The sequence below is a fragment of the Aphidius gifuensis genome, linkage group LG1 (assembly GCF_014905175.1).
Source record: "Aphidius gifuensis isolate YNYX2018 linkage group LG1, ASM1490517v1, whole genome shotgun sequence".
NCBI lineage: Eukaryota > Metazoa > Arthropoda > Insecta > Hymenoptera > Braconidae > Aphidius > Aphidius gifuensis.
This window is the reverse complement of record NC_057788.1, coordinates 18,923,149-18,992,861: the sequence shown is the minus strand read 5'-3', so window position 1 is coordinate 18,992,861 and position 69,713 is coordinate 18,923,149. Positions and strand designations below refer to the sequence as shown.

The 69,713-nt window shown below is 30.1% G+C and overlaps 2 protein-coding genes, 1 long non-coding RNA gene and 1 pseudogene across 5 annotated transcripts; 3 read left to right on the top strand and 1 right to left on the bottom strand.

Moving 5' to 3' along the window:
* Positions 1–26,819: 26,819 nt before the first annotated feature.
* Positions 26,820–30,578, top strand: LOC122850492 (equilibrative nucleoside transporter 1-like). 3 transcript variants are annotated; one of them, XR_006373637.1, is made up of 10 exons: positions 26,820–27,057; positions 27,142–27,219; positions 27,307–27,373; positions 27,442–27,567; positions 27,655–27,800; positions 27,901–27,986; positions 28,196–28,372; positions 28,452–28,867; positions 28,955–29,200; positions 29,454–30,578. XR_006373637.1 is itself a non-coding variant. In XM_044149637.1 (8 exons), the coding sequence occupies exons 3-8, from the start codon at positions 27,363–27,365 to the stop codon at positions 28,492–28,494; spliced, it is 576 nt and encodes a 191-aa protein (XP_044005572.1). In that variant the 5' UTR covers positions 26,877–27,057; positions 27,139–27,219; positions 27,307–27,362; the 3' UTR covers positions 28,495–28,609. The 3 variants fall into 3 exon arrangements, 1 of the variants encoding a protein (XP_044005572.1); XR_006373636.1 differs by having other exon boundaries at positions 26,824–27,057; positions 27,139–27,219; XM_044149637.1 differs by lacking the exons at positions 28,955–29,200; positions 29,454–30,578 and having other exon boundaries at positions 26,877–27,057; positions 27,139–27,219; positions 28,196–28,359; positions 28,452–28,609.
* A 99-nt stretch (positions 30,579–30,677) lies between these two features.
* Positions 30,678–32,154, top strand: LOC122850486. The gene is made up of 4 exons (XR_006373635.1): positions 30,678–31,125; positions 31,205–31,366; positions 31,451–31,682; positions 31,955–32,154. It is a non-coding gene; the product is annotated as an uncharacterized LOC122850486 (long non-coding RNA).
* Positions 32,155–34,982: 2,828 nt separating this feature from the next.
* On the bottom strand, positions 34,983–37,571 carry LOC122850476 (putative nuclease HARBI1). Its single transcript, XM_044149619.1, has 5 exons — positions 37,546–37,571; positions 37,217–37,397; positions 36,303–37,148; positions 36,156–36,223; positions 34,983–36,088 (listed from the first exon to the last, which is right to left on the bottom strand). The coding sequence occupies exons 2-4, from the start codon at positions 37,390–37,392 to the stop codon at positions 36,208–36,210; spliced, it is 1,038 nt and encodes a 345-aa protein (XP_044005554.1). The 5' UTR covers positions 37,393–37,397; positions 37,546–37,571; the 3' UTR covers positions 34,983–36,088; positions 36,156–36,207.
* Positions 37,572–51,772: 14,201 nt separating this feature from the next.
* Positions 51,773–53,352, top strand: LOC122860196 (annotated as a pseudogene).
* Positions 53,353–69,713: the final 16,361 nt, after the last annotated feature.

The following is a 69,713-nucleotide window of genomic DNA, read 5'->3' as shown; positions in this document are numbered from 1 at the left end:
CACATGACTCGTTGTCGCACTTGCGACAAGTGTCATCCCGTACTAGTCCTATCCTTTTCAGATGTGCCCTGAGTCTACACAGTGTCTCGTTACCAGTCCTACTACTAGCCTTAGCTGACACCTAGTCATATGGTTCACCTAGAAAATCGTGAGTCTGCCTCGCCTTGGGCTTCTCTCTCCATAATTTCTTATGTACCCTGTGTTGATAGTCGCGAATTTCTGTCTTAACAAAGCGATCCGCAACCCCTACGACTGGTCTCGGCCTATAGAGTCTCAATGCCGAACCTCCGCAAGCCAGTTCATCAGCTGTCTCATTACCCTGGATTCCCGAATGTCCCGGTACCCATAAAAGTTTGACCTTGTTTCGCGATGCCAGTAAATTTAATTTCTCCCGGCATTCCCTCAACAAGGCTGATTTGTCTGCTGGTGCGTCAATTGCCGACAGCACTGCTTGACTATCGGAACAGATACAGACCTCTTGTTCCTATATCCATTTTCTAAGTTTATCTCTGCACATACTAACACCGCGAATATTAACTCCGCACGCTATTTCGTCCATCCTTTCCAGAAATTCCCCTTACATCAGGTTGGACTCCTCCTCCAATATGTCCGACCGGTCCTCGTGAATAATCACGAGTTTGGGCACATCGGCAGTTGCAACCGCAAATGAGAATTTATCCGTCTCATCCCGTTTCTTCTTGTGCTCTTGTTAAGCCGATTGAGGTTGTCTGGCCCGTTTTTGAGCTTTAACGGGTTTAACAGTTCCCCCCATAGGGGTGCCTGCGCCCCTTGCTATCGCCCTCTTTCTCTTGGCTGCACCCCTAAGCTTTTTAGGCCCAGTCTCGGGTAGCTCTTGTTGAAGACTATCAGTGGAAGAGGCATCCCCCCGGTGTCCCAACTTCTCCGGTGCTGTCTCTGAATATACGCTTTTTTTTTTTTGCTTCAAAGCCTTAAATTTACCTAAAAATTAAAAGCTTTAAAGATACGACCTTTTTTTTTTAAATTCGAAGTTTTTGGCATTTACGTCTTTCTTCTATAAACGTGACAATATAACTGCGTATGATATTCAAATAATGAATTTTTAAAAATAATTTATTTAAATGTTTTAAGCGATTATTACGTGGGTTTAAATAATCATTATTTCATCCATAATTCTTGTTTTGATTGTTCTACTTTATTAATTTGAGTGATAACGAACTCAAAATTCATTGTAAATATTTAAAAAAATATCAATAACTAATTATAGTATCAATTGAGTTGATAATGTATTTCATACTGTTTTATAATGAAAATAACATCAATATTTTCATTAAATGTTAACATACAACAAGCATGCATGTATTAATATTTTTAGGTTTAGAGGGCCGCATACGAGGACGCTCTATTATTAGTTAAATAATCACGTTCTTCAGTAGCATGCGTGTATCGTATACACACTAGCAAGCAAAATGTACATTCTACATGCGAAGAGCAAAAAAATTTTAATGTTTGGAAGTTAATTATCTTTTAAAACCCGAAAGAGAAAAAATTCAAATGAATGTAGCGTATTGGTCTTTTCAAGCACTACATTTTGATAGTAAATGTAAAAATATTCCGTAGAAAAGGAACGTCTGAAATATAAAAGTTTGAAATGGCACCTGTGTATAAAAGTTGTCAACTTCGACACTCATTATCTCAAAAAGTTTGAAGGAGAAAAGATTGTAAAAAAATAAACAGTGCAGATAACTATTTCATTCAAAAAATAAGCCACAAAAATTCGCGTAGAAACTTAATTATCCAGAATCAACCTTAAATTTCTTATATAAACTGAATATGAATTATATTCCTTATATATTTTATACAAGTTAACATGACGCGCCTGCGGCACGTCTCTCTACCTCTTTAAGTTTGAAAAAAAAAATAGAGATAAGACAGGAATGCGTGAACCTAGTCCTAGAAAAATTTTCTAAGATACTCATTAGAAGCGTCTCAATTGGTACTATTTTGTACTGTAATTGTTTTAATTTTTATTTCAAAATTAAATAGTGGAGGAAGGGTTAAAAATCTACTTTTTTTTTAGATGGCTTAGGGGGAAAAAAAATTAATACACACACAAAATAATTCCTACTAATTTGTACCACCCAGCCCGAAACTTGTACCTCAAAAATAACAACAAAGAATAAATATTTACTCCAAAATGTTTCTATACTGCTTTCAAAAATAAATATTTTTAAATAATTTTTTTTTTATTTTAAATTTAATGGTACAAATTAAAGTACAACTTTACTTTGGAAAAAAAACATCAAAATATGTTGATTATTAAAGCAGATATGCAATTGTATGAATTGCATGTAGGGCATGTATGAGTTGAATAAATAAATAAACTGTCAATTAACATTTTGGATTAAATAGTTTTTTTTTTTGTTGTTATTTTTTAGTTACAAATTATTATGCGTTTGTAGTAATTATTTTTCCTCCCTAATTCATCAAAAAAAAAAAGTAGATTTTTAACCCTCTCTCCACCCTTTAATTTTGAGATACAAATTAAAACATTTACGGTACAAAATAGTGCAAATTAGGACGCTTCTATTAAGTATCCTAGAAAATTTTTCTAGAACTGATGCATGGTTAGTTTACGCACCTAAAAAAAAGACGAAAAAACAGGATAACTTTATTTTATTATTAAAAAAACGAGATAGAATGTTTGACCCCACAGCAACCGTTGCCAACCACAATATTATAAAATTAACAAATAAAAAAAAATTAAGAAAAAACAGACGAAGAAACAGAATAATAAATTTATTTTATTGTTTAAAATAAAGACAGAGAAGAAAAAAGAATATCAATCTAGGGAAACAGAACAACCAATCACAGAAGAAAGAACCGCCGTTACTTTTCTTTTTTTTATAATTGGAATATAAGTGATTATTTGTTTACTCAATATTTATCTATTTCGTAATATTATTTGTTATTTTTTACTGGAAAAAATATCTAAAATTGATAAATTAATTGTAATGAATATTGAAAAGTCAAGTTATTTACTTATTCACAAATAAATCTTTCTTTCTACAAAGTAGTACTTTATTTACGAGTTATTTGTTTTTTTAATATTTTCTTATCTTTTTTTTATTTATATATATGGAACAAATAAAGAAATATATATATATTGTCACCGATTTTTTGACCGATAAAGTAGAAAAGTCAGTGACTATGGGATCTGCGAGGATTTCCCCCCATCCTCCACTCTTACCACCAGGAGAGAGTCAGCTTGTGTATAACGGCAACCAACACTATTTTTCAGAAAAAAACTCCTGAGCAATACATTCTCTGAAAAAAGAAGAAAACAGTTTATTATAAACAATAATTGATTTGTAATAAAAAAAAAGAAAAGTCTTGGCAAAAACAATATTCTGTTTGTTTCATGAAAATGGTTTCTTGTTTCAAACCATAGATGGTTTGCTTTAAGAAGAATACTTCTAAACGTAAACCACGTTCTTCTTGACACAAACCAAATTCTGTTTTTTTATGCAGATGGCGTTTTGTTCCAAACCATAGAATGGTGGAGAAGAAGAATACTTCTAAAAATATGCCACTAGCTTCTTGTTACAAACGGTCGATGGTTTATAACAAGATCATCAACTACTTATTTCGAATGACAAAATGTTCAATACAAACGATTAATTGAGTAAATATTTAAATTTAAAAAAAAAAATTTAATCAATTTTATTTTAGTAGAACATTGATTATACGAGTTAATGAAAACAAAGTTTTTTTTTATTTTCTAAACTACAAAATCTAATTGCCTCGAACGGGAATCAAACTGGGGTCCAACCAGATAGATATAAAACACGTTACCGATGCGCCGCAGAACCAAATATGATAATGGCAATTTATTAGTTATACATCAAGAACGTTGAGATACGATCAATACATTAGATACAAAAGATACAATTATCATTTACTTTTTATTATATTTTAATTATGAATTATTTTGAATAATTTATTTTATTTTCAACGTAGTTATTTCTAAAAGAATTAAATGATGTCAGTTTATCTTAACTTGATGAAATTGGAATTAAATATCACTTTTCAACTATTTTAAAAATAAAATTAATTTTTCGAATCAATTCATTATTAAAATATCTTATGGGTTGTCTGTCTACAAAAAAACAGAAAAAATATAGAATATTATATAATGCGTACATTTTAATAAATAAATAGTATCTAATGAATGAATAAATAATAATAAATGTATGAATGTATATATATATATATATATATATTTGTCATGAGATGCTGAATTTCTTGATAACATTTTTCAGGACGATATTGACAAGCAACTCTTGAATCTTTTTTATATGCTGTCAAGAATCATGAGTACATTTTGGGATTTTTTTTTACTGAACTATGAGCTCATCAATAAAAAATATTTATTTAGATATTTATGTTGTTTAATTTTTATCTTACATTTGACGTGAGAATCAACGTATTCCGGAGGTTATGTATGAATGAATATAAATAATAAAATTATGCAGTGCAGCCAATATAGCAACATGAAAAAAAGAGAAAAGAAATAATTGCAAAGTTTACCAACTGAACGGAAGAAATCTGGTCGATTTGAGAAAAATGCAAAGACCGTAAATATCAAAATTATTCTTTAAATATAATTACGCAACGGAAAAATCTGATTTTTTTTTTTAAAAAAAAGCTCGTCATCGATTTATGGGATCATTACCAAACTTCAGCATCCTCATATAACTCTATCATATTTTAATTAAATTTCTAATAGATTCGCGACGGAAGGGAACAAAATATTTGATGTATAATAAGGCACGGTAGTAGTAGTTAATCTCATCTCACACATATTCTCATCAACACACATACATTTCTTTCTCATACTTGACCCGAAGCACTACCGTACCTCTTGATTTTATTTTAGTTATTATTATTTTAATTTAGCACCCAATTTTAATGGGAAAAGACAAGTAGGAGTCGCGGTCTACCTTTTAGTTATTCGTAGCTGCATTAAGGCATAAAATAAAATAATCATAACTAAAATAAAATAATATATGTTTTATAAAGAAAATTAATTTTCCAATTTTTATCAATTCTTTTATTATGCAATTTTAACTATTAAATATTTAATTTTAAAATTGGAAAATTAATTTGCTTTTTAAAAAATATATTATTTTATTTCAGTTTTTATTATTTAATTTCATGCCTCGAATTGCAGCTACGAAGGGTAGCACAAAAGGGAGACCGTGGCTTACTGCTTGTCGTTTCCCCATTGAAATTGGGTGCTTTAAAATAAAATAATATATTTTTTTAAAAGTAAATAAATTTTCCAATTGAAAAATTAAATATTTAATAATTAAAATTGTAAAATAAAGGATTTATATAAATTGGAAAATTAATTTACTTTATAAAAAATATATTATTTTATTTTAGTTATGATTATTTTATTTTATGCCTCGAATTGCAGCTACGAAGGACAGCACAAAAGAGAGACCGTGACTCCCTGCTTGTCGTTTCCCCATTGAGATTGGGTGCTTTAAATTAAAATAAAAATAACTAAAATCTATGTATATATATATGTGAAAATGAAAACCTTTGAGGCAAATGTTTTCAGCAACTACCCAACCGATCATTATGATTTTTTTTAAAAATTAAAGAGCTTATCACGGAGATCGTTCTTAGCGTTTATTCGATTTCATAACTTAAAAAACAACCGAGTTATTAATTATTATAAATAATAGCCTGTTACGCGGCAGAGTCAACAGGCGGCGCTGCTGTATTGGTGTGTGTGAAAACATGTGGAAGCAAGTCGTTGCTTCCACCAGCAGGCTCGGCCATTTGCAATTGTGTTACTGTGATATACGGACGTTATTTTTGAAAAGTTTTTGAATCGCTGATAATTATTTTATTTTTAATGATAAGTATTTTTAATGGTAATTATTTTTATAAATTATTATTGTTTCGAATAAATTTCATTTGTGTTAAAAAATTGTTTTTTTTTAATTTTATAACCTTTTTGTATTTGTACTCTCAGAAAACGTTTTCCAACGTCGTTCAATCACGTTTGCTGATTTTGTTGTCGTTGATTATATCGTTGATTAGATATTGTTTGCGTTTATTGCACGATGAAAAGAAAAAGTAGTTTAAGTTATTCAAGCAGGAAGGTGAAACGACAACGTTTAGCTAGGTTAAGTCAAAATAACAATGGCTCACTGGAGGGCTGCAATAGTAACCCTGGTAGAAATATTTCTCCAACTTTTTTCCAACTTTTCTCCGCCATTTCTCGACCTTTTTACGAAAATGACCCATGGTTGGAGTAATGGCGGACAAATTTCTCCAACCTTTCTCCAACCAAAAATTTACTCCAACTTTTTTCCGACTTTTCTCCAACTTTTTTCCGCCATTTCTCCAACCTGAAATGTACTCCAACTTTTTTCCAACTTTTCTCCAACCATGGGTCATTTTCGTAAAAAGGTGGAGAAAATTGGAAAAAAAGCGGAGAAAGTTGGAAAACGTTGGAGAAATATTTCTACCAGGGAATAGTGATAATACTGATAATAATAATAATAATGAGGTTAGGTTAAGTCAAAATAACAATGGCTCACTGGCGGGCTGCAATAAAAATAGTGATAATACTGATAATAATAATAATAATAATAATAGCTTAGCGTTTGATGATATTGATATAGCCGGTGTTCTAGACGCTATTTATGAAAATGAAGATTACGAAGGTATCGAAGAAAATTTACTTGAGCCAGGTGTTCCATGGCGTCGCCGTGAAATGTCTGCATTTACTTATGACAAATTAATTGATTATAAAAATGATTCTCACGTTATAATAGGAAATATGAATTTAAAATGTAATAATTGTCGTGCATTAAAATGGTCCAAAGAGCCTCCAGGTCTCTGCTGTTCAGGAGGAAAAGTTGTTTTAGATGAAATTGCTATTCCGCCTGAACCGTTAAGAAGGTTATGCACAAATTACTCTTTTTTTAAAAAATATAATGAGAATGTTCTGAAATTTTGTACACAAGTAGATCTTTTCATTCTGAATACAACGGTATAATTATTTTCTTATGTTGATCGGTTAAATTTTTTGTAATTAATTATTGAAAATAATATTTAACATTGGCTCTTATGGAGATTTCAACCATTTTTTTCGGAAAGAAAAAATGATGAGAAAGTCTTGAAAAAAATCACACATATACTAGAAACCGAGTTTTATTAATTGCGCGAAAAATTTTCATATGTTGATCGGTCAATTAATGAGTAATTAATTATAAACTTTACAAAAATTAGATGTGGCAACGTATGGCATGTTCAAACACACACACATACCCGCAATCCCATATATTGTATATGGGGCGCAGGCGCTTTTCACTTCATTTTTTTACAGTGTAGTCGGATTTCAGTTTTGTCTGTGACGTCAGAAGCGCCCCGCAACACCCGCAATGAATTTGTGCATAACCTCCTTAAGGAGTCTTTTAGAATGTTCTCATGAAAATTCGAAGCATTTTTTTGACATGATTCGTGTTTATAATTCGGCTTTTCAAATGACATCATTTGGTGCAACAGAAATTAGGCATGGAAATTTTATGCCAACATTTAAAGTTCAAGGTCAAGTTTATCATTTGGCTGGTTCTTTATTAGCCAATAATACAGAAGAACCAAAGTTTTTACAAATATATTTTATGGGTGATTCAGAGAATGAAGTAAAAAGGCGTTTATCTATTGCTCCTCATACAGATAAAATGATACTTTATGATTTACAATGTATGTTGCATGTGAATAATTCGTACATTCGTAGTTTTAAGAGTGCACTCGATTTGATGCCGTCAAATCCAGCTGAATTTAAATTGTTATCAGGGCGGATAGGAAACCACAAGCAGAACATCGTGGTCGACATAATGCTCCGCAAACTGATGAAGTGGCTGTATTAATTGTCGGCCAAGAATTCTCAAAAAGAGATAATGTATTACGAGCTCGAGACGATACATTAACGCGCGTAAGTGAAATTCATCGTTCCTATGATGCATTGCAGTACCCCCTAATGTTTTGTTGTGGACAAGATGGTTATTCTATTGATGTTATGCAAGTTAATCCAATTACGAAAGTTCCTCTTAATAAAACTGTTTCTGCCATGGACTTTTACTCTTATAGACTCCAAGTCAGAGAAAACTCTGATTATTTACTTAGATACGGTAAACTCTTGAATCAATATATTGTCGACATGTACGCGAAAATTGAAACCGAACGATTGCAATATTGAAGGGCAAATCAAACTAGATTGCGAGCTGAAACTTACGTTGAACTTCAAGATGCCATGCGTGCTGACGGAAACCCAGATCAAATTGGCCAAAGGGTTATTCTACCATCTTCATTTGTTGGTGGTCCTCGCTACATGCAACAGCGTAAGCAAGATGCCATGGTTTACGTACGAAATTACGGGCGCCCAGATCTTTTTATTACAATGACGTGCAATCCTCAATGGCCAGATATCCAATCCTGTTTACTTCCCAATCAAAAACCCGCTGACCGGAATGACATTATCGCTCGCGTTTTTAATTTAAAAGTAAAAAAATTGATAGACCTTATTACTAAAAATAAAATATATGGTGAAGTTAGGTGTCATATGTATACTATTGAATGGCAAAAAAGAGGTTTGCCTCACGTTCACCTCTTGGTATGGCTCAAGGATAAAGTGAGGCCAAATGATATCGATTTAGTTCTTAGTGCTGAGTTGCCCAATCAGCACGAAGATCCTATATTATTTAATATCGTTAGTAGAAACATGATTCATGACCCATGTGGACCATTGAACATAACATCACCATGTATGCAAAATGGGAAGTGTTCAAAAGGTTTTCCCAAACTGTTTACTATCGAAACTCAATCAGGGCAAGATGGGTATCCAAAATATCGACGTCGATCTCCTGAAGACGGTGGACAAACTTTCCAGCTTAGAAAGTCTAGCCGCATAGTAACAATCGACAATCGGTGGATTGTGCCATATAGCCCCGTATTATTACGTGCATTTGACTGTCACATCAACATAGAACTATGTCATTCAGTAAAAGCTATTCAATATATTTGTAGTTATATTAATAAAGGATCTGATCAGGCTGCATTCTCGGTAGAATCACGTGATGAAATAAAGGCATACCAAAATGGTAGATATATTATTTCCTCAGAAGCTGCATGGCGAATTTTGGCCCCTAAAAATGACACCGTCAACGTCATAAACGAAAAGATTCTTTCTATGTTTGAAGCTGATGAAAAAACCTATATTTCTTTCGATACACTTAGTGATCAAGACGATGCTGTAGATATCCCGATCGAATTTCTCAATTCATTAAATCCGTCAGGTCTCCCACCACACAAACTTGATTTAAAAATTATTATTATTATCAGTATTATTACTATTTTTATTGCAGCCCGCCAGTGAGCCATTGTTATTTTGACTTAACCTAACCTCATTATTATTATTATTATTATCAGTATTATCACTATTCCCTGGTAGAAATATTTCTCCAACTTTTTCCAACTTTCTCCACCTTTTTACGAAAATGACCCATGGTTGGAGAAAAGTTGGAAAAAAGTTGGAGTCCATTTCAGGTTGGAGAAATGGCGAAAAAAAGTTGGAGAAAAGTCGGAAAAAAGTTGGAGAAAAGTCGGAAAAAAGTTGGAAAAAAGTTGGAGTAAATTTTTGGTTGGAGAAAGGTTGGAGAAATTTGTCCGCCATTACTCCAACCATGGGTCATTTTCGTAAAAAGGTGGAGAAATGGCGGAGAAAAGTTGGAAAAAAGTTGGAGAAATATTTCTACCGGGGTTACTATTGCAGCCCTCCAGTGAGCCATTGTTATTTTGACTTAACCTAGCTAAACGTTGTCGTTTCACCTTCCTGCTTGAATAACTTAAACTACTTTTTCTTTTCATCGTGCAATAAACGCAAACAATATCTAATCAACGATATAATCAACGACAACAAAATCAGCAAACGTGATTGAACGACGTTGGAAAACGTTTTCTGAGAGTACAAATACAAAAAGGTTATAAAATTAAAAAAAATGATCATACAGTTGCTGAAGCAACTGTGCCTTCCCTGCGGGGGGAATTTTAATTTCTTCTTGATTTTTCTTTGATATTTTCCTATATTCTCCTTTATATTTACTGATATTTTCCCATATTTATCATTTTTTTTTCTTTATATTCAGTCACTTTCCTATATTCTCCTTTATATTTACTGATATTTTCCCATATTTATCGTTTTTTTCATTATATTCAGTCACTTTTCTTTATTTTTCTTTATATTTACGGATATTTTCCCATATTTATCGTTTTTTTCTTCATATTCAGTTACTTTTCTATATTTTCCTTTATATTTACCGATTTTTCTTTGATATTTTCCTATATTCTCCTTTATATTTACTGATATTTTCCCATATTTATCTTTTTTTTCTTTATATTCAGTGAGTTTTCTATATTTTTCTTTATATTTTCCATATATATCGTATTGGTTAAGATTAAGGGACTTAGAAAATTTTTTGGGGGTCCAGAAGAAAAGCGAAAACAATAGGAAATTAAAATTCCCTAAAAAAAACAATTTTTTAACACAAATGAAATTTATTCGAAACAATAATAATTTATAAAAATTATTACCATTAAAAATACTTATCATTAAAAATAAAATAATTATCAGCGATTCAAAAACTATTCAAAAATAACTAAATAAAATAAATAAAATAATATCACAGTAACACAATTGCAAATGGCCGAGCCTGCTGGTGGAAGCAACGACTTGCTTCCACATGTTTTCACACACACCAATACAGCAGCGCCGCCTGTTGACTCTGCCGCGTAACAGGCTATTATTTATAATAATTAATAACTCGGTTGTTTATTAAGTTATGAAATCGAATAAACGCTAAGAACGATCTCCGTGATAAGCTCTTTAATTTAAAAAAAAAATCATAATGATCGGTTGGGTAGTTGCTGAGAACGTTTGCCTCAAAGGTTTTCATTTTCACATATATATATATAGATAATAAATAAATTAAATATATAAATACTTGCATTTGAATTCATCTATACTACAGAACGCCTGATGGTAACGGTTACCGACGATTACCATGGCGCTCTAAAGCGCAATGTAGACTGACAGAAAATGGATTCCTGCCCAGATTCGTCACCGGATCTGACGCCTAAATTTTATGTTTTTTCCTTTTACTCCCTACCCAACCCGCGCCTATAGATGTTTCAAAACAATCAAAAACATCAAAAAATCATGAACATTTACTGAATTTCTTGGTAAAAATTATGCGTGTTGCGAGTACGTGCAGGAGAAGTGAAACTTCTTTTGGAGTGATTGCGGTTATGATTCTGTAAGTTTCTTTTATTGATTTTTCTGTGTTTTTGACAATTTATATTACGGTCGATATTCATATTATTGTTCATTTTATTAACTATTTATTATAAATTTTTTTGTTATAAATTATCGTTTTCTGGAAGGATATCGCTGTGAACGTTTAGTACTTGTTAAAATGGTAGGTGATAGGGCTGATATATGGCATTGAAGTTTCCCTGTAATTTTTTTTTCACGTTGTCGAGCACGGTATTGCCGTTTTGCCGTAAACGTTAAGTGCTTGAAACAGGTGAAGATGTTGAAGCTAATAGAGTATAAAAGTTTTCCTGTGTTACGTACTGGTATTTTAATATTTAAAAATAATTAATTAATAAATAATATTTGGTAAATTCAAGGGATATAGAACAATATTGAGTAGCACATAAATTTTTTCTTATTTTTAATAATTATATTTCACTTTTAGCATCATGGCCATTTTTTTTATCAAGAGGCACGGTAGTGTGCTCGCGTCAAGTAATGAGAAAAAAGTGGGAGAAACGAGATTTAACTACCGTGCCTATATATTATCGACACAAAGCTAACCCTAACCTCCAATTCCTCGGAAATTATTTTAAAATATGATTGATCAGATAAATATATTATGTCTTCTGATCATTTTATTAAATCAATATCACACTTTTATAAAAAACAGATTTTTTAGAAGTATACTTTTCTTTTAAACTTCAAAATCATTTTCAGAAATTGCGCTTTTCTTGAAATTCTTATAAAACCTTACCGCACTCTGACAAACATTATAAAACCAAAATCAGATCAAAGCATTATGGCTGCCAAGTCCAGAGCAATTCACAACCTTATAAAATAAAAATTGAGCAATAATAGTAGAATGGTGTGAAAGAACCTTTATTTATATCATATACAGTATTCAATATCGCATCGTTGGTGCTACAGTATTCAATATCGCAGCAATGGTGCGCGCGCCATATGCCGTTGGGATATAGGTGCGAATTCTACTCATCAGGAGTGCTAATGTGTGCTAATATACAACATACACATGCTTACTGATAAACGTAACCTTTTGTTTATACATCCTTTTGTCTTTATCGTGCCTTTGTTTCTTGTGCCTTTTGGAATATATTATTCGATTGATGTGAAAAATATTAGATAATTATACATATATTTATTTGGTGTAAATTGGATAACAACTGTCAAGGTAATAATATATTATACTATATAGTAAATAATACAATTTTAATATCAAGAGGCACGGTAGTGCCTCGCGTCAAGTATGAGAAAAAAAAAAAAAGTGGGAGAAACGAGATTAACTACCGTGCCTATATATTATCGGCATAGAGCTAACCTTAACCCTTCAATTCCTCGGGAAATTATTTTAAAATATGATTGATCAGATAAATATATTATGTCTTCTGATCATTTTATTAAATATCACACTTTTTTTTAAAAAAAAAACAGAATTTTTAGATGTATACTTTTTTTTTAAACTTCAAAATCAATTTCAGAAATTGCGTTTTTCTTGATATTATCTTAAAAACTCAGGGCACTCTGACAAACATTAAAAACCAAAATTAAATCAAAGCATTATGGCTTCTAAGTCCAGAGCAATTCGACAACCTTATAAAATAAAATTGAGCAATAATAGTAGAATGGTGTGAGAGAACCTTTATTTATATCAGTACAGTACAGTATTCAGTATAGCAGCGATGGTGCCTCCGCCATATGCCGTTGGGATATGGGCGCGAATCCTGCTCATCAGGTGTGCTAATGTACTAATATACAACATACACATGCTTGCTGATAAACGTAACCTTTTGTTTATAGATCCTTTTGTCTTTATCGTGCCTTTGTTTCTTGTGCCTTTTAGAATATATTATTTGATTGATGTGAAAAATATTCTGTCTTCTGATCATCTTATAAATTAATTGAATCTTTTTAATAAAAATAAAAACAGATTTTTGAGATGTATACCTTTTTTTTAAACTTTAAAGTCATTTTTAGAAATTGCGTTTTTCTTGAAGATTATTTATAAAACCTTACTGCACTCTGACAAACATTATAAAACCAAATCAGATCAAAGCAATATGGTTTCCAAGTCCAGAGCAATTTGACAACATTATAAAAATGAAATTGTGCAAGGTAGTAGTAGATGGTGTGGGAAACCTTTATATTTACCACAGTATCCAATATCGCATCGATGGCGCAAATTGAATAATGATACTTTAAGCTATGTTCCCAAGTCACATGTTATTGTTTATTTTTCTTTCCATTAAGTTTAATGAGTTTTTTTTTTTACATCATGTGTAAACAAAAATATAAAATATTTTTATTTACGAAAGGATTTATTTTCGATTATCTAAATCAGCTGCCAGAAGCATCGGTCTATAGACAAGAACGCTAACATATTTAGATGGTGTGAAAAAACCTTTATATATGTCAGTATAGTATTCAATATCGCATCGATGGCGCGAATCAAATAATGATACTTTAAGCTATGTTCCCAAGTCTCATGTTGTTATTGTTTATTTTTCTTTCCGTCAAGTTTAATGAGTTTTTTTTTTTACAGGATATGTAAATAGAAATATAAAATATTTTTATTTACGAAATTATTTACGAAAGGATTTATTTTTCAATATCAAAATCAGCTGCTAAAAGCATCTGTCTATAGAGCGAAAAAACTAACATTTTTAGATGGTGTAAAAAATCCTTTATATATGTCAGTATAGTATTTAAAATCGCATCGATGGTGCGTGCGCCATATGTTGTTGGGATATAGGCGCGAATCCCAGGTCTGTAAAGTTAGCACATACATTTATAGCACAATCAAACCAGACTATAAAAAACAAAAAAAAACGCACAAAAAATGCGGATTCCGCACAAAAAACGCATATAATTCGCACGTAACTCCTGATATAGTCCGGTTTGATTGTGCTATAATGTATGTGCTAACTTCACATACCTGCAAATCTGTCATGCTAATTATGCTAATTATGCTAATATATACAACATACACATGTTTCCTGATGAACGTAACCTTTTGTTTATATATCTTTTCGTATTTATTGTGCTTTTGGGAATATATATATATTATTATGTTATTATATAAAAAATATTCATAATTATCTATTTATTTGATTTGAATTTGGATATTAATTGTCAAGGTAATTAATATTATAATAATACAATAAATAAATAATATCAATATAGATTGATGCATATAGTAATTAAGCAAATTTTATAAATTTGTATTGTGTGCAATTGTGTGATATTTTGGTGACAATTCATTTACATTTACAAATGAAAAACAATAGAAGAAAAGAATGAAATTAAATGTAACCAGTGCAATAAAATTTTTAGTGGAAAAAGAAGTCTTCATGCTTATACAAGTTGAATTCATAAAATTGAGCTGGTTAAGACAATAACTGAAAACGAAACTTGTGTATACTGTGATGAAGAATATGCAAATAAAACAAACTTGTATTATCACTATTCACATTGTCATCAAGTCTCAGAGTATCAAACTATAAATTGTCGGGGGGAGCCATGTTGGTTATCTCGGAAGCCAACAACCGTGGGAGTCACGAGAACTAATTCGGGAGCCTAACTCAGTCTTAGAAATGGTAGAGGGGCGCGGTCCACCTGATTGGATTATGAAATACGTAACCAAACCTGAGGGAACTATCGTGAACCAAGTATAGTGTATTCCATACGCCTATATTACATTGCGACTATACTATAGTAAAATACCTACGTCACAAGTATCGTAAGTGTGGGAGCAAATAGTCTACATGTGAGATATGTATTTTGTATAGGGAACCATACAGCGATCCGTGACCAGGTCTTACACATACGTTGCCATTGCAATAATAATATATCTCAATATTATTATTATTGTTATTATTTACAGCGATCCATTCGTGAACTCACACATACACATTTATGTGTGATGAATATAATAATAATTATTATTATTATAATGAGAGAACCATATAGCGTGATCATTAGTATTAGTCCATCATTGGAAATTCAGACAGAGTTTCACCAGGACTTAACGTCTGATACATAGGGAGCCTTTACGAGAGATCCAAACGATGTCGAGAGAACCAGTAGTGAACCAAGAGAGCCAGTCAAGAGAAGAGAAGTGATCAGTTCGAGAGCCAGGCAAGTTGTGTCGTCTCACGACGACGTTCAATGCTAAGCTACTGTGAGTCCTCTGAATCCCCACTCGCGCGCTCTCCCACCTATCGTCCCGGACATGCGCAGCACGCTTTCCTAGCCCGCAACACGAATAGGTATCCGATCCAGCCCGTAGCCTTCGGAGAGTTCGTCTTTTCGACGGATGGAGGGGAAAACTAGCACCGGTCGAGGTTTAACGTATCAAGTCTACTACGGGACCTCGAATATATACGAAACATGTGCCACACTGACACCACTCGTAGTAGACTTGACCCTCCACAGTGCTTATGCAGTGACCCTTTGAATCATTAATAATCAACTCCCATTAACTATTAATAATTCATACGAAAACAAATAAATAATCAGAACTCGTTATACGTCAACAGGCTCTTTTCTGTTGATTATTTATTTCGAGAACCCACGAAATACTAAATTTCGTTACAATATATATGAGTATACTTATTTAAAACTGAGAAAACACATTTGAAACAAGCATCATTATCCAGTGAAGATGGAAGAATTCGCTTTTCTTAATGATGATAGTGATTACAATGTTATTTGTTCATTTATTCATTTCATAAATAATAATTAGTGTTATATTTTCGAATATAAATTATATTTATTCATTGTAAAATATATTATTTATACAGATTTCATGGATTGGAAGGGTAGAGTTAAAACTAAAAAAGCTGCACCTTTATAATGAAAGATACGAAAAGCAGAGTTTTGGTAATTCCAACACCAAAAGACAATACATCTGCAACTGCAACTTTAAAAAATTCAAAACCACTGTATGTCCATCTATGATGGATGTTACAGGTGTTAAAGATCCTGACAATAATAATCAAAGTAAGGGTGCGAACTCACGACAAGCTAAAATTTCCGCTTCCCGGGAAAAACGGTTTGTATACAACCATATACAATCATATACAACCATATATGATTGTATACAAACTCATACAGTTGTATATCGCCATTTTCTGTATACAAATTTATAAAGTTGTATACAGTTGTATATAACCATATATGGAATTTATAGATCAAATTCAAGAATGGTTCTATACAAACATAGATAGTTGTATACAAACATAGATAATTGTATACAAGTTTATATGCCGTGACTTTCAAAATTTTATTAATATCATAAAAAAAAAAAATTTATAATTATTTAAACAATTTAATTTTTTTGTTTATATATTTGATGATTTATTTGACCGAAAAAATTACACCATAAATACTTGACTTTACCGGGACTTGAACACGGTATCTTCTAGTTGAAACTCCAGAGCCTTACTTACCTAACCACGGCAGCTACAATTGAAAATTAGGAAAATTTGTTCTACTTAAATATTCATTATAATCATAGCAATCCAAGGATCAACTAACACTCGGCCGATATATGAATTTCATTTGTTTCGTATACCCCGGAATGTATTGTCATAATTTATGAAAAAAATTTTTTATCCCTGAAATTTTCGTTTCGTAAAAAAAATAAGTAGCTGTTATATATAATTAAAAAAACACCCTTCCAATATTAAATACATAATAGCGGTTCTTAATATATTTTTATATACATGGAAAGAATGAAAAAAAATCAGTCTTAGTGACCCGAATAAAAATCGATGAATGGCAAGTCATAGGTTGGTCAGTCTTCAATGTGCTACTGAGTTGTAAAATTGTATATAATTTTTAAAATGTCCATATCTGTTTGTATATAACCATATATAATTGTATACAAGATAAATAAAGTAAGCTACCAAGTTGTATAGTTGTATATGATTTTATAAATTTATATATAAACATATATAAATATATGCAGTTGTATATGTCCATATATATGTTTGTATATAACCATATATGATTGTATACAAGATTAATAAACTAAGCTACCAAGTTGTATGGTTGTATATGATTGTATATAGTTGTATATGATTGTATATAGTTGTATATGGTTGTATATAGTTGTATATAGTTGTATATGGTTGTATATAGTTGTATATAGTTGTATATGGTTGTATATGGTTGTATACAAACAGTTCATACCTCATATACAAGTTTATATAGTTGTATAAACTTATATACAACTGTATATGGTTGTATACAAAGTCACTAAAATAATTAACTTTCCATATACATCTATATACGATTGTATATGTTTGTATATGATTGTATATGGTTGTATATGGTTGTATATGGTTGTATATGGTTGTATATGGTTGTATACAAACCGTTTTTCCCGGGTTATAAACATGGCAGCTATAAAAATAACCAAAAAGTGATTTAATTCACTAAATTATCACTGAATTAACTGCTATTTACTGAATTGACTGCAAATCCGTGGTGTCTCTCCGTGACTGCAGAACAAGCTTGACACCACCAAGCTTGTTCTAAAATCACGGATTGCGATAATAAAATTAGTTACTTTTGCAGGATTTTATAGCCGCCATGTTTACAAGCGGAAATTTTAGCTTGTCATGAGTTCGCACCCTAAAATTGATGTCAAGTATTGGTTATTTGATTGTAGAAAACCTTAAATTTTCGAAAAAAAAACTGTTTTTGAAATATTTCCATGTTAAATAAAGTGTATTTTATATTTTGTTATTTTTGGCTTATTAATATTTTTATTACATATTTATTAATATTATCGATATTTTTATATATTTTTCTATTGTTGTCAAGTGTATTCACTTTAGAGCTGTGTGTTCACACGCAAGTTTTGCTGCAATGCTTTATGCTTCATGAATGAGTGCCCTCATCGGTAAGTTTTCTCGCTCACTGACGAATCGAGTCTCCGCTCTGTCTCTACGACTTCACAGCTCTATGGTGTTATTCATTTTCATTAGCAATCTACAATTGAAGTTACGAACAAAAGTATTTAAAATGTGAATCGTGTTCATATGCAAATGTTTTCCTTGTCAAACGAATTTATGATAAATCTTTTAATACCAAATAAAAATAACACATCCAATTTTACAAGAAAACTTATCGATCAATCACTATCATTGTGGCACAAGGGGTTGGTACATGGGTCGATTGTTTTAGATCAACGAAAATTTAAGAAAGATTGAAGTCCTCAAAATTAATGATATCATTGTTTTAAGTCTACTCTACATCAATAAATTTAAATGGTCAAGTAAAAATGATAATTGCTTAATCAAAGGAATACCCACTTCTAAAATTCACATTTGTAGTTCTACCAAGAAGACTAGAAAGAAGAAGAGTCAACTCCGTACATTGGAAATGGGACAAAATATGTCCTGTACCTCGAGCTTCTTAAATTTGCTAATTTGGCGCTGATTGGGTTCTACGTCTAAAGTTAGTTATCTTGTCAGTTATTTCCGCAAAAATACTAGGTGGATAAAAATTGATAATTTGTTCGTTGCTAGCAAAAACTGGTGAAGTAATGCAAAAAATGCTTACATATTTTTTTTTTTAGAACGAACATAAATTAATACGGATGGTACCAAGTAATTTTATATACTTCTTAATATTATAGTTTTTTTTATCGAATGATTGAAGGACTTTACAAAAAGATGTGATATCTAAACAAAAAAAGAAACACAGTTTTTTACAAAAGGAGCGAGTAAGTATTCGAAATCCCCATTAATTATGTGATTTATAGTAATTTTATTTTATATTGATATTTATTAATTTTTTTAGATACAAAAGATATAATACCAAAATAAGTCAAGAAGGAAATATTTAACGCATATAATTAAGTCTTAATCTTTGACAAAATTTTATACTTGACCCGCCCGGTTCTTCCCAAATAAAATTTAAAGACTTTCACACTAATGCAGATCTACTGAAATTTAGTAGTCGTTCACTTTCAACATAAATGTATGCGCAGTCACAACCTTGCAACTTTATTATAGTAGTTTCATATAAAAAAGACAAGAATAGAGCGTGACAAGTGTGATTTTTTTGAAAATCTATGAAAAGTATTTGAATTATATTAAATTAATGTCTTAGAGCTCAAACGCACGACAAGCTAACTTTTGCTTGTAAACATGGCTGACGTAATTCTGAGTGATCTAAGCATGCGCAACACGTAAAATTACTAGAAAAACCACGATGGCTGGGGACATATTACTAATTTCATGGGAATTAGGACGGCCATGTTTACAAGTTCGACACAACCCAACTTGTTGCGCGTGCTCAGTGCGCTTTACAACCGAAACTAGGCTTATCGTGAGTTTAAACCCTTAACTTATTAGCATTGTAACTGAATTCATTTAGATTTTTTGCTGATATCTGGGAAAATTGCATAGTGGCAATATGTAAAATATATATTCGGCGCTCGTGTAATATTGTGTCATACGCATTCATTATTGAATTGTTGATTGACGAAATAAGTATATATATATATATGTATAGAGGTATATATACATACAGTGGTGGTTTCGGGGCCTACTTCATATATACAATGGTGGTTTTGAAGACGGTCCCCAAAACAACATCTCAGTTAATGGTGGTTTTGAGGACGGTCCTCAAAACCCCATTTGAAAAATATGCTTTGGTGGTTTTGAGGACTTTTTATTTTACCAGGTATAATTTTCATAAATTGAAATGTGAAGTAGGTATTACGACCGATTTATCTTCAATTGATTCCATCTTAATCTATAAATAGTAATGATTCGATGAAAAAATTCAATTATTGACAAAAATAAGAATTTTTTTCGTGTGTCCTGAAACCTCCATTCCAAGAACATCATTTTCGATCTAATGGACGTTTCAAGGACTTTGATAAAAAGCAACATTACAGCGCTAAATGCATTTTTACGATTCAATTCAAACTACAAACATGTTCTCAGTGAATTTTCAGTATAAAGAAAATATCACTATGCTTTATAATAACATTTAACATAATTATATCTGTTTTAATATTGCATGTCCCCGAAACAACCAATAACTACCTTTTTTTTCACACAGAGGCAGTTTTGAGGACTTAATTGCGACTTGCAACCTATACCGGAAAGTATAAAATAAATATTTCAAACTTGGAATAAGGCCATTCTTCTACACTGTAATTTATTATAGTTTTAATAATTTATTCGACGAATCGAATCTAGTGATGCCGCGATACGATACGATACGATATGAGGCCTCATATCGTATCGTATCGTAATTTTCAAGGGCCATATCGTCTCGTATCGTATCGTCAAGTGGTCATATCGCCTCCATATCGTATCGAAAATTCGTCATATCGTATCGTATCGTATTGTCTCCATATCGTATCGTATCGTCATATCGACGATATTGTAAAAAAAAAATTCAGTTTCTGGGGTATTTTTTCGAAATTTTCTATATTTTTTTTCTTAGTACAGAAATTCATGTATATGTATTTTATTTTTATTGATTCTACCATGTGTACTTCAGCATCTGGATTTTTTAAAATGTTTTCAATGATGACCAATATATTTTCGAGCAAATACAAAGTTCTCAAAGGGATAGAATTGAGAAACTTTATTGGAATCTCAGGGTCAAGCGTAGCAAATAGGTTTTCCGACAAGAAGGCCCATTAAAATATTTCCAAACAATGCTGTCTTATCTTTTTTCATATATTTTTGTATAGTGTGGTTGTGAATATCCTGCTGTTTAAACACGGTTCCTGTTTTTTTTTTTTTCCTTGAAAAATTATTTTGTCAACAAATAAACTCTGAAATGTTGCAGATGATTTTTTTTTTTTTTCTAACGGTTTTTTGGAGGTCATTTTCTTGAATAAACTCTTCTGTCAATGTCTCATTTTTTTTTTCTTTAACTTTTCGACAGTTATTGGGTTGTTTTACATTTAAGACCTCTTGGTATTAATTTTTAAAACATTCTAGATTCATAAATTTTTTTAAATAGGCGAAGTGTTGTTTTTTTTTAATGAAATGGTTTTTTTTTTTCTTCAAATAAAGTAAAAAAAGAACCCTCCTCTTAGTTCTTTAAATTTATTTTACTTTATAATTCAAATTTATAATTTTTAATAAAATTTGTTAAATATTATGGAAAAATTAATGTCATATCGTCGATATGGACGATATATCGGATATATCGTCTTGACCATATCGTATCGTATCGAGTTTGACGATACGATATGAACGCCCATATCGTATCGGATATCGTCACCTCCATATCGTATCGTATCGTCATATCGTCATATCGCGGCATCACTAATCGAATCATAAGGACAATCACATAAAACCAAAATATAAGGAAATTCTCCGACGAAAAACGCGTTGACTGAAAAAACGGTCGTTCTGTATTCTTTTAACATAAAAAGTTGAGACAATTCTTTCCGGTTTTCCGGAACCTCAGAAATGATTGATCACTTTTAACCAGTAGCCTTAGCAACGAGATACCGCCTTGATTGAGTAGCATTAGAAATTCTTAGATACCTTCGGGAAAACCGAAACTGAATTCGTTTCGATAGCAAAAACTGAAACTATTTGTTAGACAGTAGGTATTCAGCGAAAAACCGTTTTCTTTGTTACAAGTTCTACTTAATTTTTCTTGGTGTCCACGGAACAAGCGGGTTTGGAAATTTCATAGAAGTTTTCTGATAATCTCAAACCATACTTAAATCAAAACGGAATTAACGACGTAATTCTGAGACGTCCTCAAAACCACCATACTACGAAAGTTGTTTATCCGTAGAACGGTGGTTTTGAAGACTTGCAGCCTATACCGGAAAGTATAAAATAAATATTTCAAACTTGGAACAAGGCCATTCTTCTACACTGGAATTTATTATAGTTTTAAAAATTTATTGAACGAATCGAAACATAAGGACTATCACATGAAACCAAAATATAAGAAAAATTCTCCGACGATAAACGCGTTGATTGGGAAGACGGTCGTTCTGTATTCTTTTAACATCGAAAGTTCAGACAATTTTTCCCGGTTTTCCGGAACCTCAGAAATGATTGATCACCTCGAACCAGTAGTCTGAACAACGAGATACCGCCTTGATTGAGTAGCATTAGAAATTCTTAGATACCTTTGGGAAAACCGAAACTGAATTCGTTTCGATAGCAATAACTGAAACTATTTGTTGGACAGTAGGTATTTAGAGAAAGACTGTTGTCTTTGTTACAAGTTCTACTTAATTTTTCTTGGTGTCCACGAAACGTGCGGATTTGGAAATTTCATAGTAGAACCTTTCTGATAATCTTAAACCATACTTGAATCAAAACGGAATTAACGACGTAATTTTGAGACGTCCTCAAAACTACCATACTGCGAGAGTTTTTAATTCGTAGAACGGTGGTTTTGAAGACTTGCAGCCTATACCGGAAAGTATAAAATAAATAAAGACTGCTGACTTTGTTACAAGTTCTACTTAGATTTTCTTGGTGTCCACGGAACGTACCAAACCATAAACTTCTCCCGTTAGTGCTTTTAGGAACATGAAGCCCAAACTGAAATTCGTACAATCGTTAAGTATGACTCAAAAAATGGCCGCATTGTATGTTTACTCTCGGAACTCTTTAATTGCAAGTTCAAAAATTTTTCTTTTAATATTTCTTTTATTCTATGATATTTTTCCGTTTTTCTCTGATATTTTTCCATTTTCTCGCGATTTTCTCGGATTCAGTCCACTTCGTAGAAGTAGATGATGTCATACACGTATTCCAAACAGTCATAACTCTGTACTCTATTTTTAATCATTAGTTCGTTTAAGTTCTATGAAGACTTTTCAGAACGACCAACATAATCCGGATAAAAAAATATAATAAAAGGGTTCGAGGACAACATGTAAGATATATAAATAGTGTTTTATCTTCAAGTCCTATCATATGGCCCTAACACATTTTATAAATTATCATTCAATATAAGTATTAATTAACAGATATAAGAAATATTGCAACCGTCAAGGTAGTCATTGGGTTGAATTAAAGTGATAATTGAATTTTCGAAAGTAAAGTCCTTGAAACCTCCATTACATAGTTTTTTAAAAAAATCTATCGGAGGTTTTGGGGACATCAAGTTAAAATGATAACAAAGAAGTCCTATTATATGGCCCTGATACATTTTATGAATCATTATTCAATATAAGTATTAATCAATAGATATAAGGACTATTGCCACCGTCAAAACAGTCATTGAGTTATTTTAAAAAGATAAGTAAATTTTTAAAAGAAAAGTCCTTGAAACCTCCATTACATAGTTTCAAAAAAAAATCTATTGGAGGTTTTGGGGACATCAAGTTAAAACGATAACAAAGAAGTCTTATCATGGCCCAGATACATTTTGTGAATTGTTATTCAATATAAGTATTAATCAATAGATATAAGGACTATTGCCACCGTCAAAACAGTCATTGATTTATTTCAAGAAGATAAGTGAATTTTTAAAAGAAAAGTCCTTGAAACCTCCATTACATAGTTTTTTAAAAAAATTTATCGGAGGTTTTGGGGACATCAAGTTAAAACGATAACAAAGAAGTCTTATCATATGACCCTGATACATTTTATGAATTGTTATTCAATATAAGTATTAATCAATAGATACAAGGACTATTGCCACCGTCAAAACAGTCATTTGGTTATATTAAAGGGATAATTAAAATTTGAAAAGAAAAGTCCTCGAAACCACCATTACATAGATAAATTCTTCATGCATCGGTTGTTTTGAGGACTTGTGTCAAATCTTAAATTTTATGTATTAAAAATGTAAAATTTACTACATCTATTTTTTGTACCTTCTAAATTCATGCCAACACAATCCTAAAATACAAAGGATTCGAATAAATAAGGTAAGTGAAGGGTTGAAACCGTGTCATAACGATAGTCCTCAAAAGTACCAATCGATGAAAATTTTTTTATTTTGGTGTATACAATAAAATCGTCTTATACATGAATGTACATTGATGTACAAAGTTCAATTACTGAATAAAATCGCAAAAAAAAAAAATGTCCCCGAAACCACCACTGGATATATATATATATATATATGTATATATATATTTTTTTAAACACACCGGCAAGGTAACAAGATTGTACGCTGCCAGTCCTAAGCCTATAGATAAAATGTGAAGGGTATATATATATATAATAATGGATAATTGGAAAATACCATTAACTCTGTTGTCGAGACGTGTGTAGGCTTCAAATTTTATTTGGGAAGAACCGGGCGGGGTCAAGTATAAAATTTTGTCAAAGATTAAGACTTAATTATATGCGTTAAATATTTCCTTCTTGACTTATTTTGGTATTATATCTTTTTGTATCTAAAAAATTAATAAATATCAATATAAAATAAAATTACTATAATCACATAATTAGTGGGGATTTCGAATACTTGACGCTCCTTTTTGTAAAAAAAACTGTGTTTCTTTTTTTGTTTAGATACTATTTTACAAAGTTTATTGCAAAATACTGGTGAATTATCTTTTCTCGATGCACCTGGCGGAACTGGTAAGACTTTCATGCTGAATCTTTTGCTTTCAAAGCTACGTGTGCAGGGGATAATTTCATTAGCAGTCGCTTCGTCGGGGATAGCAGCAACATTATTACAAAATGGCAAGACAGCACATTCCGCTTTTAAACTCCCTTTGGATCTTCAGACTACCGAGCGCCCAGTTTGTAGTGTGAAGAAGCAAAGTTCTTTAGGAAAATTGCTAAGAGAAACACGTTTTATTGTTTGGGATGAATCGACAATGGCAAATAAAGGTGGTCCTGAGGCACTTGATCGAACGCTGAAAGATTTCAAAAGTGATGATCGTCCGATGGGTGGAGTTGTTGTTCTTTTTGCTGGTGACTTTAGGCAAATATCTCCAGTTGTACCAAAAGGCAGTAAAAGCGATGAAATCAATGCATGCTTAAAATCATCATATTTTTGGTCTTCCATAACACACTCAGAGAAGGATAAGTTAACAGTTAACATACCAATATGTTTACATTAAACATACAAAAGTTTAATGTTAAGATATATATATTAACAATAAACATAGATATCTTAACTGTTAACATACGTATGTTTATAGTTAACATACGTATCTTTACGCGGCCAAATATTTTGATGCGCCAGTCTACTACTTGTCATCTTTTTTTTTTGACATTAAATTGTGATACTATTCTAATTGTAATATAATATAATATGTACTCGTGTTGTCATAAATTTATTTAAATTTAGTTTTTTTGTAAATTCATTCTTAATTTTACATTCAATTTTTATATTTACATACGTAAATGTCTTCAACTATCAGCCTAACCTTCAAATTGTGTCAATTACAGATATCTTAATAGTTAACATACGCATATTAACTATTAAGATACGTATGTTTAATGTTAATATATATATCTTTGATGTAAACTTATCATCCACCACCCATTTTAACATGGCATATGTTAACATTAAACAGGATATGTTAACTGTTAACATATCCTTCTCTGTGTGCATCTTTGAGACTAACGACCAATATGCGCGTACACCTTGGTGGTGATAATAATGCTGAACTCTTCTCTCAAACACTTTTGAAAATTGGTAATGGAACTTTCCAGAATGATAACGATAGTACGATACAGATAACATCTACATTTACAATTTCCGTTCTAGATCAAAATAATTTAATCAATAAGGTATATCCCGAAATTTTTCAACTTTCCAATAAATCTAATGAATGGCTCCGTGAACGTGCTATTTTGGCCCCTAAAAATGACACCGTCAACGTCATAAACGAAAAGATTCTTTCTATGTTTGAAGCTGATGAAAAAACCTATATTTCTTTCGATACACTTAGTAATCAAGACGATGCTGTAGATATCCCGATCGAATTTCTCAATTTATTATATCCGTCAGGTCTCCCACCACACAAACTTGATTTCAAAATTGGTGCCCCTATTATTCTCATGCGTAATTTATGCTCCAATGCTCCAAAATTGTGCAATGGGACAAGGTTAAGAATAGTATCTTTGAAGAAAAATCTTATCGAAGCCGAAATCCTAACTGGATCTGCGAGTGGTCAAATTGTTTATATTCCAAGAATACCAATGATAACGAATGAATATCCCTTCGAATTTAAACGTGTCCAATTCCCTATTAAACTTTGTTTTGCTATGTCAATTAATAAGGGCTGGTTTTTTCGTCCACAGTTACAGTTAACTAGTAGTTAAAAAATTTTAACTACCAGTTTGTTGACTAATGGTTAAAATTATGGTTAGAACTTTGAATATTGGCTGCTAGGTGTCACGACGTGTCAAAAATAAAAATAGTTAGAGCTAACTATATAACTTTATAAAATAATAATAAGAATAATAAGTGAAAAAAAAAATAAAATAAAATAGACAGATGGTCATAACCAAGAAGACTAGAGACCTAATTACATACATCTAATTAGGTCTCTAGTCTTCTTGGTCATAACTGACAATAACTCATAAAGTTTTCAATAAAAAAAATAAAGAGAAATAGTTTAATTAAAAATAATCAACAATTTTAACTAAAATGATAACATTGATATTTTTTTGATCTGTCACAAAACTCAGCAAAATGGAGTAATGGAGTAATGGAGTAGTTAAAATAATAATGTATTAAAAATTCAATTCAAAATTTTAAATATATTTTCTATCATCAAATAATTAATATTTTTTGTTTCTAAACATGTAAAGTAGCTAGTCTGATGATGATTCCAACGGTAAAGATGGTTTTTTGGTTATAAACGATCTTTATCTTGATCCACCAAATATCAGGCAAATTGATTCTCTTATTTATATTTCTCAAAATATTATTAATTAAATATAAATAAATATTTTAATGATTTATTTTTTTATTTTTAGAATGAACCTTCTTTACTTGACCATGGTACTTCATATGTCCTAGAACATGTTTTTAAATGCAAATGAGGTATATTGTTAAATGAATTTCTTTTTAATAAAACATACAACTTAAATATATTAAATTTATTTTTATAGTATTTTTAAGATGTCAAGTTCAAAGGGCAATCAATATTATAAATCTAATTACATGTTTTATCTCACATTGACTGTTCAACTGCCAAATTTATTTTTCAATTGGTTTGATCTATTCTTTTCAACTGGGTAAGTTGAATAATTATATTGTTTTTTCTATAAAATATAGAAATTTTCGTTACATTAAATTAATTTTATTTTAATTTTATTTTGTAGAGGAAAAATTGGCAAGAGAATTGTTTGGGGTTTAGTTGTTGAAGCTGTTATATTTTTATTCACAATTGGAATGGCCATGGATGATACTAAAAATCAAACAACATTATTTTTTTGGATTACAATGGGATCTGTTTTTCTTTTAAATAGTAAGAAAAAAAATACTTATGTTATTACTAATGATACTGTTTTTTTAGTTAGAAACTAAATTCTATAAATGATATTATTTTCTTATTTTTTGTTAATCAGCTACGAATGGTATTTATCAAAATTCTGTATATGGTATGGCTGCAAAACTACCTGGTAAATATACTGGAGCTATTACTTTAGGATCGGTATGTATTTTAAGCCAAACAATGTATTACAGTAAATTAATAGTAAATAAAAATAAATTAATTGAAAATAAACTGAAAATAAATATTTAAAAAATTTAAATATAATACATAATCATAATACAAGATTAAATGATTTTCAATGGAGAAAATTAATACAATAATCTTAATTAATTAATTGATTAATGCAATTTGTTTATTAAATTATTTAGAGTGCATTTATTGTGGCAGTATTAAATATTTGGATACGTCAGTGTGTCAGTCACATCGTCAATGTCATAACAAAAGTAAGACAAGATGGAAAAGCAAGTGATGGTGATTTTATGACTAGTATTTTTCAACAACTAGCGATACCAGCATTTAAATTAGCTCGCATGTATGTAATTCAAGTATGTAATTTGATATATTTTATTTATGAATTCTTTGCTTTTAATCAAAACATATTCAATTATAATTATTTCTTTCCAGAAACTTTTTACATTTACTTATGTATATACACTGTCATGTGTAGGACAAAGAGTAACAATGAAATTTCGTCAAGATTTGGTAAAACTGTTGCAATTGTTGAATCAAGTGGTAATGGTAAATCAACTATTGCTGCATTATTAGAACGAATGTATGATGTTACTAGTGAAACAATAAAAATTGATGGTGTTGATATTAGAACAATAAATTCAAGTGATTTGAGGCGAAAACTTATGGGTTATATTGATCAAGAGCCAATTTTATTTTCAACAAGTATTATGTAAAATATTAGATATGGTTGTTTAGATGCTACATTTACCAATCTTATATCACAATGATTGGGTTTATTTTATTCTTTCATTAACAATGGGTCTTTCAAGTGGTTATTTTTCATCACTTACCATGATGAATTGTGGAAAGTACGTATAAAAATGAATCACTTAATTATTTTGAATCTCGTTGCAAGAGAATACATGTTTATTAAACTAATATTTCATTTTCCTTAGATGTGTTGAACCAGCATGGAATTTCAGTCTCTATTATCATTAAAATTAATATTAGATTATTAAATCAAGTTAAAGCACCACCAACAATACCAACCAGCTATCATCATCTAATATATCAGTAATTACAAATAATAGTAGAAATTATGCACAGGATGTTACATTAAGAGTTGCTCATGGATAACAACTACAAGTGTATCAATTACAACTTGTACAACATCATTTGCATTTAATCAATGCAATTAAAAGGTAAAAAATTTATTTTTTGAATTTTAAAATTTAAAATTACGAAAAAATATATATTTACCATTTGTTTTATCAGTCTTTTTTTTGAAAAAAAAAAAAAAAAAAATTAAAATGATTTCATTTAACAAATGAATCAAAAATAAATTTAAAAAAAACACAATCATTTTTCGGAGTAACCTCAAAAAAAATTAAAAATTCAATTAAAGATTTTTTATATATTCTCAATCATCAAATAATTAATATTTTTTGTTTGTAGTGCACTATGGCAAATGTTGTTAGAAGTTCTAATTACGAGGTTCGAGAAACGATGCTGTTAGTTGATTTAGTTTATAAATATAAATCAATTATTAATAACAAAGAAACAGATGGGATCAGCAATAAATTTAAAGATGAATGTTGGACAAAAATAGAAAAAGAATTCAATCAAGGACCATCTCAAAATGAAAGTCGACCTATATCATCATTAAAAAATAAATGGTCGAATTTAAAAAAAGAGGCAAGGTCATACAGTGCCGGTATGAAGAGAATAAAATACGAAACAGGAGGAGGAAAAAAAAAATTGTTCACTAATGATGTATTTGAAAAAGTTTTATCAATTATTGGTTTGTCAGCAACTGGTTTTAATAGTGAATATGATAATGATGCTGAACCACTGAAGAAAAAACTAAAACAGAATGAAGTAATACCTTGTGTTAATGATATTTTGGAAGATCAAGAAAATTCAATTGAAAACAATAAAGATTGCCAAGAAATTTTTGATCATTTAGTTCATGAATCAAAAGAAATACCACTTTGGGATCGTTGGGAAAAAAAATCATCTAAAAAACTAGTCAGCGCTCCTCCAGTCTTCTATTTCAAAAGTTGTGAAATTACATGTAACAGAGAAAAAAATCCAACTTCCAAATGGAAGCACATCCACTTTGAAACAAGTCAAACCCTTGTCTGAATTGAACATCAATAAAAAAAAAATCAATGAACGTGATTTAACTAATTATAAAAACTGTGAAAGTAATATATGCACTAAAAGTATGGCAAATTACATATCAGCTGATACTTCATCACAGCCATCTCTTAATGCATCTGTCACTTCACCTGGTCAAGATAGACACCCCAATAATATCAAGACCCTACACAGCTTGAAAAAAATATTACCAGAGGCAACCCCAAAAATTAATGAACTTATTGATATGATGATTCATGAAACAAAACAAAAGATGCCAATAGAAATTGAAATGTTGAAAATATCGTTGAGGAAAGAAGAACTTCAATGCCGATTATTGGAGCAGCAAGTTGAAGAAAATAAAAAAAAAAATTAAACAAGATAAAATAAAAAAATAGCACCAAAAAAACATTTTCACAATACCAGCATCTCATTTATATTATTAATTCATTCAGTCTTGTTGATATTTTCAATTTAATATCTTTCTCAAAAAATCAAATATATCAAATTATAATTTACATATGTTTGCACAATTAAATTATCATCTAGCTTGTTTAATAATACGTCGTACAAAACCATTATCAGCAAATATTAAATCTTAATCAAATGAAGCTAATGACACAACTAAAAATTCACCCATTAGATTATTATCATCTATTGAACTTGCTGAATTTCATCAAATAAGTGAACAAGTATTTCCAGCTTCATTACATCATCATGTTTGGATTGGTATTGTCAATAAACCAAAACCATTAAACACTCAAAATTTATAATCTAAAAAACATTAATTCAGCACTGTCATGTATTTAAAAATTTACAAATATCTGCTCATAATTTAAATCAAGCATCACCAGATAGTCTCAGTCAATTAGACATTGATGCATTTTTAAATGCAACAATTTTATGTTCATCTGTTATTGTTGAAGATCATAAAAAAGTGGATTTTTAAATCTACAATCAACAAGTACCACACCAATAAGTTCAACTGGTAAATTTATTTTAATTACATTTTGTTAATTTCAAATTTCACTGATAATAATTATTATTTAAATTTAAAAAATGCACAGTTATTAGAAAAAAACGTACATCATCAGCACAGCCACCAATAAATTGTCCATTATCATCACCAATATCAACACAAGCACTGGAACGTATTGATGATTCAGGGTTTTGGTGACAGGTTACTATCAGAAATACGAAAAATGTCACCAAAAGACATAAAAATCAGGGTAACAAACAAATTTTTAAATAAATCTAATCACGTTATTTCAAACAAATGTATATTATTATTTTAATTATTATATTTTTAATAGATATCAGCACCACAAGAACGTTTGTACAGTACGTGGATTGGTGGTAAATTGTTTATACTAACATCAAATTGTGTATTACAAAAAGACATTGCAATGCAGCTGTTAGTTAAATGGTATGGTGCTAGCCAAATGCACCTGGACAACAAGATTTTACATCATTAACATCTGATATTGAAATGTTAAATCGTCATCAAATAATCATGATATTTGTCATATTGTTTTGATAAAAAAGGTAAGTTAGTTTGCTCAAATAAAAAATATAAAACAATGGATAAAATAATTAATAATTAATAATACTTTCAATAGAATATTTTTAACAAATAATTCTAATTATTATTAATAATTAAGTAAAATTATTATTTATTTTTATTGAAAATAAAAAACAATCTATTGAAAGAATAAAAAAAAAAAAAACATAAGATTTACTTTATTCGACTCTTTTTTGTTTATATTTTTTTTTTTTTTTTTTCTTCGAATATTATAAATTTTTCTTTTGTTTTTTAGAAACTACAAAACTTGTGTGAAAAACGCCCAGAAACAGTTACCAATAAGTCAGTCACCAAGTAACACTGAAACCATACACACCATGGAGTTCTTTCTGGAATCGAGTACTGAAAGTGTGGCATTGATGAATGCATTGACGGAAGAATTCGTGCAAAAAAATTGTTTAAAAAAATCAAATACACGTTTACAAACTTCTACGTTAAAAAGAATTAAGTATTTTAACAAAAATTATTAATGAAAAATATAATAATTTTGTTCAAGATAATACTCATCGATTGGAACAAGAAATTTTACAGATTTATCAATCTGTCATGTACAAATTTCGTGTATTGAAAGAAGAATTATCAAAATGTCGTTTTGATAACTCAAGAAAAATAAGACAAATTCAAGTAATTTCATTTACTGTTTCCCCGGATTAAGGAATACAATATTTACTGGAAGATGCCAATTTAGAGCTGCAAGTATTTTTTAAAATTCAAGAAATGAAATTATTAAAACTTTTGTTCCAATTAGTTTTTGATTTTTATGCCAATAAATATGGTAATATCAATAATGCTAATGATGATGATGGTGAAATTGAGGATGACGGTGCAAAATTATATACATATTTTCAAAATATCAAAAAAAAAAATATTTAATTTGGCTCAAGTGATGAATTATTAAAAATTATAAATGATGTTAAAAAAATTAATGATGAAAAAATAAATACAAAAATTGACAATATCAAGATAAGTATTGAACATGAGCTGGAAAAATTTAAAGAAGCAGAGAAGTTACAATTTTCATTATGGCAAGAAACATATATTAACAATAAAACAAATAATGAAATTGAAAATGAAAAAGAAAAAGAGGAGAGGCATTTGCTTCATGAAATAATGGCATTTTCAAATGATGTAAAACAATTGAAAAGTCGTCTTGCATTTTATTCAGCATAAGATTTTTGTGGTGCTATACGAGAAAAATAATAATTTTATTATTTAAATTATTATTTCGTTTCATTAAATATTTTTTTCAATGAAAAAAAATATATTAATAATTATTCATTATTATTAACTCATGTTCAATGTTTTTTTGTTTGTTTGTTTGTTTTTTTTTTTTTTTCGCTAAAATTAATGAGTTAAATTATTTTATTTTTTGTTCACTAAACAAAAAAAGTTGGTATGAAAAACAAATGTCACAATTAAAATCACAAAAAGAAAAATTAACTGAAAAATTACGTGATTCATCAAAAAAATCACGTAAAGAATCTGAATTAAATACAATTGAATCACAAATACGTGGTTTAGAAACACGTTTAAAATATAATAAAAATGATTTAGTTGCAACACAAAAAAAAATAAAAGAACATGCGAATGAATTATCTGTTTTACAAATGGTACTTGATAAATTTGTACCAACAATAAGTGAAATTGAAAAAACAATGAATGAATGTGATCAAGAAATACAAAATATTAGCGGGAAAAATGAATAATGTTGAGGATTATATACATAGAATTGGTAGAACTGGATGTTGTCAAGCAGCTGGTACAGCATATGCATATTTACACTTAATAATGCACGTCAAACTAAAGAATTAATGTCTGTACTTGAAGAAGCTGGACAAGTTGTTAATCCACAATTAATTGAATTGGCTAATTCACAACGTGGACAATTTGGTAAAGGACGTCAAAGATGGAATACAGTTAGACCAGGTAGTGAAGATAATTCAATGAGTTCAAGTCCACGTAATAATGCAAGTCCAACTGGTACAAATACATGGCAAAATAATCAACAATATCAACCACAAAATTATCATCAAAATCAAATGTCAGAACGTCAACCAATGCAAAGACAACAACAAAATAATTATATGATGAATGGACAATTACAACGTTCATATAATTATCAAAATGGTTATCAACAACAACAAGCACAAGTACCACAACAACAACAACAGCAGCAACAACAACAACGTCCAACAAATGGTGCTTATCAACAAAATAATTATCATCAATCAGCAAATGGTAATCCAAATTATCAAGCATCACAAGGAGGACCAAGATATCAATCACGTTCAACTGGTGGTTATCAAGGACGTAATATGAATCAAGCACCAAGACAACAGAATGGTGGTTATTTAACAGCTGCTGTTGCTGCTATACAAAATCATTGAAAGAAGAATTTTATTGTCATGCTGATGCACTTGTTGGTATTTGTCCTGATGTCGGTGGATGTTCAGAGAGTAAAGTATTGACACTTGATTTAACTACTTATCCTCAATAAATAAATATTGATTATATCATTTTTTCTTTTTAAAATACTAATCAGTTTTTTTTTTTTTTTTTAAATTATTATATTTTATTTTGTTTAAAAAAAAAATCATATTTTTATTTTAATTTTTTTTTAAATATTTTAAAATAAAAATTAATAATAATAGAAATAATAGTTGTTTTTGTTTTTTAAAATAAAAATTTTTTTTCGTGTTTTCTTTAGAAGTTTAATAAAAAAAAAAAAAAATAATTAATATTACAATTATTATGAACAAACATTAGATTATTATTATACTTATTACGTATATAATTTTTTTTTCTCTTTTTCATTTTTATAATAAAAAATAATCAATAAATAATGGCATAAAATATATATATTTTTTTTTTCATAATCAATCTTTGATTTCTTATTATTTCCATTCAATAATTATTATTCCATTCAATAATTACTGTTTGAGTAAAATATTATTCAATAACTTAAATTAATAATGTAAAATGGATTTACTTTATTTTTTTCTTGTCAAAAAAAAAAAAAAAAAAAAAAACTAAAACTAAACATTGTATGAGTAGTTTTGTAAGTAAAAAAATAAAAAAATTCCTGGAAAATTATTGTTTTATTTTTTCTTGTTGTTATTCCTCGAGATGTTTATTAAGATAATTATGAATTATATTTAACGTATTTGTAAGTTAAAATGATGATTGCTTCAACAATTATTTGGCTTATAAATTCTTGTGATTTTTAGACAATTAACAGTCATCATGATAAGAGAATTTAAATAACTCAAAGTATAATTTATTCTTTTCTTATAATTATAATAATAATAACAAAGTTGCTAATAAGTTATTGGATTTATTTAAGTTATTCAATAAGTTGACGATTAATTGAAATGTAAAAAAAAAATGAAATGAAATTCACCACCAGCTTGTGCCATTGATCTGTCTTTGAGAAATATTAATTTGTACATTGTTTCATGATCTTCATTAGTCAATAAATCTGGATAATAATTGTCAATTAATGTTATGATATTCATTGGAATAACTGCAAAAAAATTTTTGTAATATCTCTAGTGTTTTTTTTTCAAATTATACCATTTTTTTCATCATCAAATAATGCCCAGCCAATGTATTTTAAATAATTAACTTTCATATATTGTTTTTTTTTTTTTCATGCATGATCCAACAGCAGATACACAAATTAAACGTATATTTTGAATGACATCACGTGAATGAATATTTTTTTTTCACTATCATATTGTCTATTTGTTTTGACGAGTATTTGTGTTAAATTTGAACATACATCAACAAGACCAGTTGCCAATTTCATACATAAAAATGTTGCAGTATGTCTGTATGATTGAACTTTTGAACGTGATAAATGTACTAAAAATAATATATTGTTATCTAATAAATATTCATCAAATAATATGTCATTCTGAGATGTATACACAAAATTTTTAATGAATTTACTAAAATTTTCACGAAGTTCTTTATCTTTAAGATCAGTCAGTAGAGAATTTCAAGTGTCAATTGTTCTTCGGAACATGTTGCATCAATGATGAATTGTACGAAGAGTAATAAAGCTTTTTCTTTATTATTTTTGTAGTCTTGGATCCAATTGTCAATGATTTCTGTTACCAAAACATCTGAGTATAATTAATCAAACAAGCTTTTATCACCATTATTATTACTGTTGACACTGGTATTTCAACCATTTTTTTCCACGTCGTTGACTTCCACCACGTTTGGATTTTGATGCTGGTGTTTTTGTTTTATTATTTATTGTTACTTATTTACTTGTTTGACTTTATCTTGTTGTTGTTGTTGTTGTTATGAAGATGTTTCAGATACATTTGAGATATGTGATGGTACAACTTGATCACCAGCACTAAATATAAATTGATAATAATTAATTATTGTGTCAATATTGATATTTTATGGATATTATATCATACCTTGTGTCAGTTGTAATGTCAGTATTGCCTGCATCTTGTGAAGTACTTGGCATCAATCATGAATCAGTCTGTAATATTATTTTTGAAAAATTATACAAAACAATTCATACTAAATTATCAAGAAGCTCCAAATAAACATATACATACCTGTAAAAATAATTATCAATGATTTGTTGACGGGCATTCTGGTTAGGCTGAATGTTAAAAGTGTTATGAATGATCCTTGTATATTCATTTACATCTCCAGTAACTCGACCAATCCACATTAGTTGCCTTTGGCGAACAATATTGTGTAAAACAGCTAGTGCAACAATTGCTGCGAATGTGTTTTCACGGTGTTTAAACCGTGAACCCGAAATAAATGGCCATTTTCGAGCCCATATACCAAAAAGACGTTCAATGTGTCCACGAGTCCTTATTTGTGATTCATTATATAGAACTTCTTGAGGAGTATTTGGTTGAGCTACTGGTGTCATCAAAAAAGGGAGAGATGGATAGCCAGCGTCTCCCAATAACAAACCATCTTGATAATTAGCAGCTTCAAAATTTGCCATCAAACGACTATTATGAAAAATTGTTGAATCGTGTGAAGATCCAGGCCATCTTGCAACAATGTCTGTAATCTCCAGGTGTGCATTACACACAACTTGGGTATTTATCGAGAAATAATTATCTCGATTACGGAATAATTCTGCATCAGGACCACCAAATGACCTTATTTGTATATGCTTACAATCAATACATCCTACTACTCTAGGAAACCCAAATCTAACAAAAAAATCAGCTTGAGTTTGTCGAATTTCTTGTTGAGTTGTTGGAAAGTGAATATATTCATCACGAAGACTGGCAATACGATGGATTACTCTATGAATAATGGACCAAACAGTTGATTTTGAGATACCAGCAAAGTCACCTATTACTTTATAAAATGCACCAGATGCCAAGAACCGAAGAGTTATTAAAATTTGAGTCCTGGGTGGGATTTGTTCATTTCTAATTTTGAAAAAATTAAATTATTTATTTAAGATAAAAAAATATAAACTAATATAATTAATAATAACCTTTGATCATCGTGCAGCAAGTCCTCTCCAATTCTTTCAACCAACATATTTATATCTTCGTGAGACAACCTAAACCGCTTCTCGAATTGTTGTGGAGTAAGTTGGAAAAAATCAATGACTGGTCTTGCTCTGACTCTTCGCCTTTGTCCTCGTCTTCTATTACGATAAACATCCATTGGTTCTTAAAATAGAGAACATATAACGATAAACAAATTATAAATAACAAACAAGTATTTATTTTTAAATAAATATGTTGACTCAACAATAACAACAACAACAACAAATAAACATAAAATTAAGAGAAGTTTATTGTTATTTTATATATTCACCTGTTATTTGATTTATTATTTATTATTTATTATTTATGATTTATTATTAATTTTTTTTGCACATTTTTCTTTTGTTATTTATTGTTAATTATTTGTTATTTTAATATTTATTGATATGTCAAAAAAAATGTAAACATCAACACATAACCAAAAAACTATCACGAGTTTTATTTGTGATATCACCGGTGATCTTTATTATTTATGACTTTTATTGTTCATCATAATATTATTTGTTATTTATTATTTTTATTGTTTTTATTATTTGTTAGTTTAATATTAATTAATATTTATTTTATATTGATATTTTTTTTGTTATTTATTTATATATTTATATTTTATTTTTCTTTTAGTATAACAATATCCTGACATCTGTGTTTTACTTCAAAATTTATTCCAACGACCGATAAAAAAAAAAACTAGTAGTTAACAAACTAGTAGTTAAAAAAATAACTACTGGTTAACTGTAACTGTGGACGAAAAAACCAGCCCTAAGGCACATGGACAGACAATGAAAGTATCAGGAATTGACAACACCGATCCCTGCTTTACTCATGGACAATTTTATGTTGCCTGCTCCCGTGTAAGTTCAGAAAAAAACTTATACATATACGCCTCTGACCAAAGAACTAATAATATCGTTTATAAAGAAATATTAGATTATCAGTAGTATTTAGCACATTTTTATAGGAATAAAATTACTTTTTTAAAAACATTTAGCTTAGTTGTTAGTTATTAGACTACAGCAAGTTGAGTGTTTTATATTACTTTATTTTAAATTTTTATTTTTGTTATTCAATTTTTGTGTTAATAAATATAGATAAAATGGCTGTACTAGAGTTGAATCTTATAAACCTTCATTAGAGAAGTCAATAAAAAAGCTACAAAAGCTAAAAAATTTTTAACCATACCAGCAAGCAGAACTTGCTGCCAGTCCTAAGCCTGGGTTAAAATGGGAAGGAAAATGACGCTCATAGCGAAGGTTAGGATGCAACTCTAATACTGACAGTAGAGTAGTAAACCACCCTCGAGCGAAGCCGGGTAAATCAGCTAGTAAGATTATAAAATCAAACGAGCCCGAAAGGCGAAGTTTGATTACAATTATATGACACGTCTCGTTCGAAGATGATAGTATAACATGTAGTAGTATCGATAAGCTATCATAATGTTTAGAGTCCCAGCCGTCTGTGTTTATATTTTATTTCTTTATTTAATTAATGATCCCTGGATGGAATAGATTGGGAGGGATTGAATCATCTTCGAACGAGACGTGTCATATAATTGTAATCAAACTTCGCCCTTCGGGGGAGTTATATTATAATTATATCATACGTCTCGTTCTCGATGATAGTATAACATGTAGATGTGCATAATTAAAATATTAGATACAAACCATATGTGTATTTATTTATTTTATTGTTTCAATATAGAACAGTTAAATGAATCCGCACATGATACAATTGGTTTATTGTAAAATTTTGCAAACATCTTTGATTGTGTTGACCATACAGCTGTACGTCGTATTGTCTCCATGTTGACACCTTTTTGATATGCTGTTGATACTGCAGCATGTTTTGTGCTATATGCTATAAATTGATTATCAACACCTGCTTCTCGAAGTGTATCTTTTATCCACTGGCTCAGAGTTTGGGCACTGGCAGCACCATATCGTTTTGTTGATGATAAGAACAGTTTTTTGTTGTTTTCTTTTCTGTGTTCTTTCGTGTATTTTAAGTATTCTTGTGTAAATGATACTTCACAAACCTTTGGATCTTCATTGAAAACTTCCAAGATCAACTCTGGTTGGAATGTACCCGGTCTTGATGTCTTTATCTGATCTGGTATTTTTATTATTATTTTTGATGATTATAATTCGATGTTACCAGTGTTTATCAATAATAAAGTTTGGAATCTTTGAGCTGTTGTTAACATCAACAATGTGGCAAGTTTTTTACCTGTCTCTTTGAGGTTAAGTGAATCAAGTGGATGTTGTGTTTTTAAATAATTTAAAACAACTGAAACATCCCAAGTGTTAGAGTATTTGGATCTTGTTGGTTTTTGTTTATATACTTCTCTAAGAAAACGAGATAAAAGTCCATCTTGTGATACATCGCGAGATGATATAATGGATATGGCAGCTCTGGCAGAATTTAATGTGTTATATTTTGCTCCTTCTTCAAATCTTTCAGTTGAAAAACCAATAATATTCTCTGTTGATGCATTGAATAGATGAATTTGTTTTTCATGTGAATAATTTCACCATTCTTTTAATGATACTTGATATTGTTTAATTGTTGAGTCTTTTAATGAATTTGTCATCACTTCTGCTGCATTCTCATCTAGGCCTTTGTTTATAAATGCTGACTTAATAATTTGCCGACCACCAGAGAAAGGCTTGATGACAATGGATGAGTATTTTTCTGCAAGGAGAAACCAGCATATTTTTATTTAGATGTAATATAATTGAATCTTGGAGAAGAGATGTAAAAAGAGGATACCAGGGTTAAGTTGTCCATAAAGGAACAACTACCACACCTTCAGCTTTGTCTAGAACTATTTTTCGTAAGCAACGTAAGACGAGTGCAAAAGGTGGAAATGCATAGAACTTTTCTTTTTCCCAGGGTATTGTGAATGCATCTATGATTGTTGCATCTGAGTCTGGGAACCTTGAACAAAATTTTTTGCATTTTTTATTCAGTCTAGAGGCAAATAGATCAATTAAAAAAGGACCAAACTTTCCAAGAATTATTTTGAAAAGCTTAGGTGATAGTTCCCATTCAGTATCAATGTTTGTATTTCTTGATGCTACATCAGCCTCTATGTTTTCTTTTGAGGCTATGTATGATGCTACAATCCATATTTTTATTTCTTCACACCACTGCCATATTTTCCTTGCTAATTCACTGAGGTTACGAAATTTAACTCCTCCAGTTTTATTAATGTATGCAATAGCAGTTGTGTTATCTATTCTCAAGAGAATTTCACAATTGTAATATTTCTCAGCATAACATTTTAAGGCAAAATGTGCTGCAAGAAGTTCAAGATAATTAATATGAAGTTTTTTTTCTTTTTTGTCCCAAAACGCATGTGAGCTGAGACCTTGGCAATGAGCTTCCCAGTCTGATAAAGAAGCATCTGAAAATATTTCAAGTATGTATCTCTGGGTCTTGAAGGGGTTTATGCCAATTAAGGCATTATTTTTTCACTATATAAGATCTTCAATAATATATTTTTTTATAATCATTTTCCCATCATAATTATTATTATCAAAAATCAACGCCAGGAATTTTTCTCTTTCAAGTCTCTTGCAGTAAACTAAGCTGTAAGCTACTGCTGGACTGTAAGAAGTTAGAACTCCTAGCAGTTGAGCTACATCAAGAATCTTGTACCAGTTGTCTTCTTTAAATTTACTAACTAAATACTTAATATTGTCTTTTTTCTTTTGTGTTAGTTCTACTGTTAAATTTTTTGAGTTTAGTATAAATCCCAAGTATTGGCACTTTTGGTTTGGTGTTAAATTGCTTTTTTTGTAATTTATGAAAAGTCCAAGATGTTCTAATAAACTCTTAATTTGATTGACATTATGTGTACATTTTTTAAAACTATTACCTAAGATCAACAGATCATTAAGGTAAATTACTGACATTATTTCCAAAGCTCTTAGTCTACTGACTAATGGCTTTATGATTTTGGTAAAAGGATATGGGCTTGATGATAAACCAAAAGGAAGGCACGTGAACTGATACGATTGTCTATAAAATTTTAGTTTTAAATATTTTCTGTGACTTTTATCAACTGTTACAAGGTAATAAGCATCCTTTAAATCTATTGTGCTCATATATGTATTTTTTGTTATAAGGTTTTTAACAGAACGTATGTCTTCCATTTTAAAATGTGTTAATTCCACATATATGTTTAATTTTTTTAAATTAAAAATGAATCTATTTGATCCATCTGGTTTTGGTACCAGGAAGTATGATGAAATGTATTCATTTTCCTCCCTTTTGCACTCTTTCAACATCTGCTGGTTCCTGATGACTTGTTTCATCAGAAGACTTTTCTGTCTCTGATATTTCTCTCGGTTTTTCAATGCTTTTCCTTGCTTCATCTAGGAAGAAAAAAGGAATGTTTAAATGCATATTTGTGACTTATTGTCGGTTAGACTTATTGTCTGGTTGGACTTGTTTTCCTGTTTGACTTATTGTCATTTTTTGAGAAAAAGAATAGAGAGAGAGAGAGAGAGAGAGATATTTTAATATCGGGATGTCCCGATCAACCTCGTGTGGAGGTTGATCACCTCTATCATTCGTGTGGAAATCAAGAGCGTTTTTTTTTTTTTTTACCTGCTTTTTTGTTGTCGTCAGTTTTCTCTCATTTGCTATATTCTTTTTGAGGTGTTTGCTGATTATGGATTAATGCCTTTGTCATTTTCATGAGCCTATCCAATTGTTCCTGCACCTTCCTCATTTTTCTGTCACTGCTTTTTTCACGATGTTGTGAACGAGAGCGTGACCGTTTTTTGGAACTGTGTCCTGACATTGTTGTTATTAATGTTAAATTTTTATTTATTAACAATAAATGTTTTTTTTTTTTTTTTTTTTACTCTATTGGCGTCTGAATCCTCAGGCACAACGAAACGTTATGAATAACAAGTACACGTAATGGCGGTAGGCCCAATTAGGGCGACACCTACACGTAGGTAAAAAAAAAAAAAACACTCTAAAGGTTGTGGTATTCTCTAGCTTATCGATACTACTACATGTTATACTATCATCGAGAACGAGACGTATAAGAATATATTTTTTAAACAGCAAATTAATTTTTCAATTTAAAAATTAAATATTTAATAATTAAAATTGTAAAATAATAAGGATTCATATAAATTGGAAAATTAATTTGCTTTTTAAAAGATATATTATTATATTTGAGTTATTATTATTATCTATTTAAAAAAATAGATTATACTCCAAAATCCAAAGTGAATAAATAATTTTCACTCCGAATTTGATGAACTAAGAATTTTCAATTGAAAATTCTTTCTTCACGATAAAGTTTCAACAAAATAATATTAAAAACAAAAGTATAAAAAAAAAAACTTTTTTAAAAATATTTGTTTCAAAATTACATGAATATATCCCTGGTAGAAATAATCTCTCCGGATTTTCTCCGGATTTCTCATGATTTTTCCGGATTTCTCCGGATTTTTCCGGATTTCTCCAAACTTACTCCGGATTTCTCCGGATTTTCTACGTAATTGAGACTTCCGGAGATATTTACGGAGTAATCTTCAGACTATTTCTATAATATCTCAGGATTTTTTCCGGAATTTTGATTAAAAAAAAACAACACAAAAAAAATCGAAAAATCAATAGAAAAAAATTAGAAATAAGAGTTTACATTGTAACTGATTTTACTACCGATAAAGTAGAAGCATCAGTTACTATGGGATCAACGAGGATTTTTCACCATCCTCCTCTTTTACCGCCAGGAGGGAGCCAGCTGGTGTATAACGGCAACCAACAGACCGTGGGGTAGTTTCAGGAGCAATGGCCGCCGACGGCCATTTCGGTAGCGACTAGTTCAGCAAGAAATGGTAGAGGGGCGCGGTCCACCATATTGGTTCCAAAACGTCACTCGTGCACCATTACTAAAATGTATATGATTTTTAGTATTGGCCGGGAGCGTAATTACCTCACCCCGCGGCGGCAGTTATTACCGTGATTATTAACTTTGGTTTAACTCACTCGCACAACCTAAGTCAATACGAGAACGAGGATATTCGTACCTCACAGGCTTTACCAAATATCCTCCTATTGCCTACTCACTCTAATGCACCAAGTAGTCGAACATAAAGTCCATCCGCAGTCACGCTGGTCTTACGCCGGACCACTCTGTGCATGTAACTACTCGATTATAGGTTACTCTGACAGTAAGTAACCACACTAGAGCGAGAAAGCGAGTGACATCGGAATATATTATCACATTATTCGTATTTGTCAAGTTTATTTGTAATAAACTATTAAACTAAACAACACAAAAAAAATCATAATAATTTTGTAAAGTTAATCTATACAATAAAAAGACATGGCCGGATCCTTGGAAACGCAGTTTTACGCACACTATTGGTCTGATTCACATGAAATTTAACATAAATATTCAGTTTGAGCTCAGGAGGGTTTAAGTCCACAAAAAAATCACCCAGGTTACCTTTTACGATCACCAGGAGGTCAAAATGATTTTTCCAATTATCTTCAGGGTTTTTCTTATTATTAAATATATTTTTTCAAAAAGAAGAGATTAAAAATATTGCTTTAGTTTGTAATGTTGGTTTTCGGTTCACCAGGATGTAGATATTGAATTTTTTCATCATCTCCTGGGTTTTTTTTGATCAAACAATATATTTTATCGTGAGAAAAGAAATAAAAAAATGCATTGGTTCCTAATGTTGTCCGGTTTATCAGAATGTAGAAATTGAATTTCTTCTACATACCTATTTCTTTTGTTTTTAATTTTTTGAAGAATCAAAAATAGATATACAACCAAGTTCGGCGAAGCCGAACACGGCCGACTCGTTTTAAATAAAAATCCTTTAATTTCTTTCTACAAAATTTTTTTATCTTTGTTTTTTTTTCATCAATCAATTCTGTTAATTTTTTCAAAACTATATTCCCATTGTTATCGATTTGATTTTATTTTTTATAAGCAATAGAAATATGGCATTCTTATTCTGTTTTTTTATTATAATAATCTGATTTTAAACACCCTCGCTGTTATTTGAATTTATATTGTTCAAAAGCATCATCGTTATTAATCTCTAAATTTTTTTTATCTATTTACTATTTTGTCTCACTCATTCAACTATCGATCGACTACATAAATAAAAAATAAACCTGACAATCAAAAAATATATATCAAATTAATTTAAAAAAAAATTTTTATTGTTAATTTAAAATATTTTATTATTAAGTATATTAAAATATCTTAGAAGTTTTCAAGAATATATATATATATAAATTTATAGGGATGATTTATAGTGCTAAAAAAACCTATTGTGACAAATGTGTTGAAATTAAGCTGCTTGTGATGAATGAAAAAAAAAAAAAACGTTTAGTAAGTACTTGGTGTTGTTGAATAGATCGGTGACGAGTGAATTAAAGACACCTCAGTTGTTGAGGTAAAAAGGGTGAAACTGACAGGAGGTTAACTGGGGTGATTAACTTGATTCTATATTGAGAAAATAGTTGGTCACACTAACATTATATCTACGACTTTAAATTTACTATCACACTTTAAAATCCATCTAGAATTTTTTCTTCGTAATAAAACAAATAACAACAAAACTTAACATACGTTTTGTTTTGTTGTTGAATTTTTTTTTGTTTTTTTTGCTTTCCAATTACTCTGATTTATAAATAATTACATTGACATTGTGGCTTGTTGAAATTTTTTTTTTTTTTAAACATCAAAAAATACTTTCTTTCTGTATAAAAAATTTCGATTTTGTAAATTTTTTTTATGGAAAAATATTTATAAACTTATGATACACTTTTATTAAAAAAAAAAAAAAACCTTTTGTATTAACTTAACTGTTAAAATATAAATAAAAAATCCACCATTTTGATAAACCATTCATACATTTAAAATTCAATCGCCGAGCAATAATTTCAACTGGAGTAATAGAATTTTCACTGAAAAAATTTAAAAAAAAGGCATTAAATAATTATTGAAAAAATATTGTTTAAAGTTTAATTTATAAATGAGACTAAATCCACACTATATTTTTGTTAATATTTTAAATTTTTTAAGTCATTCAATAATAAGCTAACTTGTAATTTATTTTTAATAATTAAAATACTGTTGGCAAGTTTGGCTGTTGAATTTTATAAACAGAAAAATTGTTTCGTCAGTTACATCCTTCCTCAAGCGAAACTTGCATGCATTATTTTTATTAATCACCAAATTAATTTAAATTATGTTGCAGTAATTGATAAACAAAATTGTATGAATATTTTTAAAAAGTTTTGATTTTACTTACCGCAGTTGATCACCAACAGGAATTGAAAATAATGGAAAACACTTTTCTCTGCACTGACATGTTTTTATATTACAGATCCTTGGTATCGTGGAGTTTACAATAAATATCACAGATATAACTACAGGTTATTATTATCTAAAATAAAACCTACAACTTAGTAAAATAACAGAAATATTAAGATTAAAATGAATAAATAAAAAAAAAAAAGCAGCGTTAGGAAATTTTTCTTGGACTTTTTCACTACACAACAAAAAAGAATAATCAATTGTAGAACTTTCAATGTATGACTACTTGACACATTTTTTTCTAATTATTTTTATTATTAAAGTATCAACTATTAAAGTATTAATTATTGAAAATATCAACAAATTAAAAACGAAACTCAAGATTTTAAGGTTAGGGTATTAAGTCCAAGGGATTTTTAACTATAGTATTATTCTTAAAAACAATATAAAATTTTCGGGTCATTGTTTAAAAAACACTGAATCATCCAATTGAATTTAATCAATATTTATATTGTGTCAATTAATTTAAATCAAATAATTTATATATAAAAACAAGACAACAAATTTTAGACAGCTGTGTGTTGACTTTATCATAAATTAATATTTTTATTATTTTGAGTTACAATAATTATGGTGGCGCTGATATCAGCCAGCCAGATCTGCCGATAAATAAAAAGTATAATATAAGTTGGTATTGTAGAAAATGTCTTGGCGTTATACGATATTATTTTCTGTCTATTTCTCGGACGAAAATTGGTTTTTTGCGCTGACGCACGGTGCGTTTAGTAATAGATATAAGCCGCCTAATGCTTTGTGAATTGGGCTGCTGAAATACACGTAATGCCTTCGATACACTGCTAAGGATTAGAGATATTCTTCCACGGTGGATTTTTCCGGCAGATTTCTACCTCCACATCTTTTTATATATGTGCCATTAAGGCGTGTGGCTAGCATGGTTTTGAACAGTCTATGCCATAATCCATTTATTACCAGAAACAACTGACTTTTTCAGTGATAACTGGGAATAATCTAGATGTTTCTGGTAATAAATGGACTATGGCATAGAACTTGTTCGAAAAACTATGATAGTGGCCACACGCCTTTATGCATGTGTGGGTATAAAGAGTGGCGCACACATTATGCACACATATATAAAAAGTTGCGGGGGTGGAAATCCGCTGGACAAATCCGTCGTCAAATAATATCCCTAGCAATGTATACTTCTATAGAGAAAAAGAAGAGGCAAAAAAAAAGAAAAGACATCTTGTGGAGGTGGAAATCCACCAGAAAATCCGCCATAAAAAAATATCCCTATGATCGTGCTTCTCGATAAGAAAAGAAAGAGTACGGATAATATTAGATATCATAACCTAAAAAATACATTTAAATTACACTAAATAGCTATTGCACATATAGTTAACTGAAGTTCTGATTATGATTTTTGTCAAATGTGCTTTTTTTTGCATTATAAATGTTAGTAAGGTGTGTTGATTTTTAATTAATTTTTTTATTATAGAATTTCAGTCATGAAAAATTGCATTAAACAAGAAATTTTGAACACAAAGCTCCAAATTCACTCTTTGTTCGATATTTTACAACATCGTTCGACTGTGTTGAAGTAGTTTTCGACTTTTAAGCACTTCCTTCAACCAGGTTGCTGGAAGCCTTGGTGTTCTCGTACGATTCTCATGATTGAGAACAACGTGTACAATTTCAAAAGTTTCACTTGAAAGATCAGAAAACAAAAGTTATTCTAACACAATTCTTGATTATTCTTAAAATCTTCATTTAAAAATATTCTAAACATTTTTCATTTGTTTCGTGTTTCATCCTTGACGGAACGCTGCAACCATTTTTCTTGGTTTGTTAATTGTTATTTGTTAGTTCGGTTCATTTCAGGTTATTTAATGATTCAATAGCCGTTATTGAACAGTTAAATAACCACCCAGGAAAAATCGATGATATAATTAGATCCGAAAGTAGCAAGATCATACTTGCTATATATAATTAGATCTATTGAGATCTAATGATATCTAACTAGATCTTATTAGATCTAAGTAGATATAATCAGATCTAATCATATCGAGAAAGCTGCGGGATCGAATTATATATTGTAACGAAATTTATTATTTCGCTGGTTCTCGAAATAAATAATTAATAGAATGAGCTTGTATGCTCTAATTATTTATTTGCTGTAAACTGAATTGTTAACAATTAATAGGAGTTGATTGTTAATAATTCTAAGGGTCACTGCATAAGCACTGTGGAGGGTCAAGTCTACTAACGAGTGGTGTCAGTGTGGCACATGTTTCGTATATATTCGAGGTCCCGTAGTAGACTTGATACGTTAAACCTCGACCTGTGCTAGTTTTCCCTTCCATCCGTCGAAAAAACGAACTCTCCGAAGGCTACGGGCTGGATCGGATACCTATTCGTGTTGTGGGCTAGGAAAGCGTGCTGCACATGTCCGGGGCGATAGGTGAAAAAGCGCGTGAGTGAAAGTCAAGAGCTTGCAGTGAAACGACACGACTTGTCTGGCTCTCGAACTGATCACTACCTTCTCTTGACTGGCTCTCTTGCGGTTCACTACTGGTTCTCTCGACATCGTTTGGATCTCTCGTAAAGGCTCTCTAGGTATCAGACGTTAAGTCCTGGTGAAACTCTGCCCGAATTTCCCATGACGGACTAACACTAATGATCACGCTATATGGTTCTCTTATTATAATAATAATTATTATTATATTCTCGCTATTGAGATATATTATTATTGCAATGGCAACGTATGTGTAAGACCTGGTCACGGATGGATCGCTGTATGGTTCCCTATACAAAATACTTATTTCACATGTAGAATATTTGCTCCTACACTTATGATACTTGTGACGTCAGTATTTTACTATAATATAGTCGCAATGTAACATAGGCGTATGTAACACACTATACTCGGTTCACGATAGTTCCCTCAGGTTTGGTTACGTATTTCATAGTCCGATCAGGTGGACCGCGCCCCTCTACCATTTCTAAGACTGAGTTAGGTTTTCGTATTTTGTTCTCGTTACTCCTACGGCTATTGGCTTCCGAGATAACCAACATGGCTCCTCCCGGTGATTTTGAGGAGGATGGTGAGAAATCCTCGTTGTTAACCTTGGCCGATAGTTCTCGCCGCGCAGGTCAGAAAATCGGTTACAATATAAACATATATAATGAGATCTAATTAGATCTAAGTAGATATAATCAGATCTAATCGTATCGAAAATGCAGCAAGATCTAATTATATCTCGATATATATACTTATATATGTCGGAATTTCATAGGAAATTCATTTTTTTTCATGTAACGAAAATTTCAAGAAAAAAAAAATTTTTTTTTTAATCATGAAAATACATTCCGGGATCTATAAAACTAATACAAATAAAATTTATGTTTGATTGTTTATATTTTTAAATATTATTTTATGCTTATATAATTTGCCGATCATCAGCCGAGTGTCGGTTGATTCTCAGATTGTCATGATAACTATTCAATTGAAACAAATTTTCGTTGTTTTTAATTATTGCTGCTATGGTTGAGTAAGTAAGGCTGTGGACTTTTATCAAGAAGATACCGCGTTCAAGTCCAGGTGATGGTGAAAATTTGTGGTCAAAATCTTTTGGTCCAATAGATCATTAATTATATAAATAAAAAAATAAAATTGTATAAACAATTTGAAATTTTTTTTTTTTTAAATCAATAAATTTTTGGAATCTCCGTAGATCTACTTAGATCTCAGTATATCTAATTAGATCTAAGTGTATCTAATTAGATCTAAGCATATCTAATCAGATCTAAGTAGATCTAATTTGATCTAAGTATATCTAATTAGATCTAATGAGATCTAGTTATATACGAGTGGATCGCGCTACTTTGCGGATATAATTATATCTAAAGCAGTTAGATCTAATTTGATCTACGTCGATCTGATAGATTGATATATATCCATATCTGACATTGGAAGGCGAACTCTTGCGTTAAATGTGTCGCCGAGAGAGAAACGACTCTGTTGGATTCTTATCCTTGTCAGTCACGTCAACTACAGTTGAGTTAATACTACTAGAATATAGTGTAACTTCCATTAGATTTTTAGAGTAGTGCAGCACTCGTATTCAAAGGGGATTACAATTTAAATGTTTTTTCCTTCATTGGCAGCGCTTGTGAAGCTTTTGTGCAGGGTTGCCACAAGAGATTTTGGAAAAGTACCTCGCGGAGTGGGAGAAACGTACCTTTTAGAAAAAAAAGTACCTCCACTTCATTTTTAATTTCATAAACAGATGGCTCTGTTTCCGGCCTCTATTTTTTCCTTAGATAATTTAAAAAAAATTAAACATGATAATACAATACAAAAGACCAGTGTTTTTATTTATTATTGCAATTAACAAATATGTAGTACATTTTCATATAATACCGTCAAGTAATAAAATTATTATTTTTTTTTTTTTAAAAAACACGGTTCATACAAAATATATTTTATATATTTTTATATTAAATACATATTTATTATAAAGATATTTTATTTTTTTTTTATATTAATTATATGTTTGTTTAATATATTTATATTCTCCTTAAAAAAAATATATTCCATAATACCAAACTATATATTTTAATGTTGATAACTATTTTAAGTTCAATAGGTTTAACTTCCATATCAATCATAGCTTGAGGATTCATTTGAAATGATTTGTCAATTGTTACAACATTTTTTGAAATGTTAAAATTGTTTTTATGTTTTTCGGTCAATGCATGACGAGCAATATGGTGAGTGCCGCCAGATAATATTGATTTACACAATTTACAAAAAGGTTTATCAGATTCATCAACATCAAGCCAAGTGTAACTATTTTTTCTCTTACACTCATCAATTCTTATATTTCTTGCTACTGATCTAGCTCGTTTGCTGTTATTATCTTTATTTGGTTTTGATAATTCAATAATACTTCTGTTAATAATAAAGAATAAAAAAATTATGTACTCATTAAATTAAATGGTTATACATTGTATAAAATGTTTTAACTTACGTAGATGAACTTCGTTTACGATTATTTTGAGTTGAATGGTGAGTTGTTTCCAACTGATCTGGATTACTTTGTGTAGAATCTTCTTCAACTGTTTCAAGTATAGGTATAAATTCACTACAATATGATCCACAGCTGTGTTAAACAAAAATAACAAATATGTGAAGCTAGTTTAAACATTTAATTTATATTTAAATAAATAAATGAACTAACGCCAAGATAAACTAACCTCGAAACTGATCGTGATGAAAAAACTGAATTCGATGTGTCATCATCTTCATCAGAGTATGTATTGAGTGTTATTGGTGTTATTAAATTATTGACAGCTTTTTCATTCTTCTTCCCTGGTAGAAATATTTCTCCGCCGTTACTCCGGCTTTTTCCGGCATTACTCCGGCTTTCTCCGGCATTACTCCGTTTTTGGCCCATTTCCGGAGAAACTACTCCGGCATGAGGTTGGTGGCGGAGAAATTACTCCGGCATGAAATTGATGGCGGAGAAATTATTCCGGCATGAGGTTGATGGCGGAGAAATTACTCCGGCATGAGATTGGTGGTGGGAAAATTACTCCGGCATGGGATCGATGGTGGGGAAATTACTCCGGCATGAGATTGATGGCGGATAAATTTTTCCGGCATGGGATTGATGGCGGAGAATATTACAATTGTTATTAATAAATACTATTTTGAGCAGACAAACTAGAAGTATTTTTCATCGGTTGAACATTTTTATAATATGACAATCTATTCTTTTGTGTTCTTTGGTTCATGGAGAACCACATCAACCCCCACATACACATGCTTTATAAAAAAAAAAAATTGTCAAGTTCGCTCACACATTTATAATCTAATCCTCGCCGAGTCGCCGGACGGCTGCCAGAAATACCACCTCTACTGCTCACCATCGCTACTCATATGCATGTGTGCGCCACTGTAGCATAGCAGTGGAAGCAACGTAGATTGTTTTTATTCATTATCTTGTTAAAAGAAAAAAGTTGTAGTGTTGTGCCCTAGTATATAAGGCAATGGAAAATCATATCAATAAACAAATAAAATAATAAAAAGCCATATTATTGCCCAGGGCTAATATTAAAACACTCAGAATAAATGAATTCTGCTTGGATAAATTTGTGGTTCAGCAAAATGGCAGCAGCCGACTCACCAACGGACGACAGTCTTTATCCAATTGCAGTTCTGATCGATGACTTATAAAATGCAAATTTACAAGTAAGTACAATAATTATTATTTTTCAAATATTACCAAAGTTTTTTATGTTTGAAAAAAAAAAAATAACTCGATCTTAGTCAGCAAGTGTTTGTAACAATGAGGTTATAACTGGAGCGGTTTTTTTTTATATTATTTTCATCATATCAGTTGACTTAAAATTTGTTTAAAATGTAAATATGATGAACATTTTATTTTATTACAATTAATGAGTATATTTTTATTTTATAGCTGCGATTAAATTCAATCAAAAAACTTTCAACGATTGCCTTGGCACTTTGTGCTGAACATACTCGTTGTGAGTTGATACATTTTGTTCCATTGGTACAACGTTTGGCATCTGGTGATTGGTTTACGTCAAGAACATCGACATGTGGTTTAATAAGTGTATCTTATCCACGTGTAAGTACAGCAACAATAGCTGAACCGAGGGGGAAGTCACTTGTGTAATCTGGTGTACATCGAGAGAAGAATCTTCAATAATCTCTTGTAATCTTACAGAAATGATTACGAAAAAATCGTGTCATCGATGTAATCTAAGGTACTCTTGTATTTTATAATCATCAATAATCTTCAAAAATTTTTATGTAATCACCAGTAATCTTACGTCGTATATCTGTAATCTGCGAAAATTTCTTATGAAATCTTGACATGATTACAGAAATTCTCAGTAATCTTCCTCCTCGTCTTCAAAATTAGCGCATGCGCGTGCATACATGCTACGTAGTATGCTAATTTTTATTCGTTTTTCATTATTTTTTTTTTTCTTCTTTGAATTTTGAGTGTAATCATAAAAGATTACAGGGAATCTTTGTGATGACCAAAAAAAAAAAAGTAATCATGTGTAATCATTAGAAATATTGCATGATTACAGGTAATCTGTAATCTGGTGTAATCTTCAATAATCTCGTGTAATCTTTTTGAAATCTTTGAATTTTAAGCGTAATCATAAAAAATTACTGGGATTCTTCGTGTTTACAAAAAAAGTAATCTTGTGTAATCATTGGAAAGATTACATGATTACTGGTAATCTGTAATCTGGTGTACACTAAATTTTGGAGTGACTTCCCCCTCGAGCTGAACTAAGAAATCATTTTTGTAATTTATGTCAAGATGATACACTAATGGGGCGACGTTCAGCATCATCAAAATTGGGAGAATTTGCGAAAGTTTTTGAAATTGAGTATTTGAAATCTGATTCAATTCTAATGTTTGTTATACTTACACGAGATGAACAAGATTCTGTTCGTTTATTAGCTGTTGATGCATGTGTTAGTATATTGCAACATTATTACAACGAGAAGATGTTGAACAACGTGTTATGCCAAAATTACGTCAATGTGCTGCTGATTTATCATGGCGTGTACATTATATGATTGATGATAAATTTATAGATCTTGGAAAAGCAGTTAATTATAAACGTACCACATTCCGAAAATATAATTTGAGTTTTTCTGAGTCATTAAATGTGATGGTTAGTTTAAATAAATATATTTGATAAAATTGATGAACATATAACATTTCTACATTGTTTTTTAGTAATCTCATGCCGAATTAATTACTCCGGCATTAATGTTATGCCGGAGTAATTATTCTGGCATAAGATGAATGCTGAAGAAAATGCTTCGGCATAAAACTAGTGGCGGACTAATTTTTCCGACATTACTTTCATGCCGGAGTATTTACTCCGCCATCAATCTCATGGCGGAGTAATTTTTCCGCCGTCAATCTCATGCCGGAATAATTTTGTCGGCATGAAGTTAATGTCGGAAAAATGAATCCACCACTAGTTTTATGCCGGAGTTTTTTCTCCTTCACTGATCTAATGCCGGAATAATTTCTCCGCCATCAACCTCATGCCGGAACAATTTCTCCGCCATCAATTTCATGCCGGAGTAATTTTTCCGCCATCAACTTCATGCCGGAATAATTTCTCCGGCACGAATCTCATGCCGGAGTAGTTTTTCCGCCATCAATTCCATGCCGGAGTAATTTTTCCGCCATCAACCTCATGCCGGAATAATTTCTCCGCCATCAATTTCATGCCGGAGTAATTTTTCCGCCATCAACTCCATGCCGGAGTAATTTCTCCGCCATCAACCTCATGCCGGAGTAATTTCTCCGCCACCGACCTCATGGCGGAGTAATTTCTCCGGAAATGGGCCAAAAACGGAGAAATGCCGGAATAATGCCGGAGTAATGCCGGAGTAATATTTTCACCAGGGTTGGTTTTACATAATTCTTGAGTATTCAATGAATCTTTTGGTGCTGGATACACTCTTACAATAAATCTAGATGAGAAATTTCAATGAATAAGAATAGCATTTGACGAATTATAAATATGTATTAATTCAAAAAAAATATAAACTTGTCCATTTAATAAGCTGGTATTCATTCAAATAAACTTACTTATTTAATATTTATTCTACTGTTTGTAGTATATATGTTATTATGTTTGGTTGTTGTTTATTTTCTTGACTTGTAAAGTTGTTGTTTATTGTTGTTAAAGATCAGTTTGTCATCCATATTTTTTTCGGCTTACCAATTTTATCGATAGAGTGCGACACGCAAAGATCAACCAATCAGATATTAAAGGTTCTTCTAAAGAAATTTTTTGATTGGTTCGCCAATGTATAGAATGGAAACCAGAGAGTGTATGGGAAAAAAAATAAAAAAGGGGTTTTCATAAAAACGACCAAAAGGTACCTCCAGATCAAAAGTAGTACCTTTGTACCTCGGGCAACAAAAAAGTACCTCAAAAGGTACGAAACTACCTCTTGTAGCAACCCTGCTTTTGTGTGTGAAATCTATATAAAAAAAATTTGACAAGCGCCATCAGTGGCAAAAAAGCCCTAAATTGTAAAAAACTTGCCCTGTGAATACGGGTGCAGGATTGGTTTGTATGGAGAGCATTCGATAACTGGCTAAGGGTGCGAACTCACGACAAGCTGAAATTTCCGCTTGTAATGGCGGCCAATGGCGGCTGCAAATATAACTAAATTTACTAAATTTTTTGTGAGTCCGTGATTTTAGAACAAGCTTGGCGGTGTCAAGCTTGTTCTGCAGTCACGGAGAGACACCATGGATTTGCAGTAAATTTAGTAAATTTAGTGATAATTTAGGGAATTTAGTTATCATTTGGTTATTTTTACAGCCGCCATTGGCCGCCATGTTTACAAGCGGAAATTTTAGCTTGTCGTGAGTTCGCTCCCTCTGGGTCTTGGTTAACAGGAGTACAACTTGATAAATCAAAAACTCGCTATAAAAAAAACCTACTTGAATATTTCAAATTATGAGGTAGCTATATCAAATAAACCCTAATGAAAAATTGGCCAGATTTTTCGCCTCAGCCAGTTATCGAACCTCCTCTGCACGTTGACTGAAATCTGATGTGCGCATGCGTGAGTGAGAGGGAGATCACACAGTATATTGTACCTCAGGCGACAAATCCGTGCATTAGCTAAGCATGTTTTGTACATTTCACGTTTTTTTACTTATAGGAAATGTAAACTTGACGTTTTTGAAATGTAAATTTCACGTTTCTTGCATAAAAATTACTTCATAGCATTGCAAGATTTCCATATAAAGGAAGAAAATTTCAAATAGCCCTATACATTTTCCTATATTAGTGTCAGTTGATTTTTTTTTAGTAAATTGTGACAACAAAAATGGCAGAGAAAAAGATGAAGTCTGCTTTCTTGAAATAACGAACCAAACGATGGTTTGGGAACGTACTCCTGGGTATAAAAGTTTTATTTGCAGGGGAGAGGCGAATAAGGATAAAGATTGAGACCGAATGAATATATTTCTGAGTCATTTGCCATAATTATTTTAATTTTATATGGAAAATATTGCTAAGGAATTAATGAAGACTACTAATTAATTTATTTGATCACATCCATTTCTTAGACATTTGCTATCGGTAATTCATTTATTAAATAAATTAATTACATGCGTCTTTTGTATTCAAATTTATCAGTTACCCTAATAGCGCCCGACAACCATATATATAATATTACTATATTGCGCATCGCCTATGCTTTCCCATAAGTGCCCGGGAAAAACAGTTTGTATACAACCACATACAACCATATACAACCATATACAATCATATACAAACATATACAATCTATCTTCTATATATGTAAATGTGAAAATGAAAGCCTTTTTAGGCATATAGTCTGGTCAAAATCTGTCCAACTTGGGGAAGTTTTAAGTTTTTTAAAACAAAAAATATAGGGGTATGTAATCGGGGCTCGCGAATCGAATGGTGGGGTTTAAAATTTGATAGGGACAAGGGAAAGGGTTGAAAAAAAATAATTAAATATAAAAAAGTCAATTACGCGTTTCCCGTTAGACTTAGAGTAAAATGTTTCAAGTAAAAGTTGTAGATAATAAGATTTTAGGGGGGGGTAGTTTCTATAAGTTTTTTTGTTTTAACCGACCGTTTACGCGTAATTAATTTTTAAAGTTAGTGATTTTCTATTAAATCGTTACCCCTCACGTGTCCCCACTCAAAACTCCCATACGCGAGAGCGATAGGTATATAAAAAAAAGAGATAGTGTTATTTAGACCCGATGCTACCCGACTGTACCCGACTCGACGCACATACACACACGCAACTATTGTATTTACGCGCACTGTGATAGTATTAGTGATATACACTTTTAAATTCGATTTCAGGCAATTTTCTTATTTCTCGCGTTGTCGGCCCGGAATAACAACAAACAGGAATTGTTAATAAAAAAAAAAACTTAACAAATGGCTCCAATATTCAAAAATGCATCAATTTTGAAAATTTTTTTTTCATCGTGTTAATGATTACATGCACTATCGTATGCTAATAAAAATACTATCATTTCTATTTTCTCATGACACGTAATTATTTTTAAGATGAAAGGGGTGGTTTTTTCGCGAAAATGCCCCAGGACGAAATTAATCTACTACAATCAAAGAAAATTTTCCCGTTCTTATTTTATTTTTCCGTTGATTATTTAAAAAGTTATTCGCGATTTCTCCGGCAAAAATATTTTTTTTCTATTCTTTTCGCGACGCGTAATTATTTTTAAGATGAAAGGGGTGGTTTTTTCGCGAAAATGCCCTAAGACGAAATTAATCTACTATAATCAAAGAAAATTTTCCCGTTCTTATTTTATTTTTCCGTTGATTATTTAAAAAGTTATTCGCGATTTCTCCGGCAAAAATATTTTTTTTTTTATTCTTTTCGTGACGCGTAATTATTTTTAGGGGAAAAGGGGTGGTTATTTCGCGAAAATGCTATATGTCGAAATTAATGTACATAAATCAAAGAAAATTTTCGTGTTCTTATTTTATTTTTCGGTCAATTATTTAAAAAGTTATTTGATATTTCTCCGGCAAAAATATTTTTTTTTCTATCCTTTTCGCGACGTGTAATTATTTTTGGGAGAAAAGGGTGTTATTTCGAATAAAAATTATACGATATAGTAGAAAATGTGTAGATTATTATCAAATGAATAAATTTTGGTGTCTTTCCTTATTAACAATAGAATAATAGATATTTACATAAACAAATAAAAGAAAAAAATTCGATTATCTAAAGAATATTATTTGTTTATGCAAATATTAATTATTGATTAGGCAATACACAAAAATTTATTTACTTTATAATAATCTACATATTGTTTACTATATATTACTATTTTTTTTATTGTAAATATCCCGCGATTAAATTGTTTAAATAATTCAACAACTAGAAAAAGGTGTATAAATTCATAATTTTAAGTTGTTAAATTGTTTAAACAATTTAATCGCAGGATATTTACAATAAAAAAAACAGTATTATATAGTAAACAATATGTAGATTATTATAAAGTAAATAAATTTTTGTGTATTGCCTAATCAATAATTAATATTTGCATAAACAAATAAAATTTAACAGATAATCAATTTTTTTTCTATTTGTTTATGTAAATATCTATTACTATTGTTAATAAGAAAGACACTAAAAATTATTATGATGATAATAATTTTTACTATTGCCAAACGCCTTTTCCAAAAAAATTCACGCATCGCGAAATAAAAATAACTCATTAAATAATCAACGGAAAAATAAAATAAGAACACGAAAATTTTCTTTGATTATAGTAGATTAATTTCGTCTTAGGGCATTTTCGCGAAAAAACCACCCCTTTCATCTTAAAAATAATTACGCGTCGCGAAAAGAATAAAAAAAAAAATATTTTTGCGTGAGAAATCGCGAATAACTTTTAAATAATCAACGAAAAATAAAATAAGAACGGGAAAATTTTCTTTTGATTATAATAGATTACTTTCGTCTTAGGTGACGCGAAAACACCCCTTAATTACGCGTCGCGAAATAGAAAAATATTGCCGGAGAAATCGCGAAAACTTTTTCAAATATCAACGGAAAAATAAAAACAAACGGGAAAAATTTGTTCGATAATAGTAGATTAATTTCGTCATTTTCGAAAACCACCCTTTCATCTTAAAATAATTACGCGTCGAAAAGAATAGAAAAATATTTTTGCCGGAGAAATCGCGAATAACTTTTTAAATAATCAACGGAAAAATAAAATAAGAACGGGAAAATTTTCTTTGATTGTAGTAGAATAATTTCGTCTTAGGGCATTTTCGCGATAAAACCACCCCTTTCATCTTAAAAATAATTACGTTTCATGAGAAAATAGAAATGATAGTATTTTTATTAGCATACGATAGTGCATGTAATCATTAACACGATGAAAAAAAAATTTTCAAAATTGATGCATTTTTGAATATTGGAGCCATTTGTTAAGTTTTTTTAACAACAATTCCTGTTTGTTGTTATTCCGGGCCGACAACGCGAGAAATAAGAAAATTGCCTGAAATCGAATTTAAAAGTGTATATCACTAATACTATCACAGTGCGCGTAAATACAATAGTTGCGTGTGTGTATGTGCGTCGAGTCGGGTACAGTCGGGTAGCATCGGGTCTAAATAACACTATCTCTTTTTTTTATATACCTATCGCTCTCGCGTATGGGAGTTTTGAGTGGGGACACGTGAGGGGTAACGATTTAATAGAAAATCACTAACTTTAAAAATTAATTACGCGTAAACGGTCGGTTAAAACAAAAAAAAACTACTAAAATCTTATTTATACCACTTTACATGAAACACAAGTCTAACGGGAAACGAATTCTTATATTTAATTATTTTTTCAACCCTTGTCCCTATCAAATTTTAAACCCCACCATTCGATTCGCCCCGACATTACTATATTTTTTGTTTTAAAAATCTTAAAACTTCCCCAAGTTGGACAGATTTTGACCAGACTAATATGTTCTCAGCAACTACCCAACCGATCATTATGATTTTTTTTTTTAAATTAAAGAGCTTATCACGGAGATCGTTTTTAGCGTTCATTCGATTTTATAACTTGATATACAACCGAGTTATTAATTATTATAAATAATAGTCTGTTACGCGGCAGAGTCAACAGGTGGCGCTTCGGTAGTGGCTGCTTCACACTCATACAATCACAGAGTTAGAAAAAGAGAGAGAACGTGCTATAGTCCCAAATGATTTATGTATTTGCATTTAAACATAATCAAAAAATTAAAAAAAAATGAACGATAATGTTTTTTAATCAACTAGCTTAGGAATCATCAGGCCGATAGATGAATAGAAGTGTAGGTCAAAATAAAGTTACAAGCTTAAAAATTTTAGTAAATATTCGGTTCAAATGGAATGTGTTATCAATAGAAAATGTGTAATAAACAGAGCCGGGAAGTTCGTCTGTTATTTCAGCTTGCCGTAAACACTATGGCAACATGGTGAAACATAGTTCTGAAAAAAGACGATCTGAACCTCGTACATGGAAAAAATGGCCTCAAAAAATGGCCTTATTTTTTTTGGCCTCTTAAAAATGGCCCTTCAAAATGGCCTTATATTTTTGGCGTCTTAAAAATGGCCTCAAAAAATGGCCTTATTGTTTTTTTTGGCTTCTTAAAAACGGCTTTAAAAAATGGCCTCATGTTTTTGGCCTCTTTTAGCCATTTTTTGAGGCCATTTTTAAGAGGCCAAAAAAAAAAGCCATTTTTTGAGGCCATTTTTTCTATGTACGAGGTTCAGATCGTCTTTTTTTTAAACTATATTTCACCATGTTGCCATGGTATTTACAGACGAACTTCCCGGCTCTGTTCATTGTTAATAACAATTGCATGTAAAAAACATAAAAAAACAGTATAATTAAGCATTTAAAGTATAAACAATTTCCAAAATAATTTTTTTTCAATTTTATATCACTATATGCCAGTTGACTCTGTCTCGACACCGAATTGAGAGATGCCTAATTTGCTCATTTTTTATTGTTTCAAATTGTTTAAACATTATAATGGACTTTATTAACAATAGATTAGTATTTTTCTATAAAAAAATTAATAAAAAATATAAAAAAACTTGTAAAAATTTAAAAAAAAAATTTTTTTTTTGTTTATAATTTTTAAATTCATTGTTCATAACAATTGCATGTAAAAAACGATATAAAACAATATAATTATGCATTTAAAGAGTAAACAATTGCCAAAATAATTTTTTTTCAATTTTATATCACTATATGCCAGTTGACTCTGTCTCGACACCGTTTCGATCGCGTTTCGACAGGCTTTCGACACCGAATTGAGAGGTGCCTAATTTGCTCATTTTTTATTGTTTTAAATGGTTTAAACATTATAATGGACTTTATTAATGATAGATTAGTATTTTTCTATTATAAAATTAATAAAAAATATAAAAAAAACTGGTAAAAATTAAAAAAAAAAAATTTTTTTTTGTTTATAATTTTTAAATTCATTGTTAATAACAATTGCATGTGAAAAACAATATAAAACAGTATAATTAAGCATTTAAAGTATAAACAATCGCCAAAATAATTTTTTTTCAATTTTATATCACTATATGCCAGTTGACTCTGTCTCGACACCGTTTCGATCGCGTTTCGACAGCATTTCGACCGCCTTTCGACAGGCTTTCGACACCGAATTGAGAGGTGCCTAATTTGCTCATTTTTCATTGTTTTAAATTGTTTAAACATTATAATGGACTTTATTATCGATAAATTTGTATTTTTTTTATAAAAAAATTAATCAAAAATATAAAAAAACTTGTAAAATTTATAAACAAAAAAAAAATTTTTTTTTTTAAATTTTTACAAGTTTTTTTTCTTTCTATTATTTTTTTATAGAAAAATACTAATCTATCATTAATAAAGTCCATTATAATGTTTGAACAATTTAAAACAATAAAAAATGAGCTAATTAGGCACCTCTCAATTCGGTGTCGAAAGTCTGTCGAGCGATCAAATGCTATCATCGCGCTCGCTGATCAACTCGTAGTGATATATAAAATTGAAAAAATATTTTGGCGATATTACTGCTTTAAATGCTTATTATACTGTTCTATATATTTTTTTACATGCAATTGTTATAAATATTTAAAATTATATACAAAAAAAATTTTTAAATTTACAAAGTTTTATTTTCTATTATTTTTTATAGAAAAATACTAATCTATCATCGTTTAAACGATTTAAAACAATAAAAAATGAGCAAATTAGGCACCTCTCAATTCGGTGTCGAAAGCCTGTCGATTTAGTGACAAAATATCTCGGTAATAATGACCGAGTCAATTACCGATGAATGGTCTGAGGCTCGACAGCTTTCTGACTCCAGTAGAAATGCGAAACATATCAATCTAACCTCTCTACCGTGTATAATTTAATCTCTTATTTGATATTAAATACATGTACTAGTCAAGGTTTCATTCAGTTTAAGTTATTCTCATTATAATTTTATATTTATTTCACTCGTGGATTACGTTTTATATATGCTGTCGAATGGCTGTCAAATCGCTGTCGACTGAGTGCTACATTTGAGAGTCAAATCCCGATCGAATAGGTGTCGACGCATCCGCTAGGGAATTATCATCATACCTTATTAATCCATTCAAAAAATAAATAAAGGAAATTTCATTTAAATAATTAAGGTTGAAAGTAAATCCCATCATCAAACAAAGTTTGGGCCCAATAGTATGTAATCCGTATTGTAAAGAAAAACAAACTGATAGTTGAAAAATAGTAGTAGTAAAAATTTTTTTTAACGACAAGCGTAAATATGTATTCTGCCCCTATGCCCTATGCCCCTGCCCTTATCCGTTGAAGTTGTCAACTTTGACATCCATTATCTAAAAAATAAAAGTAGCATGAAAATTTTAAAAAAATCCATCGAAAAAAATTCTGAAGTTTATTTGCTACCTAAAAATCGAAAATTGAATAACGGGAAATTTATTTAACTTTCAACCTCAAGTTTGGAATAGGAATAAATCACATAATGTGATCAAAAAATATGATCTTTTCTAATTTAAAATTACATTTATATTTTTTGATCACATTATGTGATTTGGTTATTGATCACATTGATAGAATAATCACATAATGTGATCAAAAAAAATATAAAAGTATTTTAAATTAAAATGTGATCAAAAAATAAATCACATAATGTGATCAAAAATATAAATGTGATTTTAAATTATGAGTGATTATTTTGTCATAATTAGTGTGAGTGCTGTGTGTGTGAGTATGCAGCTGCGCATTCATCCAGGGCAGCGTTCGATAGCTGGCCGAGGCCAAAAATCCGGCCAATTTTTTATCATGGTTTATTTTATATGTTCGTAGTGTCAGCACTGCTACATTATAATTTCAAATATTTACATGGGATTTTCTCATAGTGAGTTTTTGATTTATCAAGTTGTTTTTCCGTTGGCCCAGGCCAAGGCCCTCGGCCAGCTATCGAACGCTCCCCAGCGAATTTATGACTTAGCTCTTCCTGGCGTTCGAATTTTGAATTAATTAGAAAAACAAAAACATTTTAATCCATGGCGCGTAAACACACACGTGAGTTCAGACGCCATAATGATGATAATTATCGACGCTTGATTCTCATTGGTCAACTTAAAACGTTAATAACTCGGGCACAAAGCGTCGTAGACCCAAAATTTAAAAACACGTACTATTTAGAATTTCACGTTCAATCTCGTGGTATACCTGGCATGCGCGACTTACGAGACATCCTGTATAGATGTATATGGAAAGTTGATTATTTTAGTGACTTTGTATACAACCATATACAGTTGTATATAAGTTTATACAATTATATAAACTTGTATATGAGGTATAAACTGTTTGTATACAACCATATACAACTATATACAACCATATACAACTATATACAATCATATACAACCATACAACATGGTAGCTTAGTTTATTAATCTTGTATACAATCATATATGGTTATATATATGGACATATACAACCGTATATATATATATGTTTATATATAAACTGACATATATATATGAATTTATAAAATCATATACAACTATACAACTTGGTAGCTCCCGAGATGAAAAATATTATATATACAAAAAAAAAGGCTGTCGTATACGGCTGTTTCCGTCCCACCAAGCAGACAATAAGCAGCCGTATACAAGTATAGAAGTATACGTATATTATATATGGGGCATTCCAAGTCAAATCACCGAGTCATCGGCCTGACCCCTACCGATTCACTTGGAAATTTTTTTCTAGGTGTATTTTGGACCAAAAAACGACCTTATTTTTTTTCAATTTTTTTACCATTTTTACAAATAAAATAATTTTTCCTACTAGCGAGTATTTCAGAAATTAGATCAGGTTTAAAATTCTGAAATTTTAGAATATCATCTCGAGGTAAAACAAGTCACCCATAAAAATTTGAGAATGGGCCAGAATAAGTACTAATTTTTTTATAACTGATTAAAAAAAATTTTTTACGGATTTTAAAATGAAAAATTTAATAATGGTTTCTTAAAAAAATCAACAAACAAAATAAATGATATCTTGATGAATTTTGTTTTTTCCTATATTTAAGGATGGAAGATTTAAAAACTTTTATGCTTAAAATTAATTTTTTGAAGCTTTTTACCCTCGAAATATGGAATAAAAGGAACAAAAATTTGTCAGATATATTCTTTTAATGATTTCTGTACAATATTAAATTATTCTAAAAATTAGATTATTTTGGAATTGGTAAAAATTTTTAATCAGTTATAAAATAAATTAGTAATTATTCGGCCCATTAATAGCTATTTTAACGAATTTATATAAAAATTTGTAATTTTAAACACTGGGTCTAGTTAGAAAATATGGATAATGAAAAAATTATTTTATGGTGTAAAACTGATGAAAATGAAAAAAAAAAAGATCGTCAATCCGTCCAAAATATGTTGATTTTGAAGAAACAATCGGTAGAAACAAAACTTGCAGCACAGAAAAACAACACTGGGAATTCCCATATCAATATTGGTTTGTATATATATAATATACGTATGCAGGTGAAATAAATTCTGATTTCCATTAGGCAAAAACGGATGAAAACCTCAATGTGAAAATTTATAAAGAAACATAATCAACAATTAAAAAAAATTTTCTTTAATTATTTTTTTTTTAATTGGTTTATTAAATGAATATTTAACTAGTTATCACTGACTGAGCGAGAAACAGAGAGAGAGTCGTAGAGAGTAAATAATGGAAAATTCTAGAAATAAAATACAGGCTCCTAACTAGATTCGAACCCCCGAACAATAGATTTTCTTTTATTTCAAATGAACGCCTCAGCCCGCTCGGCCACTGAGCCATTGATGCAAAATTTATTTTCTTTATCCTTATATGCCATTCAGTCACAAGAGGTACAAACGAAATTGTAGACTTAAAAAAAAAAAACTAACAAACAAAATAAACTTAGAACTATTCGAAAATTGTGATTTTTCTTCTATGGAAATTAAAAGAGTTGGTTAAATATTTTTAAACATTCTTAACACTTGTAAAATATTTATGGTGAGGACTGATTCATTTATTAATTTATTTTTGTTAATTTATCGGAATAAAATTATAATAATTTATGAATATATTTCTTTTAATGATTATGCTGTTACGTACCAGGCTAATTAATTTGTATTAATAGAAATAACAAAGAAAAGGAACTTTGAACAAAAATAATAAAATAATAATTTAGCAATAATACAAATTAATGAGCTTGATATTTAACGTAATTTTTATAATCCTCTTGTTTTGTTATTCCCTACTGGGTAACGGGTTAGGAGGGAATGTGTGATTATGTAGATTCTACCTTGATGTTGTGGTTTATCCAAAATTTTATCGAAGAGATCGTGTCAATCCGGATGGTCGCCTGATGATGTTGATAATTGAAGATAATCCAATTGGTAACACAAAACTTGCAGCACAGAAAAACAACACCCCGGAGAAATTCACAGTCAATGTTAGGATTTAGGAAGGGTAAAATTTGTAGGAATAATAAATTGTCACAGTAATTATTCAAGTTCCGATACACTAGTAATATTATTTATTTGTTTTAAATTTGTTTTAAAAGAATTTAATTTATTTCATTTATTTTTTTATCAATTAAAATGGTCAATAATTTTTGTGATAAATTTATGAATTTTATTTAAGTATTTAATTCAATTTAGATTGATTTTAAATTTAATTAGATGTTGGTCGGATAAAAGTTATCACGAGAGTGACGCTCCTTAAAATTAAAAATTAAAATATTCCCATAAAAATTAATTGTAAAGTAGGGATGAAAAGTGGTGCCATTTCTTGATCCAATCAAATTAAATAGTTCCCATAGTAGTCAGCATTATTCTAATTGTTTAAACATCTAAAAAATAATAATTTAGTAACTTCAACGGATGTGGTATCTCGCGTTGCAGAGGTGACTTTGAAAACTGCTTACAAAAATTTATAAAAAAAATATAAAAATAAAATATTTTATAAAAATGCAAAATGTGAATTTTTATTTCGTGTGAATAAAAAAAAATAATTTATAATAAAAAAAGAAAATTTGTATTGCTTGTTCGGCATTATTGTATCTGTTGAATTTATTAAACTATTATTTTTTTATTGGTTATTGTAAATATACCAAGACGTAACAATGCTAAAAATTAATTGTTTTTATGAATATGCTAACAATATTTTTAAAATTTTCTAAGTCCCAAAAACTTCATCAACTTAGAAAAAATATTTTGTCTTCTATTTGTAGCCGATTTACAGACGTTTAACATACACTAATCAATATATAAAATAATTGAAGATAGTGGCAGCCCCAGCAGACATCTTACAGCTCTTTGCAGACATCATCTTTTTTTAAAGACAACATACAGCCGAAAAACAGCCTCGTATATTCAGCACATTTTACAGTAGACATTTTACAGACAAAAAACAGACGGAAAACAGTCAAAAGACCGAAAACAGCTTCAAAACAGACCAAATGATTTCATCTCGGGCTTACTTTATTTATCTTGTATACAGTTATATATGGTATATACATTATACAAACATATATGGACATTTATAAAATTATATACAATTTTACAACTCAGTAGCACATTGAAGACTGACCAGCCTATGACTTGCCATTCATCGATTTTTATTCAGGTCACTAAGACTGATTTTTTTTCATTCTTTCCATGTATATAAAAATATATTGTAAGAACCGCTATTATGTATATAATATTGAAAGGGTGTTTGTTTAATAATATATAACAGCTACTTATTTTTTTTTACGAAACGGAAATTTCAGGGATAAAAAATTTTTTTCATAAATTATGACAATACATTCCGGGGTATACGAAACAAATAAAATTCATATATCGGCCGAGTGTTAGTTGATCCTTGGATTGCTATGATTATAATGAATAGTTAAGTAAAACAAATTTTTCTAATTTTCAATTGTAGCTGCCGTGGTTAGGTAAGTAAGGCTCTGGAGTTTCAACTAGAAGATGCCGTGTTCAAGTCCTGGTGATGTCAAGTATTTATGGTGTAATTTTTTCGGTCAAATAAATCATCAAATATATAAACAAAAAGATATAAATTGTTTAAATAATTATCGATTTTTTTTTTTTTTTTATAATATTAATAAATTTTTGAAAGTCACGGCATATAAACATGTATACAACTATCTATGTTTGTATACAACCATTCTTGAATTTGATTTATAAATTCTATATATGGTTGTATACAACTGTATACAACTGTATGAGTTTGTATACAACCATATATGGTTGTATATGATTGTATATGGTTGTATACAAACCGTTTTTCCCGGGTGGGCTGTTCGGATTTATTACGGTGCCGACAATCTCTCTGTCGCAGTCATACTAGTATTATTAAATTCATGCCATACTAGTATTATTAAATTCATGTCATACTAGTATTATTAAATTCATACTAATATTATTATCATACTAGTAGTATTAAATTCATGCAGACAACGCAGGAATTAAACAGATATATCATATGAATACAAAATGGTGTTCCTTTACTACTAGACTTTTTCTCTTGGCGTTTACTGGCTACTGCTCAATCGCTCATCGGCCAGTATGTGTTCTAATCTGACTTAAATTTTCCGTTATTTTCAATACATTAAGTTATTAAAAGTGTGTCAAGACTGAGAATAATTTTCTGCTGTGACTTTGTTGTGATGTCATTAACATTGCAGAAAAATTAAAAATTTCCCAGGGAAAAATCTATTTCAGATCTAGCCAGATAAAGATTATTAGACATTTCCAGATCTGACTTGATCTAACTAGACTGGATCAAAATTTATTAATTTAATGAAAATAATTTCAAAATATTCTATGGTTAGTTGAACAATTTGATTATTCTTTTCATAGACTTAATGTAATACAATTTAGAAGTATATATATTTTTACGGTAACTAATTGACATCTCTCGGACTTGAACTCAGTGCTTCTCATGTTCTTACCTACTTAACCACAGCAGTGATTATCAAACATAAGAAAAAATTGTCTTCTTAAAATCTTAAACATTCATTCACCCTTGATCTACCCTAGCGGAAGAGTCATTAATGAAATGGGCGCTTACTCAATAGCAGATTAATAGCAAGTCAATAGCAAAAAGAATTATGGATTACGAAGGCTCTGCATTATACTAAACATATTTAATTGATCTACATAAATTAAGGAAAAAATTAACAATGTTTCTATCACATTATTATAGCGTGATTCGATGTCATTTCTCAATAATCATAGCGAAGAATGACGTTAAACTTTTTTAGGTTATTTTCGAGCTGTCTTTCGTTGTTATCTGAGTTTTGGTAATTTATAGAAACTTATCGCGAGAATAAAATGACATGAAACATCCACTCAATAGCTAGTCAATAGCTGATTTATTTATCATTGTTATTGTGTATTGTTGTTGTTAAATTGTTTATTATATTGTTTTTTTTAATTTTTCCGGTCTCTAGTCTTCTTGGTTTCTTTCAAATAATTTTTTTTTAGTTATTCTTTTAAAATTACAAAATCAAATTTACAAACTATCGTAAGATATAACCACCTCATTTTTTTTATTTATATTTTTATTTCACATATTTTGTTTATTTGAAAGGGAAAAAATGAGTTACTTTTGTATATAAAAATTAACAATTTTTGTTTTGATGTTATAATTTATAGAAAAAAAAATTTCTTTTTTGAAAATTACATTATTTACTACTCATTTTTTTTTTACATAATGAAAATTAAAAAAAAAAAATTAAACAAAAAATTTTCAGTATTAAATACATGACAGCGGCTCTCAATATATTTATATAATATTATGTCGAAAAAATGAAAAATAATCAGTCTTGGTGACCCAAAGAAGAATCAACATTCGTGCCAACTCTTAATTGTATATTCGAAGTACTGGCCCACCGATAATTAACCGAGGCTTGGCCGATGAATAGTTGATCAATCGCTTGCTGCCCTAGCGCGGATGGCTCGACTCTCCAATGTAGCACTCAGTCGATAGCGATTTGACAGCCATTCGACAGCATATATAAAACGTAATTCACGAGCACCGGATACTCAAAATGAGTTGGAAAAATATGAAATAAATATGAGATTATAACAACGGCTGTGAAACCTTGACTAGTACATGTATTTAAAATTAAATAAGAGTTTGAATTATACAAGGTAGAAGTTTGGTTGACATGATTCGCATATCTACTGGAGTCGGAAAGATGTCGAGCCTCAGACCATTCATCGGTAATTAACTCGGTCATTATTACCGAGATATTTTGTCACTAAATCGACAGGCTGAGGAATGGCTTGAAAAGAGCTGGCCAGTTCTTCTTTGTTGAAAAGGTTAATGTCCCCATTACCGACCTATGTATTAAGGGTATAAATTGTGACCTGTAGGACAAATAATAGAGAGCTGCGTCTCTCTCTGTTTCTAAATTCCTAGATATTCCTCTCCCCTAAAATTGTATCCTCTCCTATAACAACCATGAGGTCTGGTCTTCTCAAACCAGCCCACGTTTAATAAAGTATCATAACCTCCGTGAATCTATTTATTGATTATAAATCCTTATATTTACCTTGCTAAATCCAACAGGTTATGGGCCCAGGTGAATCACTGAGCGATAAAATATTGTTATTTAATTAAAATAGTTAAAATCAAGCAAGTTATTTTTTGAGTTAAAATTACGTGGTGTTAAAAGTTTAATTTCGTCAAGGCCCGCCAGCCACGTGCAAAAGTGCAAGTGCTACAAAGTAAATTAAATTATACAAAGCAAAAGGTTAACTAAGTTTATTAAATTAAACAATAAGATGGAAGGCCTGGTGAAAAAAAACTGGCAGAATCTGCAAGAATCTGTAAGAATCTGACAGAATCTGGCAGAATCTGCAAGAATCTGACAGAATCTGGCAGTTGTTCCAAAAACTGGTCTAAATCTGTAAGAATCTGGCAGAATCTGCAAGAATCG

Coding starts and splice junctions, on each gene's coding strand:
- LOC122850492 (XM_044149637.1), top strand. Junction 27,801..27,900: donor ATCTGTTTTTCTTTTAAATA/GTAAGAAAAAAA, acceptor TTTGTTAATCAG/CTACGAATGGTATTTATCAA. Junction 27,987..28,195: donor GAGCTATTACTTTAGGATCG/GTATGTATTTTA, acceptor TAAATTATTTAG/AGTGCATTTATTGTGGCAGT.
- LOC122850476 (XM_044149619.1), bottom strand. CDS start 37,392: ATGGATGTTTATCGTAATAGAAGACGAGGACAAAGGCGAAGAGTCAGA. Junction 37,149..37,216: donor TTGCTGCACGATGATCAAAG/GTTATTATTAAT, acceptor TTTCAAAATTAG/AAATGAACAAATCCCACCCA.